This window comes from Mercenaria mercenaria, chromosome 17, assembly GCF_021730395.1.
Source record: "Mercenaria mercenaria strain notata chromosome 17, MADL_Memer_1, whole genome shotgun sequence".
In the NCBI taxonomy this organism is placed as follows: Eukaryota; Metazoa; Mollusca; class Bivalvia; order Venerida; family Veneridae; genus Mercenaria; species Mercenaria mercenaria.
Window position 1 is genome coordinate 21,344,225 of NC_069377.1, and position 72,089 is coordinate 21,416,313.

Genomic DNA, 72,089 nt, shown 5'->3' on the forward strand with positions numbered 1-72,089 from the left:
CAGCAAGATAGACTTGATATTAATTTACAAATAATTAAACTTAGAATACTAGATATTTATAAACAAAGCTGGTACGCAAACATAAATAATTCCAATAGACTTTCATCTTACAGCATTCACAAACACACATTTGAACTAGAAAAATATCTCAACGTAATAAACAATAACAAACATAGAATCGCTTTAACTAAATTTAGAATATCAGCTCATAATTTAGAAATAGAGAGGGGTCGGCACGAAAATATCCCCAGAGAAAGTAGGAAATGTCGAAATTGTCCTTTAGATTTGGAAGAGACAGAGTATCACTTTTTACTAGTATGTCCGAAATACTATGAACTGCGAAGGAAATTTTTCAAACCATATTTTTGTAGATGGCCTACAATACAGAAGTTTGAATCGCTTATGTTAAGTACAAATGTTAAGATATTAAATAACCTGGCAGCTTACTTATATCATGCTTTCAACGAACGAACTTAGATTATATTTTTTACTCATTTTTACTTCGACTAAACGATAGATGCTTTCAGTGTTTGCTAGTTTGTGTATCTACCGGGATTGTGTTCTGTGGCGACCTCTGAGCCGAATGAATACATACATGAATACACCTATGATGTGTTTGCAAATAAGAATACCTTACATAAACACAGTGGTATTCTATGTATATAATATACGTCATCATCCGAGAACGTTATTAATACAATAGTTGAGTAAATTCCGCAGGTAGTAGATTTAATCTTACATAGACCAACGAGCTGGTCTTTTATTTTTGGTTTTCGGAAAGGCCAACCGAAGTTTGGTCCATAGACATAAATCATATCCGAAAATATTTACAACATCGTCACACCTTGACTTTTGGATATATTTGTCAAGGAACTAGCTTTTATATATCGTAGCTAAATCCCTGATTAATGTTTCAGCGTAAATCTATTTGCGGATGTTCTCGTATAACACATAAGCACAGCATATGTATTTAAAGCATCGCATATAAAGTCAAAAGCAAAACATATAAAGTGAAAATCACCGTATAAACAGATAAGAGCACCCCGTATACAAGATTCAAGATTTCAAGATTCAAAGTTTATTTCTTGTAACGTATGCATGAAGTATCTTGTTACAGACAGATATATTAACAAATACAACGTGACATATTCAAATAACGCGCACACGTACGCACGTACGCGCGCGCACACAAACACACATATATATACACAAGCACACACACAGTTACACACGCACACAAAATTATAAGAATTACATATAAATGTAACTGATTATTGCATAGAAAAGCAAAGCATGTTCGTTAATATCTTAAATAGAGAGGATGAACTAATGTGCTGCATTGTAACCTAACATTTGCACTGGCTCTAAACTGGCATTGCTGTACTATTATTGTATCATACATTTTCATTAATCATATAATCTCCTATGATTTGAAACGGTAATTAAGTTCAATGAAATGCAATCAAGAGTTACATTACAGTATTTAACACGCAATACTACCTTAAACATATAGATATAACTTGTGACATGTAGGTATAATTCTACAGACAAATAATCTATCATATATACAAACAATTAAGCAGCTTATTTCTTTATGCATAACACTATGCATACAGAACTGAGCCCATAACGATCACGATCGCTACGCGAAGCGTTGAAGCGTATAACAACACACTGGCCATGTCATAAGCCTTACCGTACGTTAGCAAGGCTTAAGGTACATAGAATACTAACTATACTGTAGACCTCTATGACAGCAAACCTTGCCGAAACGAAACACAAGGTCTGTTCCATAGGCCTAATAATAAACGAAATAAAGTACACCACCCAAATAGTTAGATCCATATAAATGCTGAGATGTCTTTGCATAAAGAAATCAGCGCGTACAAAATTCTAATTTATGTCAAACAGTATGGACATACATAACACAACCGCAGTTGAGAACATACAGTTAAATCCGCATATAGTTAAAAGTACAGTATACATAGTTAAATGCACAGCATATACAGACAAAGGCGATGCATATAAAGTTGAAAGCACCACATAAAGAGTTGAAACGATCGCATACAAAGTTAAATATACCGCACAATCAGATGAAAGCATTGCATATACACCTGAAAGGACCGTATATAAAGTTAAAAACACCGCACATACTGATGAAAGCACCCCATATACAGTGTTAAGCGCATCATGTACATGTATAAGCACTGCAAATACAAGTAGAGGCACTTCATATACTGAAATACGTACAGCATAAAGTGCTATATCGACATCAGAAGACAGCTATGGCGTTCCATAGTTTCTGTTGATTTTTCATCCTAACATTATTCAGACTTTTAAAATTTTAGGGCAAGGCGAGACATAGAACAGATGACAAAAGAAATTTTTGCTACATTGATTGTAAATAATTTCCTTCTTCCCGGAGCGTAAAACACAAAGAAGAGTAATGGCTTTTAGGTAGTGTTTATCAAACAAAAGTTGTTCTTCGGGCGAGGAATGTATTATGTCCTAGACATGAAACAGGAAGAACCTGCTTTTTAAGTTCAAGGATCATGTTTTAAACTAAAGCCACAACTTTTTAAACAGAAAATATGAACTAAGAGCATTCATTCACCAAATTTGGCGTAGACCGAAAAAAAAAACTACAGTGTAACTTCTGAAAACCGCACACCCTCGGGATCAGAAGAAAAATTCTGTTTTTTGGGAGTTTCCTGTATTTGAAAGTACGGAGTGGTTTTGACAAGTACAACTGCATTACATATGTAGTTCTTTGTGATTTTTAAAGATGACCTTAATTGCTATGATTAAATAGATTTCGAAATTTTTTAACAAAAGATGTTTAAAGTAAACAAAACAAACACATTAACGCACCTTCAGAGTTGGTTTTGAAACAAGTTCAGACTTACGACTTACTTAATCTTGTCATCTAGGGACAGTTCAGTGACGATGTCTCAGTAATGTTTGCAAAATGTATTATGAAAATGATGGAAATTTCGTAAAATGTCGTGATTTTCAAGGTTTTTTTTCATCATTTTTTTATAGAACAGAACAGATATTTATTTAAGTCGTATACATATACAACATATTGACATTACCAATACAAAGTAAAAATTATAGCCTGCATAGTAATAACAAACTGGTTCAATAACACATACATGTCTCAATTAGTCAAGGATACAGTCATCTAATTATGCGGGAGTGTTTCTGATGCATGATTTGATAAATCCTGTCTTTTTTATACCTACCTGCATCATGCTTTGAAGTTGCGACAGTTTGTGAAACTGTTTGACCAATTTCGAAATTAAACAATTGTCCGTAGTTACATAATTATTTTGATTGAACGCATTTAATGATACCATATTTAGAAGTAAATGCCCTTGAAAATGTTTGATATAAACATTAAAAATTAACCCGCTAATCATTTGGTTAATTCAAGATTATTATCTAATTATCACATTTAATCCTTTGATTGACAGGTCGTGATACTAACGCGTGTCAAAGTAAACAGTGGATTTTCCCAAATATTCATATTTGCATTCCAACTACTATCTTTTTTTGTTGGTGTTGTGCGTTTTTTGGAAATAAAAAAAATGAAATAAGTCTACATTTTCAAAAATACCGTCCGGTGTTCAGAATTTGGAAGTTCCGGTATTTAGAAGTATGGTCTATATAGACTTGCAGAGAACTGGTTTGTACTGGAACAGAATCCAGGAAAATTGGTTAGGTTAACTGCCGATCGTAACATAACTGAAATACTGTTGAAAACGGCGTTAAACCAAAAAAAAAAAAAAAAAAAAAAAAAACACACACAATCAAACAAACACATTTACCAAAATAATGATATATTTATTTGTGTGTAAAACAACTTTGGAATGTCATATTCACAGTGAAGGGGCTAATATCCAGAGGGAAGATCACAAGACTCCATTCTAGAGTACGTGAGTTAAATTCCCGAGTCAATGGCTCTGTCAAATGTCTGGTAAACACGTTTATATGTGTGTCTTCAATTGCAATAAACTTTATATATTGTTAGTAATCTTTTAATGATCATCGTTGATTCTTTTTCCCTTTTTCTGTAGATGATTAATAGAAAGATTGAAAATGGGACAGTGTCATTGCAACTAAAAAAACTAAACACAGGTTTTAAGTTAGCATAGTTATATTCAACTTTATTTTTCAAGTTACAATATGAAACATTCTAGGCAGCAGAATAATCTAACAAACGAACGGGCGATGAAAGTATTCTACATGTAACAAGCTTGAAAATTATATCCGTTTACTAACTAAAAAGTACATAAATATATTAATTGTCAAGCGGTACAATGTAACAACTAAAGAAACATTACATATTTTAAAAGAAGCATAAGTAGAGCGCAAGGGGAGATTTTGTTTCAATATCAGATTTACGCAGGCAACTCTACTCCGATGTAGCTCGGTATTTCAGAGAAGACCTTTCATTTCATGCTTCGTCTGCTACTGTACATATGTTGTTTTTTTCAGTGACTTTGACAGAGGAATAAATCAGGTTTATATATGTTTCTTTTATAGATAAAATTCATCAGGTTTTAATAGGAAAGATACGGTTGTGGTACGGTTTACTCATTTTTAGTATTGTAACTCAAAATTTAGAAAGCAGTTGTTAGATTTAGAGATAGGAACACAATTTACTAATAACTTACATTTACACTTAAGTTAAGCATTCTTACATAAAAATCACACATATTAATATGATCTAATTTACGCCTGACGATGAAACGAGAGATAAATACATAAAGCATTGCGTGGAATATTCATGAATAAAACCTAAGTGATCTCTTTTATCTCTGTCAATATAAAATCCTGAAAATAAGAGAAGATTATGCGCCATAAGTTATTGTTTGAAAAATGAAATAAAACACTAAACAGACAGTATATTCACATAGGCGATAAAAGAGTTTTACAGTTTTATCCATAAAACTTCTTTGCTTAGGTTTCCTTTTTGTAAAGTTAATTTGAAAATCCTACATATTCACTTCTGTCGATATACTCATAAGAATATAGATAGTTTTTTCTTCGTTTTCTCTTACCAACACAACAAAAGAGAGTGTTACTAGTACTTTTAATGTTCAATAAGATTATCCGACTCTGCGAATTTTCATCTCTGTGGTTTTTATTGGATCATGATTTCTCTTCCATGACGTCCAAGAGAGACCTCTGTTACCGGATACAGTGCTACCTTAATCTCCATTTAGATTAGCTTCATGACATCTTTTGTTCCACCAGGCACCATGAAACAGCACTGCACAGTTACGGGAGTCGGGAACGTTGTCTCTGTCATAAGTAGAGAACTTCATTCCATTGTGATTTATTAAAAGAGAATCACCTGCAGTACCACTATACCCACCGACACTCAACTGGTAACTGGACTCTGCATCACCGACATAAAAGTCACGACAATGTGCCTAGGCCGTTTCTCCAGCATATATTTTATATATAATTTAAAATGAATAATGATCCGTTTTACTAGTAGTGACAAAATTACCCTAAAACAATAAAGAAAAATCATTGCAAAAATGCTGTATTTTTGCGAATTTTTACATATTTTTGACCTTTGACCCCTGATAATAGGTTTGCCTTTCACTTATTGGGAAAAGACCCACAGTTCTGACCTTACTTGATATGTATACATTTAAGGAAGTTGCTAACAGTGAATTATAACAACAAGCTATTTTTGAACAAAGTAATGAGTAAGAATGCTACATTTTGTGATTTTTTATACAAAAAAAACCCTGACCTTCAATACCAGGTTTGACCTTGACTTGATTTCTCTTCCATGACATCGTCGGAAATATATATAGTAAAATGATCAACGGTTAGTTATTAAGATGACAAAACAAATACTTGTAAACAATAAAAATTATTACAAATAGGTGATATCATTGCAACATTTTACTATAATTTTTTTTTTTACCTTTGACCTTTGATATTATGGTTGACCTTGAATGTTTTGAAATTATATGTGCATACAAGACATCGCCTAACATTTATACATTAAAATGAACTGATATCATTGACTAATATCGACAAGGTATTATTAACAAAGAGAAAAATTAAAGAGTTATTTTTTCATTCTTTTACTTGAAAGTGACCTTTGACCCTTAATATCACATTTGAAATTGTCTGATTTCAGACGATATCTTTATAACTGACATTGTGGGACATACATACATTAAAATAAATCACGAGCAATTACTAATAATGATTAAAAAATATCTGTTATATTTGAAATAGGAAGCTACTCATGCGATTTTTCACACAAATTTGATCTTTGACCTCTGCTATTAGCTTTACCCTTGGCAGTTTTGGGGTTATATCTGCACTGCTGACTTTGCCTGACATACAAACATTAAAACGAATTAACTTCAGTGACTAATAATGTGAAGACATATTAAACAGATTAGAAAAGTAAAGATAACATTTTTCACATTTTTGCATGAAAATGAACTTTGACCTGCAATTATTAGGGTTGACTTTGACGTTTTGCAATAAGATTTGCATTTCTGACTTTGGCTGATATATACACATTGCAGAAAGAAAGCTGAGTGACTTATGATAACAAACTAACTTTTAAGAATAAAACTGAATTTCAAATATGCTATTGTTTGTGATTTTTACATAAATTTGACCTTGAATATCAACTTTTCCCTTCATTCCTTTTTGATGAATTTCTTATTGCTGACATTGTTTGACATACATACATTTACTGACAATTAGATAGTTACTGTAATTAAACAGTGAAAACACTGATAGACGTAAACTTTACCCTACCCCCTAATATTTTTTACAAGTGAGTTTTACCTCCCCTATCACAAACATAAGAGAACAAAATATAGATATACACGCCTTTGACACTTAAGAAATGGGTGGTTTCATGGAGGATATGAAATATTGTTTCCAAAAATGTATAAACTTCTTTTGGCCTCATTTGTTGCAATAAAAGTCCGTGAGCTCTCGGACCATACTGACTGTGCGGTTTAATTATTTAGTTTTCTTTCTTAGGGCACGATATGAGGTTTTCCTCACATAACAGGGATCCTATGATCAAAATTAATCACATCAGTTTGTGATATCTACGGATAAGCATTAGTGCATTTTATTTATTAACTCGAAATTTCGAGATACTTAACTCGAAATTTCGAAATACTATTTTGAAATTTCGACTTACTGACTTGAAATTTCAGGTAACTAACTCTAACTCGTATCCCAAAATTTTGACTACGAACTCGAAATTTCGAGTTACTATCCTGAAATTTCGACTTACTAACTTGAAATTTCAGGTTACTAACTCCAACTCGTAATGACCTTTGGGTTTAAGATGGTTCTTCTGTCAGTTATTTGAGATTTCTTGGACTTGTAGAAGTGAAACTGTAAATAAAATCCTTAGAGGCTTCAGTGCCGATTGTTCAGGTTGCTGACTTCAAATCGCATACACCTCACTGCTGTGGACTTGAAATGTCATTTTGGGTGTAGAGTTCTTTCATGTGAGGAAGCATACTGTTGGCTTGTGGAGGGTCAGCAGTTCTACCCATTCGCCTGTCTACGTCTGAAATTATGCACGAAGGGGCACCTAAGGTCATTCTCAACCATGAAAAATTGGAAAGTCACCAATGTCTATAAATGTGTGGGTGTGATGTTCAACTCAACATAAAAAAAACATAGATAAATTATTTGATATTCTGTGCTCAGCAGATGACTTCCGTTCTCATGAGTTCAAAGGCCAAGTTCACCACTTACTTTGTAACTGGGGGTACCTCAGATAGGCTAGATCATACTGTGAAATCATTATATAGGAGTGAGCTTGTCGGTCGGTCTGTGGGTCGGTCGGTCGGTCCGTTGTAACCAGAAATTTCACTTTCTAACCCGAAATTTCGAATTAGTAGGTCAAAATTTCGAGTTAATAAATAAAATGCACCTTGCACTAATGCTCTTCCTTATGAAAGACAATCAAATTTCAACAGCATAGTGTTTATAACAACCGTTTTATTACATTCATCAGCCAAGGAGTTTATTGAAAATAAAGTAGCCGAATGATCCCTCTCAGACAATCTAATTTATTTGATTTTCTGTAAAGAATTGGTGGTCCTAAAATCTTTTAAGGCTTCAGAAATTTAGAACAAACTGGATCACAAAACATGACAGAGGCGATGTTTGCCAAATACTAGTGGCTCTTCTTCTCAGCTTAAACGACTTTTCAAAGGCGTATCAATTCTTGAGTTTATAAATGTATAAGTGAATAGTCGCTTCATTTCTTTGCTGGATTTACGTAACGATGAAACCCTAAAAAATTACCAACGAATATCAATTATTTGACAGCATACAATTTATCTTCCCGGTGTGTAAGACAAGGAAGAATTGAAACAGGTAAGAAAGGACAACGATTGGTTGAACAGTTGTCATTGTCAATATCCTAGATACAGATCAGGGAAGAACCGAACAAACGCTATCACGTCTCTAACAAGTCTTTTAAAGGTCAGTGGTCAAGTTGAAACTGGTTACGCCCGAGATTTGAACAATAAGAATTGATACAACAGCGATAGCAACAACTAACATTTTAAAACATCCAAAATAAATGAAAAAAAATGTAAAGGACGTTTAGCCCCTACAATAATCTTCGGCTTTAGATTTGTATAACACTTGGGGCTATATAGAGGTGGATAATTTGTGAATAGTCAATCCTTGTCAGAGGGAATATGTGATCGCATCCATCTATAACTTTCTTTACATATCTATAATTTTAATGACTAAACATACCTATACAGTAGTAGTAGAATGGTGTTTGATTTCAATGATTATGTACAAATGCAAATATTGAGGAAGTATTTTTCATTATTTGCCCAAGTTTAAATTATTTTTACCTAATAGAATGAAAATATTGTACAATAATTAGAAACACAATGTTCAAACGTGACAACCAGAAAGCTCCTTTGACAAAGTGTAACTCATGGGAACCGAATATATGATTATTATTATTGTATGAAAGAAGTGTTCATTAAAACTAAACTTGAGTACTAATCTTTTTGCAGTGAAGAGCGGGGCTTTTGTAAAAACAACACTAATGTTACCTCTAAACTCATTAGAAAGTCAGCGAGGTCATATGCAATATCTGTATATATACAGTTATTGACATGCAATATTAATGTCTATAAATACTTTTAGCTTATGCTTTTCGGTGAATAAATTTTAATGAATAAATTAGAATCTATAATCTATATCAGTCATGCTGTGAGAGATACAGCTTTCCCGATCTACTATATATTGTGTACGGATTTCTAATTTTTCATGTAACAGGGATGACCAATTTTGTGCTTTATTCTTTATAGCGAGTTCGAAGAGCAGGCCCGAAGGGCCTGCTCGAGAATCGAGCTTTACGGTAACGCAAGTATACTTTCACACTTGGTGATGGATTTGAAAAGTTTCGTCGGAAGTTCTTAAAAAGCGCACCCTAGCGGACAGGTGCTCACAGGAAATACTTCTTTCCGGAGTGAATACAGAACTTCATTCAATTGCTAAAAAATATTCATCACTCAACAATAATGAAAGAATGATTTCCAGTTGTTTGAAAAAAATATATTTTCATTTAAAAGACCAAGCATCGGCCAGAAAATGGAAAAAATGCCATTAATTAGCAGAAAGAAACGGGAACGGGTAATGACGTCACCGTGACACCGGCTTCCCATAAATTGTGCAACGTATGATATTCACTGTTATAGGTATGGTGGCACTAAATGTAGACTTTTTCAAGTGAATAGGTTCTCCTGAATTCTTGTGACTAGTGAATAGTTTCTTTGTGACAAATAAATGATGCATAACATTTTTAGCTAAATCCGATTTCTTTGAGCTTAAAGGTCAGTAATTCAAATCCTTCTTTGTTTCATATAAAAAACGACAACTTCAGGTCGTCTTTATGTATCTTTAGAGAACATCACGTTTTCCTACACCTATTTTTCATGAAAGTTCTGTCACAAATTAACGAAAAAATGAAAAGAAAATAGGGGGTCATGTAGTTCATCAGTTGTGGTCTGCTACCCTAAAAAATGGCGCATATTTGCTCTCATCCGCACAATAAACACCTACTTCCGGTTTCGATCTGCAAAACTTGCCATGTGGGGTGTATGAACATGAAAACCGTCTCATTTCATGCAGAATGTATTCTAGTAGTGAAAAATGGTGATTAAAGCACTTTTTCTACACGAATTTGCGCAAAAAATGGGAAAATTAGGATCTATTTATTATGGACTTCTTTCGATACACCACGGAAGCACATTTTCGACCGAATTACTGACCTTATTCCTTGAGCTCGCTTTGAGGCTTTGCCTTATTTCATATTAACAGATTATTTACTTAAATAACGTTACTTAACGAGAATGATATAATGTAATACTGCAGTATTAAAATGGAACTTTGTATCGTTTGCGTCTTTGTGACGTCAAAAGACATCTGACGTAATTTTCGTTAACGTGCATCTGTTAAACTTTTGTTGCAAAATACTTATTTATGATCTAAAAATTACTGATGAACTGTGCGGCAATTGTTTACTTATAAAAAAAAACCAGATACATGTTCAACCTCGAAAGATTACTGGTATTCGGCACTAGGTGCAAGAGAAGCTTAACTTATTCTTTGTATATTATTATTATTTCGTAAAACATAAAGAAAACAGCTTAGCCATGGTATTCTCTGTATTCTTATCGCTTTTGGTATGAATAAGAAAGGGACCTCTCTTTAAATGCATGCTAGCACTTCTAGAATATGTATATTAGGTCGTTTATTGAGTGGAATTGAAGTACTTGAGTTTCGACCACCAAACGTTCGTAAGGGGAATTCGGGATCTTTGTTTACCTGAAAATAATAACAAGTTGCCCGGAATTCCACAAATAATCGAAACTCTTTATTTCATTTTTATACAAGTTCATCATACAAATAACATTACTCATTTTTTACCAGTGATAACATAGACAAGAATTATATGATCAAACCCAATAAGAATTTTTTCTACTGATACTATTGTGTTTTATAATTTACCACATATACTTAATATGGTGTAAATGATAAATAATATTTCTAATATATTTTGAACAAAATAAACTTCGGGCGGAATGCCTTCATTTTGAATAAATTAGCATTTTCTAAACTGTATTAAAGAAAATCATTACAGAATGTTTCATCAGTTTTAGTGACATTAAATAAATATAAAAAAAAACACATCACTATTCCGGATAAAAAATAATGGATCTACTTTGTATTAAAGTATCAAGTTGACAAATGTGTACTGAGGATAGCTTGTAAAATGGGTCAAAAACTGTATTTTGATTGAGTACAGAGAACGCTCAAACATTCCCACAAATGAAACATATATTTATTTATTTAGGTTTTACGGCGCACCAACACAGTATAGGTTACATGGCGCCAAACAGGACTACAAATTTTGGTTTCACATCCCATTTACATCGAAATAAAAACATGACGTACGGAATCAAAATTTGCATACCTGCTGGAATCACAGAGTTACAGCAAAATCAAGTGTTAAGACCCTATTAGTCGCCTTTTACGATCAAACACACGTAACCAAGAAAGAGATGAACAAGTCGAAATCTGAGACTGTATACATGGGTCTACCTCAATACCATAAACGTTGACCAATTCTAAGAAAGTGGCCAGCGGTCACAGGGTAGGCGGTATAAAATAAAGCGTTGCCCTGGATTCCGCAGTTTTGATCATTTGCGAGATTCCAGGCAGTTTGTTATTATTTTCAGGTCAGAGAATTTATTATGATTTTAACATTTTTTATTTACACATTGATACTTAATTGAGGGTAGTTTCATTATTTTCTAATTCGGAGTATTTATGTTTTTAAGTTGAAACCGCGAAGCGGGGAAACCTATTATAACAGTATTCTGAAGACTTCGAGAAATCAATAATGACAGTTTTCACTGAACCAGATTTATCCGCCGTTCTATTTCAGCACTACTTTTATTATCCCCCAACGAAGTCGGAGGGATATAGTTTTGGCGATGTCTGTCCGTCCGCCCGTCTGTCCGTCCGTCCGGAGCCATATCTAGGAAGTGGTTGGATATATACTTCATATATATGTTTACCACTATGAGGTTATGCGGCCCGCCAAGTTTCAGTCAGATTGTCAAAGTAATACCAGAGTTATGGCCTTTAGAAGTTTCTTATGTTAACTATATATGGCAATTTCTGCTTTATAACTTGTGATATATTTGACCTAGAACTATGAAACTTTCATTGATTTTGGATCACTATAATGTGGCTGAGGACACAAAATCTCGTCCGGATCACTTTACTTACTTCAGAGTTATTGCCCTTTAATTGTTTAAAAATCCACAGACTTGTACATAACAAACCAACCAATTGGTAGAATTTCATTAAACCTCTTTCATTCTTTTTCATGAACATTGATTATAAACATGTCAAGTTGTGTACCCACACCTGGCCACCCCCTTGCCTTGGTCACACCCCTTCCCCATCCCAACCCCCGCCCCCTCCCCCAAAATATAATTCAATATTTTTTTATTTTTTTTTTCAAACCTTCCATGAACATTTATCAACATGCAAAGTTATACCGTTCCCCTACCTAGCTACTCCACCCAGTCATGTCCACCCCCTTCCCGCTCAACTTTTTTTTTCATTTTTAATTTTCCATCAATATTTATAATTAACATGTGAAGTTCTGTACCCTCACCCGGTCACCCCCCCCCCCCTCCCCCCAAAAAAAAAATAAATGTTCAAACCTTCAACATCCACACCCACCCTGCCGCCAGCCATGTTGTTACTTCATTGTTCTCTCTTAAGGACATCTGTTGTTTTTTAAGTTCAAATGTTCATGTTTTAAACATATCAACACTTGGTGCCAAAGTACTCGAGGACAATATTTCGTTCTATTACACTTCAAGCTTACATTTCAAATAACTCCATTTTATTCTAAAATCTAAGCTTATTACAGTAAACATATTCCATTCAAAATAATTTCATTAGGCGGGATCAGCATAACATATATTTATTATATACGCTTAAAACATTCATTTTCTGTTAAATTGATTTTGACTAAATTAAATGAAATTATTTGCTTCTTAGTAACATCCTTAACTTTTTGCCGGATATATATTTTTTGCCATTCCTCACCACAAACCTATTCGGCGGGGAATACTAATTCATCGAATTTGCTTTTTGATTACAATCTGACTAAAGTACATCTCCTATAACGCTACGCTTAGGATCTGAGAACGAGCTATTTCAAGCCTCGTTCTGACGACCCTTTCGCTAGCCAATCAGAGCTTAACTTACAACATTTTGGAAATCTATAGCCTTGATTTTTGATATTTACAATTCTTATGGCGTTATGTGTCAGATAGCCGGTTCAGTCGGTAGGCCAATTGCTCTGTAAGCGAGGGGGTCCCGGGTTCGAGCTCTGGATTGTCTGCACATTTTTCTTACTCTTTGACATTCGAACAAGTCGTCTAATTGGTTCAAATAAAAATAGATTTGCGAAAATAAAAATAGCAATATTGGAAATCCAAAAAATACAGAAGACGAATGTGAATGGGTCATTCTCAGATCTTCGTTTAGAAGATCAAGTACTTTAGTCAGATTAATGTTGATTATTCACATGGTTTCAGAAGATATTTAATCATGTTTATTGCACTCAGTTACAGCCAGTTAACACTCGTTACTTTACTATAAATATCTATAGAAAATGCTATTTTTAAACTGTCAGTGTGTCATAGTTTCTCTTCCGATTTTCTAAAGATATAACCATTAGAAAGCTTGTGATCTGAGCTTTTCAAAGATGTAAAATATAATTTCTTTTATCATGTGCTAGAAATAATGTAGGGAGATAAGCGGTCGGTATACTCGTAAATTTTGGGTGGATAAGAATTAATTACAGACGGACGCTATATAGGTGATTATTCCCCCCAAAATGGAATAGTTCGATATATGTTCTTCTTGAAAAATGTAATTAAAGTAGTTCTTCTTTTACGTATGTCTAGCCCATAATATATGGTTGCAAAATTTTTATCTGCTAGACGTAGGGTATGCCTCTTTTTGAATAAAAAAGACACGAACCTAATATTTTTAATGAAACAGACACTGTATTTCTCATTAGTATCATTATAGCAAATTTTAATTAAGCCGACGTTGCCTTTCCAATTCGTTTATTTACAGATTGACATGAGTCCCACAAAGCGTGGGCAGCATCAGCAATACATACATACATACATACTTACATACAAACATACATACATACATACATATATAACATATACTACATAAGTATACATGCAGAAAACAGTTTAAATACAGTAATAAATGGGAAAACGACTACCTTCAGTATCTGTGAAAAAAGGGGAATATAAAAATAAAAAGAGAAAAATATTTTACTGGTAATGTGATAGTAAAAGAGAATTGTATTTTCTAAATTATATATAATGAACAGTACTTGGATTAACGGAGTATGTCATTCGGAATAAAAAAAAATAAATAAATGTGATTTCTTATAGGTTGATATTACATTTCTAGGCAGAACAGAATGTAGAAACTCAAAGTCTTTAACTTCGTAAGACTAATACTCAATTGATATTCATCTTCAAAGATAGCAATTAATTATACTGTTTTCGAACGTGTGTTTATAGTAGTCAATATTAATATTTTGTAGGTCAATAAAATATAGTAATTAGAATATACAGGTTGTACAAAGGTACTTTACATTTCCGATATAAGGATAAAATATACATGGGAGATTAAACTTCTGTCATATATTGATCATATTTGTACCTGCATTAGCATGCCTAATAACGAAATAGAAAATTGATTAGACATGCTACAGGCCATACTGAAGTAATTACATGAGATTTGGAAAGAGTATTACAAAACGACCGAATATAATTTTATAATTTTACAACACACACATAAAAAGTATTTAGTGAATGACCAGCCCGTAAGTGTGTTTCAAGACACTTGATGGATCTAGAATTTCTAGTATATAACGCAAATTTTTAAACGTTATACTGTTTCATGTAAGTAACTTGAACTGTTACAGAGAAGTGGTTTATTGTACATCAAATGCGGATTTTAACCTTTCTGTGCTGTCAACACTCTGTAATAATTTTCTTTAATACAATTTAGGTAATGTTAATTCATTCAAAATGAAGGCATTCCGTCCATCGAACGAAATCTGCAAGGACTATCGAAGGAGTGGATTATGTGTGCGCTATTTATTGAACTATGTCGGGTCATGAATATTGATCTATAATGACAATAGGCCTGCAATATATACAGTACAATGTGGAATTTGATTTCTGCCTGTTCATTACGAGCTGTATTTTTACATAATTTATACGGGTATATTATAAACATGTTTATTGTTATCTTATATCTGAATAACTCTGTCTGTCTATCTATATTTTTATTAAGTAAATGAGCAATCATTACTCCTGACTCCTGTGGCCAATAAAAAAGGTATACAGTCAATTTCAAAGTTGGATCCAGAAATTTTGATGAGAAGAGGCGCGGAATTTGTCCAGGGCCATGCCTACTCTGCAAGTATACCTAAAATGGTGCAGTCTTATATCTGACATAGTTTAGGCATTATTATTAAACACAATGTCATCTTTATAGGGAAAGTCAACGTTGTTCTAATGTTAATTTTGTCAGCTGGGATTTCTAAAATCATTTAAAGAAGTGGAAGAATTTTCAAAATCGGAGTAAAAATGAAAAAGTTATCAGTATTTAAATATCTTGTGGCAACCAAAGACAAAATGGCGGATTTAATAAAATTTTAGATACACATCTGAATTGCATTTACTTATTACTGTAAATAATTTCTCTACTTTTTCAAGCTATAATGAAAGAAATTATCAAGTTTTACACCTTACACTCAAGAAACATATGAAAATTAGTCTTTTAAAAGGTTATTTGTTAAATAAACTATTCAGCACTGTGTGAATTATAAGATTCTTTCACTGGTTATAAGTGCAGATGGGAATTTCCGGCCTCGAGGGTAACTGTTTAGGCGGTAACGAGGTTCCTACCGAGTTACCGTCTAAACAGTTACCCGAGAGCCGGATATTCCCATCTGCACCTATAACCAGTGACAGAATCTTTTTCTTGCATACCGATATCAAGATAAAATGATAAAAATAAAATCAGTCGAACGGCTTTCTTTTTAGAACTATTTCTTATAGCAGTGTATTTAAACAAAGCGCGGGAAATCAACGTCCGTAAACAGGAAAGACGTCATGACGTTTCAAAGACAAATAACAATGTTTAGTTCCGGTTTTGTTTTATCAGTTCCAGCGTAACGTTATGAATTTTTGATAAAATAACGTGTTTTGAATCGAGAAATATACTATCAGGAACAAAGAGGAACTGTCAAGGTATTGGATCTTTATTCCGTTTTTCGAAATAAAATATAAATAACTACATAAATCTTCTACATATATGTAGTTCGTAATACGTCATTTAAAGCACGAGAGTCATCTTACACCCCGGGGTGTAAGATGGATTTTTCCAGCACCGGTAAAAATACCGGAAATCCCCGTCTGGTATGCAAGAATATAAGATTCTTTCACTGGTTGTAGGTGCAGATGGGAATATCCGGCCTCGAGGGTAACTGTTTAGGCGGTAACGAGGCTCCCTGCCGAGTTACCGCCTAAACAGTTACACGAGAGCCGGATATTCCCATCTGCACCTATAACCAGTGACAGAATCTTTTTCTTGCATACCGATTTCAAGAAATAATAATAAAATAAAATCAATCAAGCGGCTTTCTGTTTAGAACTATTTCTTATAGCAGTGTATTTAAACAAAGCGCGGGAAACCAACGTCCGTAAACAGGAAAGACGTCATAACGTTTCAAAACAAATAATAATGTTTAGTTCCGGTTTTGTTTTATCAGCTGCATCGTAATGTTATGGATTTTTGATAAAATAACGTGATTTGAATCGAGAATTATACTATCAGGAACCAATAGGAACTGTCAAGGTATTGAATTTTTATTCCGTTTTTTAAATAAAATATAAATTACTACATAAATCCTCGACATATATGTAGTTCGTAATGCGTCATTTAAAGCACGAGTGTCATCTTACACCCCGGGGTGTAAGATGGATTTTTCCAGCACCGGTAAAATACCGGAAATCCCCGTCTGGTATGCAAGAAGACGTTATAAACACACTAAAATGGCTGCCTCCATTATCAGCCATTTTCTTATATTTCAAACTGCCATAGTTGTCCGATTTTAGAAATTCTTTCAGCGCTATGAAAGGCTTGATGATGGCTTTCATATAAAATTAACTTAATTTTAGGCTTTCCTTACTCTTTAAAATGCGTAAGTGTTTAACAAAAGCAATTTCACCCATTTTAAAGCTATTTTTATTTACTTTGACTGTCGCCCGTTCCCAGAACTGATAAGTTGTAAATACTACTGATATAACGTTTTGCAAGGTTTTGCAAGGAAAACGAGCCGAAACGTTTTACTTAATTGACTGCTATTTCAGTTTAAGACCAACAAAATATATGCTTGCTGGATACAAGGGTGGTGTGAGCGCGTGCCGGCTGTGCTCTCCACCTGGAACTGCCCTTGAATTAGATCCTAAAATTGCATATTGGAACGGTTCTTGCCAATGCTAGCCCCACGCCATCTTGGACTAAACTAGTTTGACCTTGCCCTAAAAATTCGGCCACAATTAAAACCAGTGTGCTAATCATGTTCCGCGTTATATTTATCAAACATGTCCCAACTGGACATAACGGCATAATATAGGTGACATGAGTTTAATTGAACTATTAGCAATCAGCTTCAAAATATAGCAGCCTTTTCCGCGGCACGTTTTGTTGTAAATATCTATGCTCTAGACTTTTGATGACTCGTAAATCTCTGTTTTGTCATTACTTTCCTTACATTCACTTTCGGTTAATTCGACTCGTGTAATCTTAACATCAGTATTTTCTTTATCATAATCATTTTCGTTACGTTTGTTGTCTGAATTAGTATGTTCGGTCTCAGAAGAAAGGCTCACTGTATCATCGGCTTTTTCTGTGTTATTGCTTCCGCTACGTGCGCTATCTGCATCAGATGAAAGGCTTCGTTTATCACCAGTATTTTCTTTGTCATTTGTTCTGTTACTTGCGGCACGTTCAGCATCAAAAGAAAGGCTTCGTTTATCGCCAGCATTTTCTTTGCTATTGCTTCTGTTACGTGCGCTATTTAAATCAGTATGTTCGGCATCAAAAGAAAGGCTTCTTTCATCCCCAGAATTTTCTTTGCCATTGTTTATGTTACTTGCGCTATTTACATCGGTACATTCGGCAGAAGAAAAAATGCTTCGTTTATCACCAGCATTGTCTTTGTTACTGCTTTCAATAAATGGGCTGTTTGTACATGTACGTTCGGCATCAGAAGACAGGATTCCGATTTGACCATTATTTTCTTTGTTACTGCTTTTGTTAAATGTGCTAGCTACATGTACAATGCCGAAAGCCATCAAAACAAGACAAACAGAAGCAAAAGGTCCGGCAGTAGCCACGACCAGCAAATACAAAATAGATATCATTTGAGCTGGCACACAAATGGCATAAACAGTGATAAACACAACATAGAATAAAAACAAAGTAATAACTGCAACTATTTCTATAAGCTTTCCTTGCCGATTTGCTAATTCATCATCTTTAGAGCCAGTCTTTAGTTCAGCTTCACAAGAACAAAACAAACGCGAAAAACAACTACAACAACACGGGCAGCATTTTGTTTTAAAACCATTTGACATATGAATTAATGTTTTAAAAAGTTTTCTTCACATCCGCCACTGTCTTTCCTTTTGTCAATTTCATTTTTTCTCTGAAAGCAGAAACAAGAAGGCAATAGTTGGCCGTTCGTCGCTCACCTGAAATAAACTATTAAACATTGAAATAATTTAAGCTAAACAATCTGAACAAATTTGAGAGAGGACCTTATAATGATGCTACAGACCAAGTCTGATGAAGAGCCATCGAGCAGTTCATAAAACGACGTCGTTAAAGGGTTTTCTATTTTCAGCTCTGGAAGCTCCTAATGGGTCAGTCACACTACACCGTATAGCGTTAACGGACGCCCAACGTACAGAAAAATGCAACAGAAAGTTATCCGGTGACGAAACGCTGTTGCTCGGTGCTCTTGTGATCGGTGTATGGGGCGCATAAAACGCACAATGACTGCATGATCAACGCACGTATGAAGGATGAACAACGTTCAATCAACCGATTTCACGGTACTAGTAACAGACTTGTTTCGCGCAAAAAGTAAGCACAAAAAAGGTCCATGAGTAACTGACAAAACGTTCTTGTTAGTTTTCGTCCGTTGAACATACGTTACATCCGTTGCTGGTCCGATATTAGTCCGGCCGTAAATCAGGTCCACCGGACAAGAACGGATGCGAACATGACAACGCAAGACTAAGGAACAAAACTCATACCAGCGCATTGCTACCGTACATCTAATGGACAACTTTGTCCAGTGGTGTACGTTCTAAATTTTGAACATGCTCAAAACCTTCCACCGGATGGAACGATCATCGCCCGACAAGGCGCGCAGGCGCCGCATGAGAAACAGAAAAGAAATGCATGCGAACGGACACGACCGGATTGAAAATTTTATACGTTGGACGTCCGTTAACGCTTTACCCAAAAAAAGGACCAACCTAAACCAGTCAAACAAACTTGATAAAGATCCATGCCAGGATGCTACTGATCAAAAACGGTGTAACCGTAACCAGATTATTCGAGATAAGTATTAAAATCTGTATGAAAAATTATACAAGTGGCTCAAAATTCTTTGCCAAAGCTTCAAAAAACAAGAAAGGGGATAAGCAGGTCATGACTAAGATTATTCAAGATAACTACTGAAACCTGTATGAAATATTATACACTCAGGTGGTACAAATCTCTTTGCTTTAGCTTCAAAAGCAAGAAAGTCACGGTTAAGAATATTAAAGGCGAGTATTGAAATCTGTACAAAAGTTATACACGTGGTCCAAATTTCTATGCTGTGTCTTCAAGAACATGGAAGTTCCAGGTCAGTAGGTCAAGATTAAGACTATTCAAGATCAGTATTGAAACCTGTTTCATAAAATATACATGTGGTCTAAATTTATGTGCTGTAAATTTAAAAACAAATAAGTATATCAGTAAGTCACGATTAAGACTATTTAAGTGTATTGAAATCTGTATCCAACATTGTACATGTGCTCCAAATTTCTTTTATATAACTTAAAAAACAAGAAAGTAGTTCATTATAAAGGCTATTCAAGGTGAGTATAATGTTCTGTATCAAAAAGTATACAGGTGATCCAAATCTCCTGGCTGTAACTTTAAAAACAAGAAAGAAGTTCAGTAGGTCAGGGTTGAAATATCAAATATGAGTATTAAAATCTGTATCAAATGTTGTACCCGTGGTCCAAATTTCAATGCTGTACCTTCAAAAACATGAAAGTGGGTTAGTAGGTCAGGATTAGGACTATTTATGAAAAGTATTGAAATCTGTATAAAAAATATACATTTTGTCTTCTATGTTGTAACTTCAAAAACGAAAGGTCAGTAGGTCACGATTAAGCCTATAGGTATTCAAGATGAGTATTGAAATCTGTATCAAACGTTATGCTTGAGGTCCCAATTTCTTTGCCTTTCCTTAAAAAACAAATAAGTTGGCGTGGCTTTTATTGACCCAAGGGTCATGATTTGAATATTCTTGGTAGAAAACTACTGGAGCATGCCACATACATTGTACTAAATATGTTAGCTCTGGGTTTTATGGTTTAAGATAATATATTTTCTTAAGGTTTTGCCTTATAGAAGTGTATATAAAAATGTGACCCCCGGGGCTTGGCCATTTAAAATTCCAGGGGGATAATTTGAACAGTCTTGGTGTAGGACTGCTATACAATGCTTCATACCAAATATCAAAGCCCTATGCCATGTGGTTTTGTACAAGAAGATTTTCAAATTTTTAGCTATAGAGGTCTATAAAAACCAAGCGAACCTAAGTGTATTTGCATTTTGACGATTTTATTTCAACTGAAAAATATATTTGCTTAAGTAGATCTTTCTGAAAATTACTGAAAATATCCGGAAATAGGAATCACGAAAATATGTGGCAAACGAAAACAAAAACAATCAGAGTTAGCATTGTCTGTATAATGACAATTTCTAACTTATATTTTACGACCCGAGTTAATATTTCCAATGATTTCTGCTTTTTATTAGAATTTGCCAAAATCAATCTCCGACCATGATTTCATGATTTCAAATTTCTTGGATATAATCGCAGATGACCCGCTAACATTTCATTCAAAGGATTATGCTACAAAACACTACTTTAAAATTGCGAAATTTGACATTATTTCGTGATTTCGCTCGTAAAATGTGTAAATCAGATTTATTCATGCGAAAAATATATTGCCGCGAAATTGATAACTGTTAACTCTATTAATAAAGTCCGTAAAACCTGATTTCATTTCTTTGACAATATGAGCTGAAACAGCTGAAATTCATCGTGGATTTCTTTTCATGTACGCAATTAATTCAGTCAACGATTACATGATGGCAATGTAATGACGGGGCTAAAATATTGTACCGATAAAATACGTCACACGTACCGCTTGACACTGACATTAAAGATTGAGAAGCACTTAGTATTTGAATACACTATTGGACAAACTGGCGTGTTTATTAGGTTACTTTTATGACATGTCGCTTCGGCAATTAAGAGATGGCTGGAATAGTAAGGGAGGTCGAATATACATTTCAAAGCCTGAAGGCATGTTGCACCCGACATGTAATAATAGCCTGGAACCCAAATAGCAAAGCCCTAGTGGATTTTGACAAGAAGATTTTCAATATTTTCCCTGTATTTTCCCTGTATAAACCATGTGACACCCAGGGCGGGGTCATATTTGACCCTAGCGATATTATTTAAACATCTTGATAGAGGCCTACTAGATGATGCTACATAGCAAATATCAAAGCCCTAGTCCCTGTGGTTTCCCTATATAAGTCTATATAAACCCTGTGACCCCAGGCGAGGCCATATTTGACCCTAGTAGGATAATACGATTTGAACAATCTTGGTAAATGACCACTAGATCAAAGCCCTAGGGCCTGTGGTTTAGAACAAGAAGAGTTTTAAAGTATTTAAAGTGTTTCCTTTCGGCTGTCATGGCAACCAGAATTTTGTACGGAATTCTTTGAACAAATGTTAAAGACCATTTATGGAACATTTCTCTGAAGTTTCGTCGAAATTGGCGCTGTGGTTTAGTAGGAAATGTTGTTTTAACGAAAATGTTGACGAACGACGGACAATCACTGATCACAATAGCTCACCCTTGAGCACTTTGTGCTCAGGTGAGCTAACAATTCAATAAAATCCTCAGTTGTTGTTAAAAACAAAGCCCCTTTGGTGTTGTTTACAATAGCGATCTGCTTACACTTTTAAATTCTACTTTCGAGATAGGTCAGAGTTGTTTTATCTTTAACTTTAAAATCCAGCTATGGTCATTCATCATGTTACTATTTCCAAGAAAACTGACCCCACATCCCATAGAACTCCGTAAGGAGAGTATCTTTCACTCAGTAGGAAGAGCCCTTCAGTGGCTATACAACCTTTGTAAACTTACAGGCATCATTATAATGAAATACGCATGTATGATCTATTTTTAATGCTGCTTAACAAACAGGTTTGTCACAGGAAAGGACGTTATTACTTAAAAAGAGGATAATATATATGAGCAGCCTGTTAGCCCTGTCGGTAGAGCGTCTAAATCGTATTTAGAGTCCCTGGTCTAACTGAACATATTTCTGAATGAAATATGCGACGGTACATAACTCGATTATAAAAAAGGGGTGCAGAAATATTTGCAGTCAAGCTGGGACCATTTTTAGTACTTACATCATCACGCCTAGCCATTAAAGACAATATGTTCGCAAGAAATGCGAATACTACAAGAAGTAGATGGGTTATCATCCAGATGTCGATAGCTCTTATGTAGGACACTGCTGGTAATAGAAAGTATATACCAATCCACTGTGTAGTCAGAGCAATAACGCATCCAGTGTGAACTGTAAGTCGAGGTGAAACCTTTTTCTCATCAAGAAAAAGAGCAAGCCATGACACAAACACAACAGCAAAACTTGGTCCATAAAGTTGATAGAAGTGCGCATGGCCTGTTCTTTTAAGCATTATACTTGCTCTCAATGTGGAATATATTCCAACTGAAAAAATAAGAATCGTTTTGCAAAAAAATATGTAATAATTGCGCCATTATGCCGTTAAATGCTTTGCAATATTACATCTTTTATCGCTCACCTGAGTTAAGTTTCTTGCTTAAACAAATTTCTGTGCTTAAAGGTCCATTACTAAGGGAAAGTGAGTTGGCAATTTTTTTCATAGCCAGTGCATAGACTTCTGCAAGACACTAAATAATGAAGACTGGCAGGTCAAAATTTACAGAAGGTCTTTGGAACTCAAAGAAATGTATGTGTATTATGTTGAAATTTCAATGAATCGACAGAATGACCCCCCAGGTCTTTTTAACTTTCTTCATACTTCATAGAAAAATAATTGTACATATACTGCGATTTATTTCGAATTTCTACATACCAACTTTCATTTTCCAATAAAATGAAATAGTTTCTGTGCTTTTTAAAAGAAAGTAAAATGTTCACTTTCCTTAGTATTGGACCTTTAAGCTTCACTAACAAAAACTAGGTGAGTAGGTCGTGGCAGTTATTCAAGAAAACTACTGAAATCTGTTTTAGAATTTAAAGTGGCGGTCCAAATTTCTTTGCTGTAGCTTCAAAAACAAGAAAGTAGGTCAGTTGTTCAGGGTAAAGAGCATTAAAGATGGGTATTGAAATCAATATCAAAAGTTATATACGTGGTCCAAATTTCTATGCTGCATCTTCAAAACAAGAAAGTAGATCAGTAGGTCATGACTAGGACAATTCAAGATGAATATTGAAATCTGTATCAAACGTTATCCAACGTGGTCCAAATTTCTTTGCCACTGCTTCAAAAACAAAAAAGTATATGTAAAACAAGGGACAACCCGGACGTGGCCTATTCTGACTCCCCGGGTCAGGATTTGAACACTATTGGTAGAGAAACACTAGAGCTAAATATCTAATTCTGGGCCTTGTAGTCTAAGACAAGAAATTTTAAAGGTACAAGTCTATTTAAAACATGTGCCCCTAGGGCGGAGCCATATTCGATCCCAGAGGGATAATTTGAACAATCTTGGAAGAGGACCACTAGATGACCCTTTATACATATCAGAGTCCTAGACCCTGTGGTACTGGACAAGATATTTTTCATTTTTTCTATATAAGTCTATATAAACCATGTGACCCCCAGGGCGGGACCATATTTAATCCTAGGGAAATAATTTGAACACTCTTGGTAGAGGACCATTACATGATGCTACATACCAAATATCAAAGCCCTAGATCTAGTGGTTTTGGACAAGAAGATTTTCAAAGTTTTTCCCTATATAAGTCTATATAAACAATGTGATCCTCGGGGCAGGGCCATATTTGACCCCAGGGGGATAATTTGAACAATCTTGGCAGAGGATCTTGGTAACGGGCCACTAGAAGATGAAACATACCAAATATCAAAGCCCTAGGACCTATGGTTTTGAACAAGAAGATCGATATAAGTCTATGTAAACCATGTGACCCCGGGACCGGGTCAAATTTGGCCCTAGGGAGATAATTTGAACAATCTTGGCAGAGGACTACTAAATGATGCTACAAACCAAATTCAAAAGCCCTATGACCTGTGTTTTTTCCATTAGGTTGTCATGGTAACCAGAGTTCTGAATGGAATTCCATTCTTTGAATGATTTTTAAAGGAGACCATCCAAGGAACATCCCTGTGAAGTTTGTCGTAAACGTCGTCGTAAATCGTCACGTTAGCTTCCGGTTGGACATGCGCACATACAAATATGAAGGTAACCTACCTCCTTAAAGGAGAGTGTGGACGGACGGACGGACGGACGCCGGACGGTGAGCGATCACAATGGTTCACCATGAGCACTCTGTGCTCAGGTGAGCTAAAATATATAAATATATATTTTTATTGTATACCACAAAGTGTTTATTCAAAAAATTAAAATTGTGTATGTGTGTGTGTGTGTGTGTGGCCATCCTTCCAAATTTGAGGCCATATTTTCGGTCAATCTGCGGCGCATTTAATTAGGTATAGTGCTGTCCTCGATGATAACATCTATATCACTAACGTTTTATACTGATAAAATTGGGGGAAAGCTATGCGAGTTTTTGTCCATTGTGATTGTTGGCAACAGTTATAGCACTAGAAATGCTTCAAGACATTTAGGAGTTAAGAAACAGAAACTGTTTTCACTTAAATTTCAATATAATGACCTTTACCTACAATAAACGATCATGTACACGACACATTCTTATCATGGGAAACATGTGTGTGGAGTACTAAGATAATCCATCAATGCAAATAAAAGTTATAGAGCGGAAACAATTTTATTTCACCTGATGTACGCGACATATAATCTCATCATGTGGAACATTTCTGTATAGTAATAAAAATCCTTCAATGCAATTAAAAGCTATGGCGTGGAAACATTTTTATACTTGACCTTAACGGTGACAGTGACCTTTAATCGATATGCATAGATCATGTGGAGATTTATTTTTCATCATGGGGAACATTTAAGTGTAGTACAAAGATAATCCATCAATGTATATAAAAGTTATGGAGCCTCAACAATTTTTCCTTGACCTTCAATCATAGTAGTGACATTGACCTTTGATTTATAAGCATAATAATAGTCATGTTTGTACATAATTAACATATTGCCCTCTATTTACATTCCAAGTTTTATTAACTTAGCTTAAATATTTTTGAGTAATTGCAGGATCCAGAATGAGAATGAATGAGGCCATGTCTCCGAAACCAAACATGCATCTATAGAAAATAACAAGTACAGCGCGATTACTATGAAGCCATATTCGTAGTTTGGTATCTGTGACAGATCACCCACTGTGTGTTATTTCGGTTGCAATTTTCGTCAGTATTTGCCAATTTCTGTTTATATAACTACTGCAACTGATCTGTTAGGCGTAAATGCTTGTTTCCGGTATCATGCTATAAAATGAGGGAACAATGAAAACAAAGAACTTCGAGCATGAGCAAGTTGGTTTCTAAATCATTGACCATGTTTAAAGCATAAAAGATGCAGTTTCGCAACTTTTTGTTAAAAAGTTGAAAAAAAGTCTACAAGGCCATAAAAACACAGGGGCGGGGCAAAAATTTAGGGCAGGTTGGGATACCGGAAACAAACTTTTTCACGCTTTACAGTCGTATTTCAGCTTAAGTAGATTAATAGTCAGCTTCATATTGTTATCGATCTTTAAAACAAATCATCTGTATGAAATGTATTTAACACCAGTCATTCAAATCTGCAACACTGAGAGTTCCTTCTAAAATAATATTGGTTTCCACTGGTTGTAAGATTTAACTGACTTGAGTTTCTTTTCTTTTTTTTAATTTTGATAATATGATGTATGTATTGTATAAGTACAGCTGTTAAATGTGACTGAGACAGCGTATTACACATTCTGACTGTGAGTTTTTAATAGTACTGTCGCAATCTTCACTTGAACTACCGGCCAAATTGCGATTTTCTATAGATTGTTTATTCTTTATCATATAGATAGCTTAAGAAATACTAATACAAGTATAAACATACTTTGCTCAAGTGGAGGCTTGTCTCCATGACCATATTCTCCAACAGAAATGAGGTATTCTGCCATCTTGGCTCCAGATATTTTTACAGGATTGCTGTCGTGCCAGTTTAAAATCAGGGAATCATTTGTGTACGCAACTGAAAAGCAAAAGAAGCTTGACCGCAAAAAGCAGACCAGAAATGTATTAACTATCCAAACACGACCAGCAAATAACCTACATACATGTAGAGCAAAATCTATCTCGGGTTATTCTGCAATAAACCACTCGCGTGCAATGACGTCATCCGATTCAGGGCATAGCACGGTCGTAAAAAGTAGTTACCATTTTTTTCTAACACTGTTGATACTTGTATGTCGTGTTAGAATCGAAATAATAAGTTCCCAAGTGTGATTTATCGTAGAATAACCCGCGTTTTTCGTTCTTATGCGAAATAATATATCACGAAGGCCGTAGGCCCGAGTGATATATTCTTACGCATAAGAACTCAAAACTCGGGTTATTCTACGATAAACCACGTTTAGAAACTTATTATTTCTTAATTCAAAAGCTGCAATTGTCTATTTACATGCATGGTATCGAGGAGCATCTTAATCTAAAAACAAATAAAACACATACTAGCCATTTTCAAGGGTAGCAATTATTCAAACAATAAAGGCATATTTTGACTACTATTTTCTGCCTATATAGTTCGGTATCTTAATGCTCACTAAACATATCCATAATAATGTCTAATCTGGTTTAATTTGTCGATGTAGGGATAGTACACGATTTTTTTGTGTATTAACATCTGCAGAAGCCCGCGGGATTGTTTGTGACCAAGGCGGAAGGTCGAGGTCACAGATATATCCCAAGGGCTTCTGCAGACGTTAATACGCAAAACAAACGTGTATTGTCTCTATTCTTGCATAAAAAACATTACACGACGACTAAATGCATTATTTTCATATGTGATGACTATTATGGGAGGGGATATCCGCCACTTCGCACATTATAGTAGTTGATATTTCAGTATGCCAATTAAATTCATATGTTCCTATTTAGAAGTGCATTATCCCTATTCATGTAAATTGTGATATTTTGATTATAACACTACTTTTAATGTTGTAACCAATGAAAATTAAAACGATTCTTATAATTCAGTCATAAGAATTCATATGCAGATATCTTTATAATAATTAAGTATTCAATTTGCTTACTATGCCATCAATATGAAAATAAAATCATTTAAATACTTTATATGCAATTATCTTAATTAATTTCAAGAATTTATTTTGCTAACTTTATCATTTTAAATATGCTTAAAATGGCATTGATACACTTCTCATACCTAATTTCAATTTTATCATCATAGTTTTGATTTGGCCATTTGAATGACATTTGAGTCAATTCAATTGTATGTTGTGAAGCAAAATTCGTTCTTTGCGCTAAAATGGGCCCTTCTAAGTAAAGGGGAGTAACTGGTAAAACAGTAAAAACTAATAACGTTCCCCGTACCGGTGCCGACAATATTTTATACTAAGAAAATAGGTCCGCCTGCAACCGTTCCAACCAAAAGTAAAGCTTAGGTAATTCTGAACATTTAGGTGATGGCCAAGTATCTGACAAATACATAGAAGTAACCTAAAAAAACAGTCAAAGCTCAAACAGGTCAAAGTTGATGTCTTTTCTTTCGACTTAGAAAGTGTATCCGGTCGGGATTTTCCGACGGATTCTGTTTGGTCCCCAAGTGGATCTACCAAACGGTTGGCCTTGACCCGACCCCTAACCCTGACCTTAAAAAATCAACCGCAAAAAATGAGGAAGTCGAAAATTTCAAGTTCCAAGAATAAGGCACGTTTTTAGATTTTCACTTTTCACCATTTCATTTTTCAGCTGTTATAGTCGACCAAATAAAATCATGGATTTTTTTCTCAAGGGTTTCAAATGATTGACACACCCTGATAAAACCAACAGGGGTTACGCAAAAGATTGAGGTCAGATTCGAACATTCTCCTCTCACCCCTAGGGTCCCGGGTGTCGGATATGCCTCCGATACCGAATTTTTGAAATCGAAATTAAAGTGTTAAAACCTTTATTTTTCTCGTAGGATTGACATTTTTAGCTAGATATTATTAGATACTATACAATAAAAGACATTCAGAACCCCCTGGTTGGGTAAGACCAGTCTCTAGAGGGATTCGGGGCCCGAGCCTGAAATCAGTTTAAAAAGGTCATTTTCAGTCAAATATTACTACAAAAGTACTAAAGATACCTTAATAAAGTTACGTGTATTTGTATGATTTTCCAATAACTATTTCATAAAGATATAGACCAAGGCTTAAACCCGATCCTAAGTGTCGAACGGGCTCGAACATTGGTGCCAGGTCCAAACGTAAAAAGAAACACATAAATATACCTTATTTACTTAAAAATGTTTTTCAACAACTAAAGTAACTGGTTGATATCTATTATTTCTATGGAAATAATTAGATTCAGGTAAGCTTTTTCAGTCTGTGCGATATGTAATTTGTATATATTTACCATCGAACCGTCTCGAAATGTACAATTTTTCGTTAAAATATGCATACTTCATATATAAGATTTAGGGACGGGCCTTGTCGGAAGAGTCATATCTTCATAACCTTATGTCCAATTTTAATAAATGACACCTGGTTGCAAAGGGCAAGCCCGTAGCTAGGCCAAATCGGGTTCGAACACGGTCGACTAGGGGTCAAGGTCATAAGTGCGGTAATATTCTCAAACTATGAACTTTTCAATGCAGTTAAGGCAGTCCAGTGACACCACATGAGCAATTCTCACAGCTATCCTGTTTGGGCCTGCTTAGTCTTGGCCAGCACCCTATCACATAAAACAAGTTTGGTTGCATTCTGAGACCTGTCCTGAGCCCCGAAGGCATCAAATGGACTTGTAAGTAGTTTGAATGTTAAGCTTAGACATCTACCAACATATCCATATATAGTATAGGCAGGTACCCGGAATGTTGAGACTCGAACAAAAGTCAAAATCTAGCATAGTGTCAATATCAACTCAGATTCCGTTCTCCATGTATTACCTCTCCTGACACCAATGGCCAACGCAGGAACTCGAACATCGTGTTCTTTTGTAGCCAGGACCCATCCTTGTGACCTTGTACGATTTGCCCTGACCCCACAGGCTATCCTACGTAACCGAACAGGGTATCAATCTTTAGCTAGGATCCATGCCTATAAGACCATGTATGATACCTGTATTCGAGCCGGGTCTAAACCCTTTCAGTCATGGTCAAAATTGTCATATTTTGTAAGTTTTAAAACTTCGTCGTTTTTCACGAGGTGAAAATGGACGTTGCACCGGAGAGGGTCCAGTTAATTATATACGGCGACCTCTGTCGTAATAATGAGGACTGGTTCTCGGCTTCGTTTTATAACGTCAAAATTATTTTGAGAACAGTCTTATTTTGTTGCAGTCATTATTGTGTGGACGATTATGTTTGACAATCAAGATTTCAGTGTGCGAATTATGTTCGTTTTTATCAGACACATAGGTAGGATCTTATCTATGACCCTGTTTTTAAAGTAGTTTGATGTATCTAAATATAAACAAGGTTTTGATAACAACAGAAATGTAACAAAAAAATTGAATTTTGCAGTTGTAAAACAATTAACCCAGTTTAAATTAAAATATTTGCATTTGAAGTTTCATGATTAATTTATAACGGAAACATTTTAATATTTCATTAAAAAAACACCGGCCAGTGTCATTATTAAAACGATAAAATCTTAATGTACATACAAATAGGGATAATGCACTTATAAAAACCAATACTGGAAATGAACTGGCATATTGAAATGATCAACTAATAAAATGTGTGAAACGGCGGATATCCCCTTCCATAGACTTTACGATTCCGGTACATTTTGTAATTACCAAAATTCTGTTTTTCTTGGAAACGGTAAACATGTTTTAGATATCCATAACCAGGGCCCAGAAATCAACACACTTCCAAAAGCATGTAATGAAGCTTTTTAACCAGTTTTTAATCTGTCTTTATTACAAACATAAAATTACCCATATTTTTACATATCACTTAAAAATTTGGTAAATAGGAACACAATTTCAAAACGAAAAACTTTTCATTCAAATTATTTTGAGTTAGAACACATTTAAAGTACAGATGAGTACGAACGTAGTGACATACTTTAAAATGTTTTATCCGAATTCTTCGCGAAATTAGATAAAAACATTCCGACTGATAAAAAATCATTAAAATGATTCCTAAAAACAAACAATTGCGCAAGCTACACGCAGTTCTTATACATTCACGGTTATCAACAAAAAATAATCGATTCCGACTTCTAAAAGGGGTGTAAACAAGGGGTGGCGCGGGTAGGTACATTTTTATGGGTAGTGCGTTTGGTTATGGTAACTGATACAGCAAAACATACTATGGATTAGATTGCATCTTTTATGCTACAAGAAGAGAACAGTATGGAAGAACCAAGACGCAGATACCAGATCTGCGCAAAAATACCTATACATCCCTGACAAAGCATTTCAGAAATAAAAATCATGTATTAACAGCACGTGAATTTCCTTGTCGCACACGATTTTTTTCCCGTTAATACATAGGCGGATCCAGTAAAAAGGTAGTTTTTATGCAAGAATGCATTAGTGTGTATATTTACATTATTTTTATATAAATACCAACACCGTTATAGGTTTTTTTTACATGGAGGCCTGTGTTCTTTGAACGAAGTTGTTTCTACTGATTTTTGTCCTTGTATATGTTTTTTCTTAGACAGGAGTGTCAATTCAAATGCATAAACTCGCCATATTGACGATTATGGTCACGGCTACGAAAACGACAATACCGATTTTTTCCATGCGGAATCATTCAACCAAGCCTCCAACAGATGCTGAAAGACTTCATTGAAAACCAAAACTTTACAGGTATGTGATATTTAACATGATGAGAAACCGATTTTGTTAAAGTGTATCATTTGATAGTTATCTTGTAATATCTTGTTATCTAAACTATAATTGTCTTAAGACTCTTGTTGAAATGATATAACAATATGATCTGATTAAATGACCTTGGGAGGACATCACTAAATTCTGCACGTTGGATAGTTAACGCTGTTGTTCGGGTTTATAGTCTTTTTCAACATTTTTTCAGTCATATAAACGACGGTGTCTACTTGTAGCAATTAGCACCATGTCCAGCTTTATAGTGCTGTCTCACTGGAATAGCACGCGGAAGACACCCCACCAGCACCGGCCTGACCAGTGCTAGCACTATCCCCTGAATGCTGAGCTCCAAGTTGTACCTTTTATTACGTCTTTTGCATGCCGCGGCCAGGGATCGAACCCACGACCTCCCGCACACGAAGCGGGCGCTCTACCACTAGGCTACCGAGACGGTTACTTAACACTGTAAAATCAGAACTTTGATTTCTTCCTGTTTTCCCGTTTTGTGTGCGCAATGCTGTAAATATTGACCAACAAAGTCAATGAAATTAATGCTGAAAGGTCTCCATATATAATTTGCCAAGATTGCTGTTGTAACACATTCTAGAATACTAGAAATCCTTCAAGAAAGGCAAATGTTGACTAGTGAATTTATATATACCCGACCTTGGTTGGGACTACATGTATATACATGCCTTTCAGATCGTACATACATTAGTAACACTTCACCTGTTTTTTGAGTAATATAGAATATACGGATTGAAATTACTAACTAGTGTCTTCTTAATGTTTAACAGACAACACTGTTACATTTGTCATACTTACAACTCTGTAATTCGACCAAACACATTTGCTGATCATAAGGGTAAAATGTAAGGTCAAGCGATGATCTTAGAGTCAGCGATGTCCTTAAAAGAAAATATTTTTATTAATAAATTTTATCATGAAGAGTTTTGTTATACGTAGAAACAAACAATCGTGGATTTTCAGGTTCTAACTGCAGTTTACCAACATTCATCTAAATTGAAAATAATTACACTTTAATAATTAAATAGATTTTAGCGTGACATTAATGAAAATAACTAACTCTAAATCATAACATGGACTTTGAAATTTTAACATGACATTGATGTAAATAATTACATCTAAATCATTACCTGAACTTTTAATGTGACATTGATGAAAATAATTACATCTAAATCATTACCTGAACTTTTAATGTGACATTGATGTAAATAATTACATCTAAATCATTACCTGAACTTTTAATGTGACATTGATGAAAACGATTACGTCTAAATCATAAAATGGACTTTTAATGTGACATTGATGAAAACGATTACGTTTAAATCATAACACGGACTTTCAATGTAGTGACATTGATGAAAATGATTATGCCTAACGGACATTTAATGTGACATTAATGAAAAGAATATTACCATTCCAACGCTCTGACTTTAAAAGAAAATATATGCAGTAGACACATATAAAGTTTTTAAGAAACAATGGATAACAATCAGCTGAAAACATCTGCCTGTAGTAAAATGTATGGTAGATATCAAAATGTGGTTTTCTATCTGTGCATGTTTATTTATTAATGAAATCCTGTCTATTTGTGCAAGTTTATTTATCAGTTAAATCCTATCTATATGTGCAAGTTTATTTATTAATGAAATCCTTTCTATCTGTGCAAGTTTATTTATCTACGAAATCCTATCTATCTATGCAAGTTTATTTATCAATGAAATCTGTGCAAGTTTATTTATCAGTTAAATCCTTGCTATCTGTGCAAGGTTATTTATTAATGAAATCCTTTCTATCTATGCAAGTTTATTTATCAATGAAATCCTATCTATCTGTGCAAGTTTATTTATCAATGAAATCCTATCTATCTATGCAAGTTTATTTATCAATGAAATCTGTGCAAGTTTATTTATCAGTTAAATCCTTGCTATCTGTGCAAGTTTATTTATTAATGAAATCCTTTCTATCTATGCAAGTTTATTTATCAATGGAATCCTATCTATCTGTGCAAGTTTATTTATCAATGAAATCCTATCTATCTATGCAAGTTCATTTATCAATGAAATCTGTGCAAGTTTATTTATCAATGAAATCCTATCTATCTGTGCAAGTTTATTTATTAATGAAATCCTATCTATCTGTGCAAGTTTATTTATTAATGAAATCTGTGCAAGTTTATTTATCAATGAAATCCTATCTATCTGTGCAAGTTTATTTATTAATGAAATCCTATCTATCTGTGCAAGTTTATTTATTAATGAAATCTGTGCAAGTTTATTTATCAATGAAATCCTATCTACCTGTGCAAGTTTATTTATTAATGAAATCTGTGCAAGTTTATTTATCAATGAAATCCTATCTATCTGTGCAAGTTTATTTATCAATGAAATCCTATCTATCTGTGCAAGTTTATTTATCAATGAAATCCTATCTATCTGTGCAAGTTTATTTATCAGTTAAATCCTATCTGCCTATACAAGTTTATTTATCAGTTAAATCCTATCTGCCTGTGCAAGTTTATTTATCAATGAAATCCTATCTATCTGTGCAAGTTTATTTATCAATGAAATCCTATCTATCTGTTCAAGTTTATTTATCAGTTAAATCCTATCTATCTCTGCAAGTTTATTCATCAGTTAAATCCTATCTATCTGTGCAAGTTTATTTATCACTGAAATCCTATCTATCTGTGCAAGTTTATTTATCAGTTAAATCCTATCTATCTGTGCAAGTTTATTTATCAATGAAATCCTATCTATCTGTGCAAGTTTATTTATCAGTTAAATCCTATCTATCTGTGCAAGTTTATTTATCAATGAAATCCTATCTGTCTGTGCAAGTTTATTTATCAGTTAAATCCTATCTATCTGTGCAAGTTTATTTATCAATGAAATCCTGATTATCTGTGCAAGTTTTTTTGTCAGAAAAATCCTGTCTATCTGTGCAAATTTATTTATCAGAAAAATCCTATCTATCTGTGCAAGTTTATTTATCAATGAAATCCTATCTATATGTGTAAGTTTATTTATTAATGAAATCCTATCTATCTGTGCAAGTTTATTTATCAGTTAAATCCTATCTACCTGTGCAAGTTTATTTATCAATGGAATCCTATCTATCTGTGCAAGTTTATTTATCAATGAAATCCTATCTGTCTGTGCAAGTTTATTTATCAATGAAATCCTATCTGTCTGTTCAAGTTTATTTATCAGTTAAATCCTGTCTATCTGTGCAAGTTTATTTATCAGTTAAATCCTATATATCTGTGCAAGTTTATTTATCAATGAAATCCTATCTATATGTGTAAGTTTATTTATTAATGAAACCCTATCTATCGGTGCAAGTTTATTTATCAATGAAATCCTATCTATCTGTGCAAGTTTATTTATCAATGAAATCCTATCTACCTGTGCAAGTTTATTTATCAATGAAATCCTATCTATCTGTGCAAGTTTATTTATGAATGAAATCCTATCTATCTATGCAAGTTTATTTATCAGTTAAATCCTATCTACCTGTGCAAGTTTATTTATCAATGAAATCCTATCTATATGTGCAAGTTTATTTATCAGTTAAATCCCATCTATCTGTGCAAGTTTATTTATCTGTTAAATCCTATATACCTGTGCAAGTTTATTGATCAGTTAAATCCTGTCTATCTATGCAAGTGTATTTATCAATGAAATCCTATCTATCTGTGCAAGTTTATTTATTAATGAAATCCTGTCTATTTGTGCAAGTTTATTTATCAGTTAAATCCTATCTATATGTGCAAGTTTATTTATTAATGAAATCCTTTCTATCTGTGCAAGTTTATTTATCTACGAAATCCTATCTATCTATGCAAGTTTATTTATCAATGAAATCTGTGCAAGTTTATTTATCAGTTAAATCCTTGCTATCTGTGCAAGGTTATTTATTAATGAAATCCTTTCTATCTATGCAAGTTTATTTATCAATGAAATCCTATCTATCTGTGCAAGTTTATTTATCAATGAAATCCTATCTATCTATGCAAGTTTATTTATCAATGAAATCTGTGCAAGCTTATTTATCAGTTAAATCCTTGCTATCTGTGCAAGTTTATTTATTAATGAAATCCTTTCTATCTATGCAAGTTTATTTATCAATGAAATCCTATCTATCTGTGCAAGTTTATTTATCAATGAAATCCTATCTATCTATGCAAGTTCATTTATCAATGAAATCTGTGCAAGTTTATTTATCAATGAAATCCTATCTATCTGTGCAAGTTTATTTATTAATGAAATCCTATCTATCTATGCAAGTTCATTTATCAATGAAATCTGTGCAAGTTTATTTATCAATGAAATCCTATCTATCTGTGCAAGTTTATTTATTAATGAAATCCTATCTATCTGTGCAAGTTTATTTATTAATGAAATCTGTGCAAGTTTATTTATCAATGAAATCCTATCTATCTGTGCAAGTTTATTTATTAATGAAATCCTATCTATCTGTGCAAGTTTATTTATTAATGAAATCTGTGCAAGTTTATTTATCAATGAAATCCTATCTACCTGTGCAAGTTTATTTATTAATGAAATCTGTGCAAGTTTATTTATCAATGAAATCCTATCTATCTGTGCAAGTTTATTTATGAATGAAATCCTATCTATCTGTGCAAGTTTATTTATCAGTTAAATCCTATCTACCTGTGCAAGTTTATTTATCAATGAAATCCTATCTATATGTGCAAGTTTATTTATCAGTTAAATCCCATCTATCTGTGCAAGTTTATTTATCTGTTAAATCCTATATACCTGTGCAAGTTTATTTATCAGTTAAATCCTGTCTATCTATGCAAGTTTATTTATCAATGAAATCCTATCTATCTGTGCAAGTTTATTTATCAGTTAAATCCTGTCTATCTATGGAAGTTTATTTATCAATGAAATCCTATCTATCTGTGCAAGTTTATTTATCAGTTAAATCCTGTCTATCTGTGGAAGTTTATTTATCAATGAAATCCTATCTATCTGTGCAAGTTTATTTATCAAAGAAATCCTATCTATCTGTGCAAGTTTATTATCAGTTAAATCCTGTCTATCTATGGAAGTTTATTTATCAATGAAATCCTATCTATCTGTGCAAGTTTATTTATCAGTTAAATCCTATCTATCTGTGCAAGTTTATTTACCAGTGAAATCCTATCTATCTCTGCAAGTTTATTTATAAGTTAAATCCTATCTATCTCTGCAAGTTTATTTATCAATGAAATCCTATCTATCTGTGCAAGTTTATTTATCAGTGAAATCCTATCTATCTATGCAAGTTTATTTATCAATGAAATCCTATCTATCTGTGCAATTTTTTTTATAAATGAAATCCTATCTATCTGTGCAAGTTTATTTATCAGTGAAATCCTATCTATCTATGCAAGTTTATTTATCAGTTAAATCATATCTATCTGTGCAAGTTTATTTATCAGTGAAATCCTATCTATCTGTGCAAGTTTATTTATCAGTGAAATCCTATCTATCTATGCAAGTTTATTTATCAATGAAATCCTATCTATCTGTGCAAGTTTGTTTATCAGTTAAATCTTATTTATCTGTAAAAGTTTATTTATCAGTTTATCAGTTTATTTATCTATCTGTGCAAGTTTATATATTAAAGAAATCCTGCATTTAAATATTCTTTAAGTTTGTCATAAAATCACAATCACATTAGAAAAGTTAATGATGAGTAATGCAACTTCAGCCAGAGATTGATTTCCATGTCAACAAGGGGGATATAGTGGCACTGCGTCGCACATCTGACTTGACTACTAGTATTTGACATTGAGTTGAATTACAAATGGTTAAAACTGTGTTTAACATAGAACAGGTCGAGTGCCCCAATTTTACCAACTTTGAAACAGGACTTTACAATGAAGCTGCAGACCAAGTATGATAAAGTTCCACAAAGCAGTTCAAGGAAACAAATATTGAAGGACATCATTACTTTTAGCTCGCTCTAGTGCCCCCTTAAAAGACCAAGTACCCCCATTGAAAAAAAACAAAAAAACAGAAAAGGAAGAATGTTTCAAACCAAGTTTGTTGAAGAGCCATCAAGTGGTTCACGAGAAGAATTCGCTGAAAGTTAAATCAATGTTTAGCTATTAAATTGTGACCCCAAAAAGGGGCCAAGTTCCCGCAATAGATAAAAAAAGGAAGAGGGTACCTAATAATTATGTAACAGACCGGGTCTGGTGAACATTTTGAGCGCTTCGTCAGACTAAGTTGTTTAAATGTATTTGCTTTAGCGCTAAAGGCCCTCAAGTGCACCATCATTTGAAAAAAAATACAGGGAGAAGACTTACAATGATGCTAAGACTAAGTTTCACGAAGATCCACCGAATTGTTCACGATAAGAAGTTGTTAGATGGTATTTAAGTTATATTTCTTGCACTAGCAGCCCCTGGGGATCAAGTGTCCAGTTTTGAACAAACTGTGGAGAGGACATTATGCTTATACAAGAGACTAAGTTTGAAAAAGATCAATGAAACGGTTCTTGAGAAGAAGTTGTTGATTTTTTTCTACTTTTAGATCTGTCGATCCCTGTAAGGAGTTAGGCAAAAATTTATGGAGAGATAACCTATACGGGATGCTTTAGATCCAGTTTGGTGTAATTCTGACCAGTGGATGCTTATGTAAATTGTGTGAATGGAGGATGTTGGACGGCGGACAATGGCCATCGGACCATCTACCGAAACTTATAGCTCACCCTGAATCTTCAGTTTGGATCTTGGATTGAGACAGATGAAAGTTGAATTCTGCACGTCGCCTTATTATGGTTATTGATATTAATATCTCCTCGTATAACCTTGATCTGCACGTCTTGATAACTTTCTAAGGGTTAACATTTTTGCCAAGAAATTCTTTTCAGAGGTTGAAAATATATTGAGCGGAAAAAAAGATTTGAGTTGAATTTCATCGTATGACCCTGATCTAGAACTGGCATGGTCGAAAGTTGTGTTCTGCACGTCGTCTTGTCATGGGATATCTTACTAATCACTTCATGGGTAGATATGTATGGATTTTGTGACGGTCGGACACCGGACCAATATTTAGGGAGTCATAATTCTCTCAAAAAGAAAATTGAAACAATTGTCTAACTTCTTTAATATGCTTAAACAAACCGCTATACCAACGACAAATGGCATGGCAGAATGTTACATACTTTTTTATATAAATCATTTACATAGGTAGCTGAACCAACCTTTCACTGTAGACGATAGAGCCGTTTCTATAGATGTAGATAATTCTATTTGCTATGCTTCTGTCATGTATCTCTGGCTTTCGGTCCGTCAGAAAGTATAGATCGGGCTGCCAGATCTGTGCAGTATTGACTTCAGGTATTTCTAATTTACTGACGTTACCTAACGAAGAGTAATTAGAGTACTGGAGGCGAGCGTCCTTCCACCACATCCGGAGATACAGTTCCAAGGTAAATTCCTGAAAATGTATTTTTCTGTTTCATGATTAATTTTGATTACTGAAACGATGCCATTCGTTAACGAAAAGTCCGGAGGGAAGTGTAAGGATCGGCATGTGGTAGTTAAGAATTTGAATACTGTGAAATCATTAATATTCGTGGGGGATTAATTTTCGTGGATTTCGTGGTTGAGTCAATCCACGAAATTTAATCCCAACGAACAAGTGAAATTGCCATTCATTTTATGTTCAAAAGTTGAAATCCACGAATTCTTATCCCCACGAAATTGCCATTCTGACCAAAACGACGAAAATTCATGCCCACGAAATTAAATGATTTTACAGTATTTGAATTCAATGCAATTTTAAAATGATTTTTAAAATGGATTCGTGTCAGCATGAGTACGTTCGATGGTAAAATATTATATACCGCACTGCACTCGTGAGGTAGAAAATTATTTTGTTCGTTTGTCAAATAAAAAATACGCATTTATACTATAAGCAGACAGGGGGTCCGATGCTGAGCGGTTAAGACTTCGAACCACTTGCCCATAACCGATGTTGGTTCGAGTTTCGCTTGGAGCGTTGAAATCTTTATGCGAGGAATTCATCCAGCTGGTTTAGGGACGATGGGACACTTTCATCAAAAACTAGAAATTCGCCATATGACCAGTTGCGTCGGTGGGACCTTACACCAAACCAAAAGAAAAAGACTATATTCAGTTGTAATAAGAAAAATATTACGTTAAGGCAAATAATACAGACTAGGGTGAGACACATTTGTGTTAATATATTTTTAATTAAGGTGTGTGGATAGATGTCCGGTACTTTGCATCTCCCAATAAAGCGAGGTAACCATGGCTTGCTTAAGTGCAAGTGCCTTGGGTCAGCGACTGCAAACTGAATAATCAATTATATCTCAAATTACGCAGCATGCGACATAATCAACTCACCGCATTTTTTGCTTCTGTCTTTGCCATATCATAGATGTCTACCTGAACATTGACGTAGCTAAAAGAATCTGCAAGAATAATTATGCATTGTTTGCAAAGTTTAAAAAAATATTTTCATTTTCTTAAATTGCTTTTTTTATATTTTGTTACTGGCCAGAAGTCAGGGAAACAGTCATCCGGAAGTTTTAAGATTTTTTTCTACGCTTGTTCAAAATGAATAAATCTAAATAACTAAAAATGCTATTTCGTATCAGCATTGTTTTAAATCAGCCTTGAGGGTAAACTGACTAAAGCTGATACATTTTGTACTACACATTATTTGTTTATGTCACACTTAGCGTCATTGCCTGCTATGATGTAATGATGTTTAGCACTGTGTTGTGCTACGCCAACTTACTAGTAATTGGGATAAGACTTCTAAATAAATGGCTAATATCATGACCATATAATGCATATTCATTCGATATATGAAAATAGATCCGTTTATATGACTGTACGTAGTATTCAAATAGTAGCAGTAGTAGTAAAGTAGAAGTAGTAGTAGTAATAATAATAATAATGATGATGAAATATGATAATGATGATGATGATGATAATTATGATGATGATAATGATGAGGATGATGATGATGATAATAAGATGTACGTTAACAGGAGAATGAATTAATATTGCTATTGTTTAGCTTTAGGAAACAATATATATAGATACCTGGTTTCCTATCCTTGTTATATCTGGAAGTACTCAATAGCTGTTTAACCGAATTATCCCTGAAAATAAAAAAAAATATTCCGTTTTAACAACCAAAATTTCCTAAGATAACAAATACCAGATTAAAACACCATTTTAGTAATTTCATTCGAGGTAATATCTTCAGGAAAAGAACATGCAGATGCTGATTTCATATACATTTTTGTATAATATTCAACGAAAATAATAAGATAGTTTGAGAAAGTATTCTGTAAGTGTTAATTTTGATGAAATTGCTCATTACTGTAACTTTACGTATTTTCGTACATGTCGTTTAAAAAAAAACACAACTACAATCTGATTTTATAACACCACCAGCTTTATGAATATAATGGATGACCTTCTCTGTGGCAAACATTTAACCGACTGTATTTGATCTAGATTTTATGCAGAGGTACGATTTAATAGATGTTAACAGGGTACAATGCAACATTTTCGTAAAGAATAAAGATCTGTTTCAGAAAGTAAGCACACTTGTTTCGACCAGTTCCGTCTCAAATATTAATTTATAAGTTTTGATCAAACGTGTTTCTACAATGAAGAATTAACTTAGTTCATGCTATTTTATCTCACTCTTCATAATAAAAATTTCCCCTTTCATGTGGAGCGACAGGCATTGGAGCTACTGCTATAATTTTGAACGCCTTATATACCGTGTGCCTAGAACGAACCCAGAGCACCAGTTCACAAAGGTGACTCCTGAAGTCAAACTCTCTTTATATACTATATTGTAGACTTTAGTTTCCTCCTACAAATTTCAACTTACCGTTACAGCAGCTTAAATGTGACCAAAACATATACAAGAGGGTCATGATGACCCTAAATCAATCACCTGAGTAATATGAGCTACATGTATCAAATGTCAAACTGATGCTAAAACATTAGGAAAGTAGATCAGTAGGTCACATTTATGCTCATCGAAAGCTAGTTTTAAGATCGGTGTGTAAAACTGTAAATGTCATCCAAATCTCAAGGCTGTATCTTAAAAGACAAGAAAGTAGATCAGTCGGTCACATTCATGGTCACTGAAAGTCAGTTTTAAAACTGATGTGCTAAACTGTACATGTCATCCAAATTTCAAGTCTGTATCTTAAAAATCAAGAAAGTATGTCAGTAGGTCACATTCATGGTCACTGAATGTCAGTTTTAAGACCAGTCTGCAAAACTGTACATGTCATCCAAATTTCAAGGCTGTATCTTAAAAATCAAGAAAGTAGATCAGGAGGTCACATTCATGGTCACTGAAAGTCAGTTTTAAGATCAATATGCAAAACTGTACATGTCATCCAAATTTCAAGACTGTATCTTAAAAAACAACAAAGTAGGTCAGTAGGTCACCTTCACATGACCCAGATTCGAAATGGATCTAAAGATCATCAAGTTTAACATTCTGATCAAGTTTCATGAAAATGCAGTCATAAATGTGGCTTCTATAGTGTTAACAAGCCTTTTCTTTGATTTGACCTGGTGACCTAGTTTTTGACCCCACCTGACCCAAGTTTAAACTTGACCTAAAGATCATCAGGGTTAACATTTTGACCAAGTTTCATATAAATACTATTAAAAATGTGGCCTCTAGAGTGTTAACAAGCTTTTCCTTTGAATTAATCTGGTGACCTAGTTTTTGAACCCATCTGACCTAGATATTAGTTGACCTAAAGATCATCAAGCTTAACATCCTAACAAAGTGTCAGTAAGATACGGTCATAAATGTGACATCTAGAGTGTTAACTAGCTTTTTCTTTGATTTTACCTGGTGACCTAGTTTTTCATCCCAGATATCCAAGATTCGATTTGACCTAAAGATCATCAAAATTAACATTCCGACCAAGTTTCATAAAGATACAGTCATAAATGTGGCCCCAAAGTGTTAACAAGCTCTTCCTTTGATTTGACTTGGTGACCTAATTTTTTACCCTAGATGACATAGATTCAAATTTGACCTAAAGATTATCAAGGTTAACTCTTGTCCTGGTGTCGTAGTTTTTGATCCCACCTGACCCAGATTTAATTTTGACCTAAAGATCATCAAGGTTAACATTCTGACCAAGTTTCATATAAATATTTTCAAAAGATAGGCCTCTAGAATGTTAACAATGTTGAGTGTTAACAATGTTTTCCTTTGTTTTGACCTGAAGACCGAGTGTTTGAACCCATCTGACCTAGATTTGAACTTGACCTAAAGATCATCAAGCTTAACATCCTAACAAAGTGTCAGTAAGATACGGTCATAAATGTGGCACCTAGAATGTTAACTAACTTTTCCTTTGATTTTACCTGGTGACCTAGTTTTTGATCCCAGATATCCAAGATTCGATTTGACCTAAAGATCATCAAGATAAACATTCTGACCAAGTTTCATAAAGAGAGTCATAAATATGGTTCCGATGGTGTTAACAAGCCTTTCCTTTGATTTGACTTCGTGACCTAATTTTTTACCCTAGATGACTAAGATTCAAATTTGACCTTAAGATTATCAAGGTTAACTCTTGACCTGGTGTCGTAGTTTTTGACTCAACCTGACCCAGATTTAAACTTGACCTAAAGATCATCAAGGTAAACATTCTGACCAAGTTTCATATAAATATTTTCAAAAGTGTGGCCTCTGGGGTGTTAACAATTTTTTCCTATGATTTGACCTGCAGACCGAGTGTTTGAAACCCATCTGACCTAGATGACCTAGAGATCATCAAGATTAACATTCTAACCAAGTGGCATTAAGATACGGTCATAAATATGGCATCTAGACTGTTAACTGACCTGACCAAGATTCAAACTTGACCTGAAGATCATCAAAATTAACATTCTGACCAAGTTTCATGAAGATACAGTCGTAAATTTGGCATCTAGATTATCAACAAGCTTTTCCTTTGATTTGACCCGGTGACCTAGATTTTGACCACAGGTGACCCAATATCGAACTCATCAAGAGTTTATTGAGAGTAACATTCTGACCGAGTTTCATTAAGATTGGGCCAAAATTGTGACCTCTAGAGAGTTAACAGTCAAATTGTTGACGACGGACGACGACGACGACGTACACAAGACGATCACAAAAGCTCACCTGAGCACTGTGAGCTTAAAACTCTAGGATATCCATAATTGTCGTATAGCATGTCTAGTACTTGAAATGAAAGTTGTTTGCCGTAAACGAAAACCTACAGGTAATCTTAATGCTACAACACAAAATAGAAAAAGTGGAAAGAACATGACAAAAATGGAAATGTTGCAGGCTCGGTTTGATTGAGTCGGTAGTGGTAATGCATGCTTCAGTCCATGCCCTCTAGCCCCGGGTTGAACAGAACTCAACATTTACACATGTTACAAGTATCAGAAACAATTTAGTCATTCGCAGATGTGTTCATATGGCGTTGCACGTAGAACCTTCAATGATACACTAGTGTGAAATTCCTAAAGCCATTAACAAAAGGTAAATATAAATATTATACGGAAGACAAATATGGAGCAAAATAAAAATCATGTATAACACTTACAGGCTACTATCTGCTTGGACACGGATTTGAAGCAAGAGTACGAGTACCAGGTGTACGGAATATGTCAGTATCAAGTCTGTCATGTTGGTCTGTTACCTGTTATAGATACCAGACGTCGATTATCTTCGTCTTTTACCTGTAATAGACACCAGACATCACAATAATCTTTTGTTGATTACTGTATGCGGTTTTGGAATATAATTATGTTATTTAAAACAGGACGCTAGAGGTGAACTGTAATGCATTGAAAATTGATCTCTCGCATCCAGCTAAGAAGCAGAAATTTTGGACCATGGAGTTTAAGATCGATAGCGTTTATAAAAGAATGTTTGATACATAATTGTCTCGTCATATATTCACCGGAAGAAGCAACATACTTGCAATTTGACACCTAAATTAAAAATAACAAATAGACAGTAATGCTGCTTGTATAAATATATAGATCTATAGCGATTTATAAATAATAGTTGTTAAGTTTTTAACGTTAAAACAAGTAATAACAACAATTTCTTACCTATAAGCTCCGAAATTGTCTAATGTCTTTTAAAACTATTTGTCAATTCATTGGGCAATAGCTCATCGCGGCCTTTGATTAAAATGAACCATATCAAACTAGAGGTACACAAAGGACGTAAATTCTACGAACAACTCATACTCATGTAGGTAAGTGTTTAACTTACGCGATTTTATGATAAAATACAGATTATGTAAGGCCAGGCAGAAGAAAATTGTATTAGAGCATTGATAAGTTTGACCTTGGTTTACACTGATTAGGTAAAGATAGTAAGCGACATGCACCCATTATTACTAGTTGTTACTTATGACTGTGGGGGTAATACACGTTTTTTATATGTTTATTAACGCCTGCAGTTCTTAGCTTGCGGGAATGTTTGTGACCGAGAACAAAGGTCGAGGTCACAAACATGTCTCAAGGGCTTCTGCAGACGTGTATTGTCGCTATTTAAGAAATAATAAATATGTTTCTATATTTTATCAGTTGATAAAATATGGACAAGAGCTAGGATGCGTAATAATTAAATCACGAGTGCGTAGCGCGAGTGCTTTAATTATTCGCATTGAACGACTGCCCATAAAAAATAAAACATGTTTTAAATATCTATACCCAGGGCCCAGAAATTAACAACACTACCAAAAACATGTATTGAACATGTATTGTATGTATCGTTCGTTATTACAAACATGATTTTAAAAATATTTCTAAAAATTTGGTAAACAGGGACACAATTTCAAGAATAATAACTTTATATTCGAGTTTTTTGGAGTACGAACACATTTTAAGTAGGGATGAGTGACAAGCTTTCAAATTTTTTCATCTTAATTCTTCTAGAAATTAGGTAAAAACATACCGACTGATAAACTCGTTTATATGAAGTTATCTGAACGATGAACCGTGGTAAATTAGACGATAAATCACAAGAAGGCCTTGATTGTTTTCATTCTGAAATGCTCATTAAAGTTCTTTGATAAATATTATGCTAGACTTCATTTACCCGAGGAGTAATGAACCGGACGTCATGTGGCAATTTTACGTCATAATCAACGTCATAATGCTCTCTAACCGGTCTGCACGCCAACCGTTGTTTATCGCAGATTATACAGAGCTTGATGTCCTTCTTTGTTTTTTTACTGGAAATCAAATAGAGCCATGTTAGAATGATGGGAAACAGCATCTACCGGAATTATTTTAAATGATAGGTTAGAAAATACCATTTTTTCCCCTATAGACTTCAATTATAACATTTTGGCGTGAACGGCCGTCCATAAATAAACAGGAATATGTAATTATTTTATTTTTCAAGAAATATCTTAGTTCCACAAAAATATCGGATGATTTTTTTTCAAGTATTTAAATAATTTTCTTCTGAATGAGATGACCCCCTGTTATATCGTTTGCATGACGGGAGAAATTCGTTTGATAATGCTTTTTTTTCAATACACATAAAATGTAGCAAATTTTGCCAAAAATGGTATCATATTAAAAGTTGAAATAACAAAATGTCATTTTTGCCGTGCACGAGCACGAGTACGAATGTGTCTACATAGGCAATAATTGTAATGCAGCAGCGAGACTAACGATACATTAGTTGTTTTTATCTAACTATAATATCATTTCTATATTAGTGTGAAAATAAATAAAATATTTGATAAAGCGTCCTTTTACAAATAAATACGCGGTATTGACATTTCATCGAAACACATGACATTTTTCTCCTAAATCTGTAAAACGCAATTTAGCTATGAATAAACAGAAAAAAAAACACTTTAACTATTGCATGATTTTTCACGGAAGCTAATATGAGAAAAATGCTGTTTACTAATGTTTGCAAAATACAGGTAAATAGTTTTTGTTTAAACAAAGTTTAGTTATGTACTTGTTTACAATTTTCTGCATGCAATCTTTACATTTTTCATTTATGACTCGGCCATCCAGTGTATAGGGTACACACGTGTCGTCTACAACAAACAACAACCACAACATAAAAACGTTTACATTGATCATCTATGGAAATTAGTCTAATTAAGAATGATTGTCCTCTTGTGAAATTTCGTGATGTTTCATAGACATTGTAGTCTCCACAAATTGTACATAAACACCGCCAAATGTCAATCATAATCAGAACTATATTATTAGTAATCAGAGTAATTCAAATGTACATCAAAGATATGTGTGAAAGTCAATAACATACAGCCACGTGAATCTTTAACTGTCAGAGGCGGAATTTGTTACTTGGTGAGCCGCCAGCTAGTTAAATAATGCTAACCGATTGTCCACCTGCCTGGTGCCTGGCATTAAAATATAGGAATCGAAAAGTATATATAATGCTGTTCAATGTATGTAGGTGTCTCATAAGCCAACTTGGCTGGCCCTTTCAGTAGGCGTGACACTATAATAAATAAACACTACTTTACCTACTTACTTTTATAGTCACATGAGTCTATAACTGTCATAAGGTTTGGACGAACTTTAAATTTGTCAAAATTGTCAAAAACGAAAATCGAATTTTTTTTGACACCATGAAGACAGCATGCACCATTGTTTGATAATCATTTTATGATTAATATTGTGCACGCACATAGTAAAGGTGTTTCTCTGTTGTTTTTTTATTTGAGATACTCTTTGTTGATCCTATAGGAGATAAGAAAGAATGCATTATTAGGGTACATCACGAACATAGAAATAAATGTAGAACTAAACAGAATATAATCTTTAGACACATTTATACTTAAAATATTAAACCAAATCGACCTTATTTTTTTTTTATTTGCTGAATTTTCTAAGTACACGTATATTCTGAAGTTTTGAAAAATCAGAGTTGTAGGAAAAAAATAGATTCGAACGTGCAGAATTACCTTAATATGCATTATTTAACCAAATTCGAAAATGGCAGGTGCTTGAAAATACAGCTTTCCGATTGGCCAGATAGAATTTCCCGATGTCATGCATCAGGCGTATGTCTGTAAGTAAAGATTTCAAAAGTAATGCTGCTGTCCTTATTGTTATACATTTTAGATTATCCTATTACTTACTCATATTTTAGTAAACAAGTAAAGTATATTTATCTAGAGCAGTAAAATCTGTGCAATATCGTTGTATCTAAGCGCATAGACCCGTCTCACACATATAATTTGGACTAACTCAGTATGTAAAGGCATGTTAACAGTAATGGCAAGTTCGGAGCAGCTGAATCAGTTTTAGAAAAACAACAACTTGAAATAGGAAAATAGCGCTCAGCTCACTTATACGGATAATTCAGCTTTACAAAGTATCTTATAGTTTTTCGCATTTGTCTGATGAAACAGTATACGTGCAAGTAGTATAGGGGCCACTTTGCTTGTAAACAAACGGGCGCCATCTTGGATGACCTAGTTACTATAATTAGTAACTCATTTGCATATAAGAATTCATAATAAGTGCGCGTGTGCGGCGGCCATTTTGAATTCTAATGACGTATTTATGAAAATGCTTAGGAATGTCTTGTATACTTATCTAGGGCGTGTTCGTGCACATCGAGGGTCAGACCTACAGGTCACAATAGCCTAAATAGTTTTCCCTATATATTCTATATAAAACTGACCTTTTTTCAAAGAGCTAGCAAACATAGCTAGACCCATTTCAGAGAACAAATCCTTACCTCATTTTAAAGAGTTATGATAAAACTGATATAAAATGAAGAGAAAAGTAGGGGTCATGTATCTTCTAAGAGAGATTTCTCTGGTCACATTACTGTAAACTGACATCAGAATCACACTTCTGTGACCCGGAAGTACTACTCATACTAAAATTGAGCTTGACTTCACCGAATACAACCTGTTCTCCCATGTTTCCTACCAAAATGTCAACAATACATCCACAGTGAAATTTAAATTCCACTTTAGCCTCAATTTAGACCTCTGTTAAGTGAAAAATTAGTATTCAAATACTTGACAGCCATTACGCGACTAGACCAGATGGCTCACACGCTGGTTCCTTTTAGTTTAGTTAGGCCCGGAGATAACACGAAAACAAAGCTATATACGCATGCGTTATAAAGAACCTCTAGTATAAAAACCATTCGAAAGAAAATGTATAATATAATTACGTACTGCTGACCAGTCATTAAAGCTATACGAGAATACCTATTTATAAAATGAAATTAAAAGACAAACTATTACGCACTCAACGGATGTAAACCCGTCGATATCCCACGCTAAAATGAACCAACGCTCTTTATCCGTTTAGAATACAGATTAATACCGTCGTTTCTAAACATAAAATAGCCAATCAGAAGGCAGGGAAACGAACCAATAAAACATTTCAATAAAGTCGTTTTGACCAATGAAAACGTCGAAATTTTAACCAATCAACGCTCAATATTATTAACGAATGACATCGCGAATTCAGAAAGCGAATCGTATATAAGAGAGTGCACAGCCGTCATCCACTGGAATTCATACGGGTGACATGGAAAACTTTACCGTTAACACTTTCACCGGCGCAGACGAATTTTGCGGGGGTACAGGCGTTCTCTTCTGCAAATGACAACGGTAAGTCTGAATACTGATCAGAGAATAAACTATTTTGACAGGCTTAAACCCGTACTATAACGTACAAATACGATGATTTTACATAGCGCGATTTATGAGCGCATTAATATAATGATTACAATTTCTTTAATAAACCCGATACGAAATACAATAGAAATAATTAACTAAATTATTCATACAACTTACCAGTCCGGATAAATTCGCCTAATGAATCAAATCTTTAGATGGTTGAATAGAAATATCGTTTCACTACCAACAGCCAATCGGATTGCATTATTTTGACAAGCGGTAACGTTTTTCCAATACACCTGACAGGTTGAGACACGTATCGGTTTACGTCTACTCCACGCTATAGTGTACATATATATTGATTTTAAACAGCGCCGTTAACGCTTTATACATAAGTATAGAAATGATTATAGCAAAATGTCATGAATTTACCCGATACGAAAATGAAACAGAAATACCTAATTCAATCGTTCATACAGCATAAACCGTTATGTGCACTCTACCAGATTTTTTAACCGAATGATATTTACCTGTAGAACTCTAGTATAGTATATAACACATCACTTCCAACAGCCAATCAGAATGCAGTATTTTGACAAGCGGTAACACTTTTCCAATACACCTAGCAGGTTAAGACACGTATCGTTTTACGTCTACTCCGCGCTATAGTGTACATATGTATTGCTTTTAAACAGCGCGTTAACGCTTTATACATAATTATAGAAATGATTATAGCAAAATGTCTTTAATAAACCTGATACCAAAATGAAACAAAATACCCAATTTAATCGTTCATACAGCATAAACCGTGATATGCGCTGTACCTGAGATCCTTTAACCGAATGATATTTACCTGTAGAACTGGAGTATATAACACTTCTCTACCTACAACCAATCAGGAAGCAGAATTTTGACAAGCGATAGCACGTAGTTTAACATTTGTCCGCATTATTGAGCGCGTTTTATAATTTCAGTGTATAGCTTTATAAATACTAACGGAATTAAAAAGCTAGGTTATTGAGTTTATTTATTTCCTCTAACGGTTTACAATAGTTTTTAATGTAATAATAGAAAGGAATGTTTATGTTAATACATAGATGAATAACTATTGACACGACAGTCAATTAAGCACGATGGTTGTCTTACCTTACCTATCTGTTAAAAAACGTAAAGTACAACATTTCTCTATTATGCTTGGAACGGCTTTAGCAGTGTTTGGTATCAAATGAAAGGTTTTGACGAGTACTATTGACAAAATGATTTGTTTTATCACATATCCAAAATGGCAGTGAATGAATTTACAGGGCGAAGTATAATAAATAGAGCCAAAGCAACGTTCTGGTTAGTTAGTATAACTTATAGCATTGCTTTGATTTGCTAGTGATACGGCGCATTTTGATTGGTTAAATTCTCAAAGGAAGGCTAGCTTACGTGTTAAAACTTGTAATTTTTGCGATATTTTGGTTCAAAGCTGTTCGAAACTGGTATGTTATTTTATCAATTAGTGAAACGATGTTGAAGAAATAAAATACAATAAAGGAATATGTCGTTTTATTTGTGTGCACCACCACACCTACCGACGCTTCATCTTTTCCGTTAAATCAAATTCGAATGTATAGGTTATAAATAACAAAGACATATTGTTCTTTTAATTTTTTATTGCCAAAGCTTGTATTACTAAAACAGGCTACATGTATCAACTAAAATAAGACACAATAAATTCATCATTCGACTTCTTGCGATACGCATCAAACGGTTTTAAAAGGTCCTTCATTTTTCGTCCGGAACATTGGTTCATAATGTAATATACGCAATACAGCCCGCATATTTTTGAATCCGTATCCTGTATTTGACTGAAGTTCATCCAATAACGCTTCTTTAACGCTTGCTCAAAATGAACTTTGTAGTGCTCCGGTCTATTACCTAGTGAATCGAAAAATTCATCGGGCCCTCTTTTTGGAAAATAAAAGACCACCCAATGTTTTCCTGATCCCTGGCTCGTGTCTGTATTCGAAATGACGTATTGTCCTCTACGTATTTGAAGTTGGTCCGCGGCGCATATTGTCACAGGGTACTCTTTTAACATTTCCTCGAGTTCGTAGTTATTCATTTTAAAATGTATAGGTGTTCCAATCTATAGTATCTTGGGTCATGCTTTCGCGATATTTCTTACGTCTTGGGCTGTCTAAATCACGACTCAAAGATGTGTCCATTTTATCCCTATGTCGCTTCAGATCACTATGCTTTCGTGACTGTCTTATTTCCGACCTAGCAATATCAACCGCTTGGGCTACGGGTGTCACAAGTTTTACTACGGGGAGATCTTCCCCTTTTTGTTCTTGTTTCATTGCTTCCCTTTCTCGTTCCTCTTTTAATTCGGCCATTTTTCTTCGATATGCACCGCTTCCTACAAAGTAACGGTCCATATGATCAGGCCGTACGTATCCGTCCCTCAGGTCTTTGAAATGTTGTATCCATTTTTCAGGGTCCGGTTTATCCGGGACCCATTTTTCTTGTTTATAATCGTACACTTCTATGGAACCCATTTTGACACGGTGAAAGTTAAAGCACGCCAATCCTTCTTACAACGTTCATTCATCATCATCCGATTCTTGATCGTCATCACTTTCTTTATTATCCTCCATTGAATATTCTCCTTTGGTTTTATGATCGGGCCACAACTCAACAAAAAGGTCTTTTCCAAGGACAATGGCTTGCCGAATAGATTCTTTGACAGTCATCCCTTGCTGATTTTTAAGTTTCTTAGCCGACTGTATAATCTGCTGTTGAGTAGGGTCGTTTTGTAGCTCATAAAAGTCAATTAGAAATCGGGCATAATTTTGTCTCAGTCTCTTTCTTAGTTCAGGCAGCACGTCATTAGCGGTGTGACGGTACGCTTCTTCAAAAGAGAGCCCTTGTTCCGTATAGTTGTTAACTTTAGCTCTGAATTGTTCTTTAATAGATTGTCTGAGAGGATACTGAAAACGCTTATCTCATATCTCACGGCGTGATCGCTCTTCTATAATCTCAACTTTTCTACGTTTACCTGGAGGTCCCTTGATCAAAGATCGTTTCTTTACAAAGCTTGTGTCATTATTTCTATTTCCTGTTACAACATCACTATCATCATCATCATCATCATCATCATGGTCATCATAATCCTCCTCCTCATCTTTATCCTTGTCATCATTTTTGTCAGATAAGTATCCTTCTCCATTGAAATAGTCTTCTTGTTTATATTCATCATTCGTTCGTTTTCTCTTTTCTGGGTTGATCGCCTCGAACATGTTTTCGCGTAAACGGTGTTGTTCTGGAGTGCTCGATTTTAAGTCTATTACCAAATAACCGTGCGGTCTTGATGTCGCTCGTTCAAACCGTTTCATAAAGATGTTACTAGACGAAGGGTAAATTCTTCTCGCAAATGTAGCAACTTGTTGTCTGTCAATAGGATTATTAAATAGCACCAGATACTGCGTATTCAAAGCGATATCTCTACAAGCTTTACCTTGAGGAAACAAATTTTGGGTGAGATATACGACAGATATGTTCCTGTGGTGACTGCCCTTGGTAAAGAGTTTCAGGTTTCCTTGGTTTAGCTTCAGTCATCAAGTCGTCAAAGACCAGCAGGTTCCTTCGACTAACATTTATATATTGGGAATCGTTTAGGTAGTCTGGAATACCGTGTACAAATTCGACCCCGGGAATTTCACGCCGAAGTTCATCATACAATGGTTGCCATTGTCCAAAACACCATATGATACGCTGAGGCTGAGGTCTTACAAGATTTGATGATAACAGTTTTCTTGTCCATTCAGTTTTTCCACTACCACTTGGTCCTGAAACGACCTTAGAAAATGGATGTTGAAACGTGGTCTCTCTTGAGATGCCCCATGCTTGTAATGGCGGTAAAAAACTGTCAGTGGCTTCGTCATTTCCGTGGACATAACGTTGATGTCTCCGCATGTTGTCGATCTAAGAGAAAGACTGATGGCAAACAGGACACTGATGCATTTGTGAAACCGATGTAAGTATCTTTTATCAAAAAGACGCTGCTTTATTCTGTTTGCCATTCTTACGCTTTCTTGGGACAGAGGAGAAGGAAGAGAAGGAGGAGGAGGAGGAGTGGAGGAGGAGGAATGGAGGAGGAGGAGGAGGAGGAGTGGAGGAGGAGGAGGAGCGGAGGAGCAGGATGAGTGAAGGAGGAGGAGAAGTGGAGGAGGAGGAGTGGAGGAGGAGGAGGAGTGGAGAAGGAGGAGGAGGAGGAGGAGTGGAGGAGGAGGAGGTGTGGAGGTGGAGGAGTGGAGGGGGAGTGAAGGAGGAAGAATGAAGGAGTGAAGGAGGAGGAGTGGAGGAGGAGGAGGAGTGGAAAAGGAGAAGGAGTGGAGGAGGAGGAGTGGAGGAGGAGGAGGAGGAGGAGGAGGAGTGGAGGGGGAGTGAAGGAGGAGGAAGAGTTAAGGAGTGAAGGAGGAGGAGTGGAGGAGGAGGAGGAGGAGGAGTGGAGGAGGAGGAGGAGGAGGTGGTGTAGGTATATACAGTAACCTGTAACCCCTTCAGTCATGGTTAAATTTACTTTTGACTTATATGCGTGTGATCCCTGTGTGACCAATCAAAATGCGCCGTATCGCTAGCAAATCAAAGCAATGCTATAAGTTATACTAACTAATCAGAACGTTGCTTTGGCTCTATTTATTATACTTCGCCCTGTAAATTCATTCACTGCCATTTTGGATATGTGATAAAACAAATCATTTTGTCAATAGTACTCGTCAAAACCTTTCATTTGATACCAAACACTGCTAAAGCCGTTCCAAGCATAATAGAGAAATGTTGTACTTTACGTTTTTTAACAGATAGGTAAGGTAAGACAACCATCGTGCTTAATTGACTGTCGTGTCAATAGTTATTCATCTATGTATTAACATAAACATTCCTTTCTATTATTACATTAAAAACTATTGTAAACCGTTAGAGGAAATAAATAAACTCAATAACCTAGCTTTTTAATTCCGTTAGTATTTATAAAGCTATACACTGAAATTATAAAACGCGCTCAATAATGCGGACAAATGTTAAACTACGTGCTATCGCTTGCCAAAATTCTGCTTCCTGATTGGTTGTAGGTAGAGAAGTGTTATATACTCCAGTTCTACAGGTAAATATCATTCGGTTAAAGGATCTCAGGTACAGCGCATATCACGGTTTATGCTGTATGAACGATTAAATTGGGTATTTTGTTTCATTTTGGTATCAGGTTTATTAAAGACATTTTGCTATAATCATTTCTATAATTATGTATAAAGCGTTAACGCGCTGTTTAAAAGCAATACATATGTACACTATAGCGCGGAGTAGACGTAAAACGATACGTGTCTTAACCTGCTAGGTGTATTGGAAAAGTGTTACCGCTTGTCAAAATACTGCATTCTGATTGGCTGTTGGAAGTGATGTGTTATATACTATACTAGAGTTCTACAGGTAAATATCATTCGGTTAAAAAATCTGGTAGAGTGCACATAACGGTTTATGCTGTATGAACGATTGAATTAGGTATTTCTGTTTCATTTGCGTATCGGGTAAATTCATGACATTTTGCTATAATCATTTCTATACTTATGTATAAAGCGTTAACGGCGCTGTTTAAAATCAATATATATGTACACTATAGCGTGGAGTAGACGTAAACCGATACGTGTCTCAACCTGTCAGGTGTATTGGAAAAACGTTACCGCTTGTCAAAATAATGCAATCCGATTGGCTGTTGGTAGTGAAACGATATTTCTATTCAACCATCTAAAGATTTGATTCATTAGGCGAATTTATCCGGACTGGTAAGTTGTATGAATAATTTAGTTAATTATTTCTATTGTATTTCGTATCGGGTTTATTAAAGAAATTGTAATCATTATATTAATGCGCTCATAAATCGCGCTATGTAAAATCATCGTATTTGTACGTTATAATACGGGTTTAAGCCTGTCAAAATAGTTTATTCTCTGATCAGTATTCAGACTTACCGTTGTCATTTGCAGAAGAGAACGCCTGTACCCCCGCAAAATTCGTCTGCGCCGGTGAAAGTGTTAACGGTAAAGTTTTCCATGTCACCCGTATGAATTCCAGTGGATGACGGCTGTGCACTCTCTTATATACGATTCGCTTTCTGAATTCGCGATGTCATTCGTTAATAATATTGAGCGTTGATTGGTTAAAATTTCGACGTTTTCATGGTCAAAACGACTTTATTGAAATGTTTTATTGGTTCGTTTCCCTGCCTTCTGATTGGCTATTTTATGTTTAGAAACGACGGTATTAATCTGTATTCTAAACGGATAAAGAGCGTTGGTTCATTTTAGCGTGGGATATCGACGGGTTTACATCCGTGAGTGCGTAATAGTTTGTCTTTTAAATTTCATTTTATAAATAGGTATTCTCGTATAGCTTTAATGACTGGTCAGCAGTACGTAATTATATTATACATTTTCTTCGAATGGTTTTTATACTAGAGGTTCTTTAAACGCATGCGTATAGCTTTGTTTTCGTGTTATCTCCGGGCCTAACTAAACTAAAAGGAACCAGCGTGTGAGCATCTGGTCTAGTCGCGTAATGGCTGTCAAGTATTTGAATACTAATTTTCACTTAACAGAGGTCTAAATTGAGGCTAAAGTGGAATTTAAATTTCACTGTGGATGTATTGTTGACATTTTGGTAGGAAACATGGGAGAGCAGGTTGTATTCGGTGAAGTCAAGCTCAATTTTAGTATGAGTAGTACTTCCGGGTCACAGAAGTGTGAATTTTGATGTCAGTTTACAGTAATGTGACCAGAGAAATCTCTCTTAGAAGATACATGACCCCTACTTTTCTCTTCATTTTATATCAGTTTTATCATAACTCTTTAAAATGAGGTAAGGATTTGTTCTCTGAAATGGGTCTAGCTATGTTTGCTAGCTCTTTGAAAAAAGGTCAGTTTTATATAGAATATATAGGGAAAACTATTTAGGCTATTGTGACCTGTAGGTCTGACCCTCGATGTGCACGAACACGCCCTAGATAAGTATACAAGACATTCCTAAGCATTTTCATAAATACGTCATTAGAATTCAAAATGGCCGCCGCACACGCGCACTTATTATAAATTCTTATATGCAAATGAGTTACTAATTATAGTAACTAGGTCATCCAAGATGGCGCCCGTTTGTTTACAAGCAAAGTGGCCCCTATACTACTCGTGCACCGAAAATTGTGAAACAAACTTGCTGGTAACGTTTCCCAATTCTGTCATTAATATGAATTGAAGTAAGAGTTTATTACTTCACGACTTTGACTTATTGTCACTTTAGAATAATTTATTTTGCAGCAGCCCCGACATTCCTCAGAAATAATGTCATGTAACCCACCAACATCGATCTTCTCTGTATTCAGGCAAACAAGAGTGCCGTCTATCAATATACTACGCTTAACATTACAACGAACTCGGTCCATGAAATTTCTGATTTTAGGAAATCACAACTCAAATGAGAGCAATGTGTTTGTACCATAAATAGGGAAAAGATCTGTGGCGGGTGACATACATCAATTTTACATAAAATTACTGTAAAGGTTTCCTTAGCGTCTTCTACAGTGTGTCCGATGTTTTGCATTTTGTCAAGTTATCACGGGATCCAATTATTGTGGTATGGTGGAATTTTAATTTTCTTCCAGTGATGATTGGTGTATTTCAAAAGAAAATTGCAAACTGAAATGATTTATACTTTATATTTAATATTGAAAATGTCTTGAAGATTTAAAAATACATTTCGTTTTGAGAATCATTCCATACATTCAATAATTTTATCAAAGCCTGCCTTGTGTGTTGTCTTTGCTGTTTCCAGCACTCTTTCGCAATACTTAGAACTGAACAGAGTATATCTTAGGGGGTAGAGCTTAACCTTAAAGCAAAGCAGTGCTGTACCTGGAGCCTCCAGTGTACCTGAATTATACACAAACTTTCAATACAAATGAACTGACATTATAAACCAAGATTCAGTTGGCTATAAGCACACATTGGTATTTACGTCAATTTGCTCTGCTGTCAGCTGAAATGAATAAGTTTTGGTTTTCAGTCAAGAGTCTAAATGAATGCTTATACCAAACATCAAGCCTTAGGGAAATATATATACAACGAATCCAGCAAATATATTTTGGAGTATGATGCCCAAAGAGCACACCGGGTCAGAAATAATTTGTTACTATTGTAAGTAAGATTGCAAGTACTCATTCTATCAATATCTGCACTTTTTCTTATAAAAATCACATTAGACCCCTGTAAATCAATTTGCACAAATTATTTAACAATGTATATTTTGAACCTTCAATTTAAAAAGGTACCTCACGTTACATCTATAAATTACATATTCTGGGAATTAAAACTGAGGTACTGATTGATTCTATTATGTGGCAGATTTAAAATCAAAGCAGGATTTTTAATTGCTATGATACAAATAAAATATAGCATAATTATAACATTTACGCCCCCCCCCCCCACCCCCACCCCACCCCGACTGTATTTCAGATAGATCGTAATATTAACGCTATATAAATGTTACATCTTGATAAACTGTAACCGTTTTAAACAAAAATGACTATATTTAGCGTATAACCTTCTCGTACAAGGAAAGAAAAACTATTTGTAATACTTGTACAAGGAATGTTTAGATCATTTTGAATACAATATAACATTTGACTATCTGAGATTAAAATCTAGTGACGAATGGTATTTCAGTTTTATAACAAACACCCGATCATAAGCCAAGTACATCTATTTTCTGCGTGTGTTGTTCTATCGTCTATTGGTTTAACGTCATTTTTATCTTTCTTTGTATCTTCAGCTCGTACACCTTTTATCTTTACCTTCCTACAGATATGAGCAGGAACTTACTCAGTTTTGTTTGGCAAGTTATGCAAATTCGTTGCTGAACTTATACAAATTCGTTACTCTCAATAAAAAAAACTTCAAAGATATACATTAGACTTGTATTAAAAAGACTTAGGGAAGTATGAATTTAAGAATCTTCTTCGTGGCAGCTATTTTTGGAACTGTTCTTGGTAAACGTGCAAGTAATATTTACATCCCGCTTGTTAAAGTTCAGAGTGACAACAGTTGATAATTTGATAGTCAATGTGTTACGAAAGAATACATTGACGAAGTGTATGCTAACATATCAAATCGTATCGAGGAACAAGATCGCAAATGCCATTCAGACGGAGAAGATTATGCCACAAAAGAAGACATTGCAGAATTCAATAGAAAATTAATTGCGAACATTTCTAAAATGTTAATGGAACAGTTTAAATCAAAACCTATAGACTGTGAAGATATTCAAGACGACAGTGACGTAACTACTGGAATTTACATCATATACCCGTATCAACGAGCAGGAGGAATTTCAGTAAGATGCGATATGGACACATCAGCTGGCGGATGGACTGTTATACAAAGGAGAGTTTCTAACAGCAGCTTTTATAGGAATTGGGATGAGTATGAAGCTGGTTTTGGTAATCTCGACGAGAACTTCTGGCTTGGAAATCGCAATATACACTTAATCACGAATCAAGTTAAATACGAACTTCGTGTTGACCTTACTAGTACTGATGGGGAAACGGCTTATGCTCAGTATCGCGAATTTTCTGTCGGTAATGACGAGTCCGGTTACAAGTTGTTTATCAAGGGCCTTAGTGGTACTGCCGGTGATGGTCTAACGGGACAAGATGGAATGAAATTTTCTACCTACGACAAAGACAACGACGTCGACAGCGGAAGGAACTGTGCGGTGACATTTCACGGTGCTTGGTGGTACACTAGTTGTCATTATTCAAATCTAAATGGCGATTACGGCAACACCGCATACGCCAAAGGTCCTGTTTGGGAACCATGGAAGGGATATTATTCTCCTATGAAGACCACGGAAATGAAGGTGCGCCGAATAGGATAATTCGTATGGCTGACGGAAGTTCATTACTATCATAAACTTATAATGATATATCAAATGTATAAACAATATGTTTTATTATACGCATTTCGTAAAAAATGTACCCAAAATTAATATTTGCTTCAGCTGAGTTAGATATTTCTTTGATGCTAGTTAAAATGTTGTTAAACAGTAACTTAAAATGATGCACCATTAAATTATAAATAATTAAATTACACTATTTGCAACGATAGCGATCAAATAAATAAGGATAGCAAAAAATAAAAATAATACATTCACACTCAATCATTGCGTGTCGCGATTCTTGTTTTTATAAATTTTGTTGCCGACTATTGAAAAAAAGAGTTATATATCAGTTCGCAAACTGTTTCTACTTAACATGGTTTTGTAATGTTCACTTCAGCAGTAAATTAAATTAATATATAAGAACTGAATCAGATATTGATTATTCCTGTCTCGTTAGAAAGATTCGTTAAACAAATTTGTTCTGCTTATTTTGCTTGAAAATACTAAAACATAACAGGTACAATTCTGTTGATAGATATATATGTATTCAAGTCCAATGTGGTATCATTTATTGTTTACACCGCCTATTTTCTGTGAATTTATTAATAATTTGCTTAATTAATATGAACCAGAGCTCAGATCCAATCTACAAATCAACATAATATTCTCTTTTTCGCTGTATACCTGAGTGTCATTTCATATAGGATGGCAATCGTAATAAGACGAGTGTACGAGGTATCGAAGTGTATAAATGTAACTGACTATATGACTATTTAATAGGCCAATGATATTATTCATAAATACTGGAAAAGACACATGTATTTTAACTCACGTTTTCTGTTACATAATCTAAGGAGTCTTTAGATATAAATCAAAACCCTGAAAGGACTGATAGCCGACATTTGAAAATTCCAAATTGCTTTGTGCATAGACAGGTCATGATTTGAACAATGTTGGTAGTGGTCAACTAGACAATGCTACATGTCAATTATCTAAGCTCTGTGCAATGTGAGATTTTTAAAGGTTTTCCATAAACAACTCGGTGTAAAACTAACTTTGCCCCAGGGTTGGGCCAATTTCAACCCTTACCCTAACCTAATCCTAATCCTAACCCTAGAGCGGAGTGATTCCGAATATTTCGAATGTGAGTATAAAGTTCATAATTATTTTTGAAATCCGTTGCTGCTTGTTTTTGTTGTTTAAAACAGAAACCTCATTTACCTCATTTGCATACACACTCGCACAATACCAAGATTACAAAAAATAAATATGGGACTATTTTTTCCACGTCCAGAATATTTGTGTGATGCGGTCACATAGAAATAGAAGGAAAACTCAAACGACTCAAGGTTGAAACTTTGTAGTTGATTTAGAGTTATAGCCAGTTGCCATAGCACTAGCTAAAAAGAAGTTTTACTGTACAGTAAAAAAATAAAGTTCCCAGTTTTCTGATTGAAAACTTAGGGCATATGTTACATATATATTTATAGTGTCTAATATGACTTTGATAACACAGAATGGTGTTCATATTCTTCCTTACCAGGATATATTATCCGGATCCAAGCTGACGGATCCAAGCTGATATGAATGACCAAAACATAAATGACAATAAAGTATTTTCAAAGGAGAGGCAGACATTGTGTCTTTTTTATCGGTATTTATCTGTTACTTTGTTTAATGATCTGGTATGTAACGGCGGCCACTTGATCTGCTTTTCTTACAAATACAGATTTGTTTTTTACTCCAAAGACATAGAGGACGAATAGTTGTGACGTCATGCAATCACATGCTGTGAAATCATTCATATTCGTCTGAAACTAACTTTTGTGGAGATCGTTGTTGCGTTTGTCCAAGAATTTTAAATATTATCGAATGAATTTAATTCCCATTATTTTACATGCAGAACTTGAAATCCACGAATTGATATCCCAAGAGTTTGGCCAAAACAACGACACGCTATTATTAGTTGCCGGTAGGAACCGGCGACTATATTTGATACGCTTTAGGATTCTGCAACTGGTAGGAGAAGTTATTAAAATGTGACAATGAAAAAAATGATATTGTAAATAAAAGAAATATAGGGCAGTTAATGAAAGACTTACATTAAAGAATTAGCAGCTGAAGATTACATAAGTTTTTTGTTATAGCTTTTTTAGGAAAATTAGAAAAATGTATAAAGGACTTATCCCTATACTCCGTATCAATAGCCCTATCACGTGAACTGGGACATGCAACATTCTCACTACACTGCAGAGAGAATGCCTTTACAGTGGCATGTCAGATTAATAACCACAGTTTATCTCTTTTATCACTGCTATAGATAACATGAGATCACACCTAGCAGATCCTATTATCTGTCTTACAAATTCTTCAGATATTAAATGCCTCTAATCTTGATGGAGCAAAATTAAAGGATTCTAAATATGGATACATAAAAGAAGAAATAAACGGCAGAAGATACATTTTTATGAAAGTATGTCCGATGTTTGTTTAACAGACATAAATTCATTCTGAAAGAACTTGTCAAAGTCGAGAAATAAAATATATATACTTATCGCAAGATATGTCGAAGATCAAACTTCTTGACGGACAATGCAGCTGTATTGCTTGGTAAGTGAAAAATTGTGCACTTTCATTTAAACAATTGAAACTTAATTAAATTTTTGTGCTCATTATTCAGAATAATACTACATTAATAAATAATTATCTTTGAATTGTGCATGTGGTTATTTAAGGTAATACACGACAAAGCTCGGAGCACGTGATACGGGACCGGAAAATGAATATTGGTCCGAGGGCTATTATGAATTCCGGAAGATTATCACCGTCCTGCAGGCTCAGCGTGTATTAATGTCTTTAACAATAATTAATGTTTTGTGCATTATCAAGGAGTAAAACAAACAATCTGTCGCTAGATTTCAATGTGGTCATTTTAGAGTTAATACACGAAGATAACCGGCGGTAGAGTGATAATCGGCCGGAGAAGTGATATTGGTCCGGAAAGGTATTATGAATCCGGGCAATAATTCCAGCCCCCCCGGCCAGGCTCTAGCGTGTATTAATGTCTTTAACACATAATTATGTTTTGTTGCATTACTCAAGGGGAGTAGAACTACAACTCCTGTCGCTAGATTTCAATGGCTAAATAGTTTAGGGTACTTTTGTCTCAAAATTTGTGTTAATTCTTGCACAGTTAGACAAATAAGATCTACAGAATTTCTTGTCGGTACGGAGCTAAGTAGATCTAAATTCAAACTCATCAAATGGTTCGCCATTCTAAAAATGTAGAACAGCACATAATTTGAGCCAGTTCATGAAAAAAAAACTGCAATTTTATTAACAATAGCTAGATATCTAGATTTATGTTTATGAAAAGCAGTCATAACTTTTTCACTGCGAAGAAACCACAACTTCGTTGGAAATGGTGCGAATCATGCTGTTTTACAACGCATACTCGAACACTGTTGAAACTCGGAACTCTGGCTCCAAAGTAAATATGTGCATGTCCTGTTTTATTAATAATTTTAAGCCAAGCATTGTAATTCTGCTATAAACCACGGTTTACCGTGTAGACCAGTGACAGACCATTATGACGTCCATGATGACGTATTTTGTAGCTACTGGTTTCACGCACACTTGTTCACCGGGCGGATTATGATTATGAGTTTTCGGCCCGGGCCGATAAGTGATAATCAGTGCGTGAAAGCAATAACCTACTGAAAACACATTCATTTTTGTTACTATATATAGTAACATATGTATTAATTAGAGGTTAATACACGACAGAGCCAGGCCGGGAGGTGATAATCGGCCCGGAAAATGAATAATGGTCCGAGGGCTATTATGAATTCCGGGCAGATTATCACCCCCCGGCCAGGCTCTAGCGTGTATTAATGTCTTTAACACATAATTATGTTTTGTTGTATTACTCAAGGGGAGTAGAACTACAACTCCTGTCGCTAGATTTCAATGGCTAAATAGTTTAGGGTACTTTTGTCTCAAAATTTGTGTTAATTCTTGCACAGTTAGACAAATAAGATCTACAGAATTTCTTGTCGGTACGGAGCTAAGTAGATCTAAATTCAAACTCATCAAATGGTTCGCCATTCTAAAAATGTAGAACAGCACATAATTTGAGCCAGTTCATGAAAAAAAAAACTGCAATTTTATTAACAATAGCTAGATATCTAGATTTATGTTTATGAAAAGCAGTCATAACTTTTTCACTGCGAAGAAACCACAACTTCGTTGGAATTGGTGCGAATCATGCTGTTTTACAACGCATACTCGAACACTGTTGAAACTCGGAACTCTGGCTCCAAAGTAAATATGTGCATGTCCTGTTTTATTACTAATTTTAAGCCAAGCATTGTAATTCTGCTATAAACCACGGTTTACCGTGTAGACCAGTGACAGACCATTATGACGTCCATGATGACGTATTTTGAGCTACTGGTTTCACGCACACTTGTTCACCGGGCGGATTATGATTATGAGTTTTCGGCCCGGGCCGATAAGTGATAATCAGTGCGTGAAGCAATAACCTACTGAAAACACATTCATTTTGTTACTATATATGTACATATGTATTAATTAGAGGTTAATACCACAGAGCCAGGCCGGAGGTGATAATCGCCGGAAAATGATAATGGTCCGAGGGCTATTATGAATTCCGGCAGATTATCACCCCCGGCCGGCTCTAGCGTGTATTAATGTCTTTAACACATAATTAGTTTTGTTGATTACCAAGGAGTAGAACTACAACTCCTGTCGCTAGTTTCAATGGCTAAATAGTTTAGGGTACTTTGCTCAAAATTGTGTTAATTCTTGCACATTAGACAATAAGATCTACAAATTTCTTGTCGTACGGAGCTAAGTAGATCAAATTCAACTCTCAAATGTTCGCCATTCTAAAATGTAGAACACCATAATTGAGCCAGTTCATGAAAAAAAAAACGCAATTTTTACATAGCTAGATATCTAGATTTATGTTTAGAAAAGCATCATAACTTTTTCACTGCGAAGAACCACAACTTCGTGGAATGTGCGAATCTGCGTTACAACGCATACTCGAACACTGTTGAAATCGGAACTCTGGCTCCAAAGTAATATGTGCAGTCCTGTTTTATTACTATTAAGCCAAGCATTGTAATTCTGCTATAACCGGTTTACCGTTAACAGTGACAGACCATTATGACGTCCATGATGACGTATTTTGTAGCTACTGGTTTCACGCACACTTGTTCACCGGGCGGATTATGATTATGAGTTTTCGGCCCGGGCCGATAAGTGATAATCAGTGCGTGAAAGCAATAACCTACTGAAAACACATTCATTTTTGTTACTATATATAGTAACATATGTATTAAGTGTATAAACACACTGCCTGTGAAACTCTCTGTTTACCTGTTTCTGATCACGTGTTGAATTTTGTCGATAAGGAGTATATGAATATCATTAAATTTCGTGTTTTTTTTTTTTTTACTTTTTTGTAAATTCAGTTCCCCGGCGATTTGATGCTCTGCATCAAAATTTTACTTGTTATAAATTATCCAATAATAGGGTTAGACTCGAGCGTTGGAGCGCTTTTAGAAATTGGGCTTATCCCTAGGGAGAGAGCATTTATTACTTTAGCGATGGGCCTAAAGAAAGCGCTTACCAAAGAAGGTTGAGTCCTATGAACTGAAAATGCTGGTCTTCGTAAATAGGCGATCTTTCAAGACAGGTAATGTAACATTTTTGGTTAAACAGAAAAAGATGATAGTGACTTTTATAAACAGGCCTTAAAACATTTATTGGGAGCTTGTCTACAGCACGGGTTAGCTGTATTTATTAATTGATATTGCTCCATTGATATTGAATATCTCAACCATATTTTAGCAGTGGAATTTGGTTAAGGATGTTCATCACTTCTTAAGACGTACTAAATTACCAAGTAATATAACAAATAACCAAACAAGATTATGTGGGATATGGCCGTGAGTTTTTTATATAAAATTTTAATTGAAAATTATGGCATATTGTAAATAATTATATAACATTGTTTATAGAAAAATGATAAGAACATATGAAAGACAATATCCAGCTAAGATGTATAGAAGCAACATAGCAGCTAGAAGACTAACTATGATAATAAGTGCAGAATATATTAGAACTATTACGCAATTGAAGGTTCTAGTTATTCCCACTAATGGGAAACAAGGCGAAGATGCTCTTAGAGATCCTTATGAAAATGTACATGATTGTAAATAAGTGAAAAAATGCATTTAGTACGAATTCCTGTTAAAGGACAGCATACAAAGCAAAGTCCGAAGCAAGCTAAGAAAGTCCCCCGAGTTTTTGTTGAATTGTATAAGACTTTTTTAAAAATATCATTTATGCATAATACATGTCCACGTATATGCATTACAACATGAGCATGGACACGGGTGCTAGGGAAGGGGCTATAACAGAAACTACTAAAACAGATTTAAAACCCATCCACGCAACAGCTGACTAAGCTAACCACCAGACTTGTATTAAACGGGGGTGCTATTATGTCTGTGTCAACAACATATCCATGAGTTAGAGGTTTGTAGCAAAGTGATCTACAAATAATAACAAATAATAATATGTACGCACCTACATGTACGTATAATAAAATGCAACTTTCGACCGATCACTAATAATCGAATAACCGATAAGTTGAAAACAACCCTGTTTATATAAGATACTGTCAGTCCGTGGACCTGGTGAACGGCTACCCACACGGTCAAGGCCCCCCTCAAACGGTTAAAAGGCACCCGCCTAATAACACCAAGGATGACCATCCGAGCGCAAGAATGCTGCTACAAGGCCAACCTAGAAAAGTGCCGGAGCATTCTTAGATACCGCCGTAGTATCGTGTCTTTCGAAGACATACCAAATAATTTGTGGAACATTATAAAATTTTGGCCCGCATAACACGGACCATGTATATACAAAACCAACAAAACAGAATAAGACCCTCAATACCAAGCTTCGGACAAATCGTATAAGTTATATATTATGAAATAAGTTACAACTACAAATTAACTCACTAGATTAATTATACATTGATTGTAATGTGCCAATATCTGAGGAAAATGTGACTTCTGATGGCATTTTTGTTAATGCTCAGATATCAGTATAAAAGTGGTCCTTGGGATCAAACATGAAATTTGAAAGGGGCTGTAGCATTCTAGGGTTCCTTATTACAATATAAGTCAAAGGCCAAATGAGTGCATTTACAAATAAACTATGATGTGTGCACTCGTTTTATTTTATCTAACTCCCTAAACAGATTTGGATATTGTGTCTCAACGTGTCTCAACGCCCTTAGTTGGCGTTTTCAATATAACTTCTTCTCGGCGATATATGACCATTTTGTGTCGATTCGCCGTAAAACCCAACTCGCTCACTCACTCACTCAACGCCCTTAAGTATTTTGTTAATAAAATTGATTATAATATCAAGAAAAAAATATATATTACATATGGTATATATTATATTATATAAAAGTATATATATCTGGGATATAAGCGGCATGCGATGGCAAAGTGTGTTATGTTTGACATGTATTGTAATCTTTGTTTGTGGATCAACTGCAGAAATATTATTAGTACTGTCGTATCCAAGGGTTATTTTAATGTCACTTCAAGGTCACAGACAAGTCAAACTCAGTCAAAATTGAACTTTAGAAAACGTACTTCTTATGTATTAAAGATAGCAAAATGGTTAGTATATTAATAACATGAATATAAAACGACACTGCAAATGCATTTCAGGCACAAATAAAGTTTGAATTAAAGCTTTGAGCTGACTATAAAAAGAATGTTGACTTATTGTATATACTTTTTCAGAAATATGTGCGGAAGGGAAAATACACTATGTTTTGAGAAAAGAAGACTACGACGGAAAATGAGTTATATATGAATATTTACGATTTCTCATTTCAGCTATTAAATCATGGTCAAATATCCCAAAACTAAGCTCAAGAACGTATACATTTTATTTCATCACATTATAGGGCATATACATGCGTATTTACAGCTGTGAGAATTTTCACTAAAATCTGAATTGTAGAAAAAAAATCTGTTCTCAAAATGTTATAAAAGAGTTTCAAATCAGTCTAGCAAAAAATCGAGCACTCGGCCCTATCTTTTTTATTTGCTTTCTATATTCTGAAACTCTGATTTACATTGTAGGAAAGCAATTCGATCCGAACGTGCAGAACTGCCTTAATATGCATTATTTAACCAAAGTCGAAAATGGCAGGTATTTGAAATTACAGCTTTCCAATTGGCCAGATAGAATTTCCCTATGTCATGTATCAGGCGTATGCCTGTAAGAAAAAAAAATTCAAAATTAATGCTGCTGTCTTTTTGTTATAGATTTTATACTATCCTATTGCTTACTTATAATTTAGTAAACAAGTAAAGTATATTTATCTACAGCAGTATCGTTGTATCTAAGCGCACAGACCAGTCTCACACACCATACTTTGATTTGGACTATATCAGTGTGTAAAGGCGTGTGCACAGAAATGGCAAATTCGGAGCAGTTGAGTGTGTTTTAAGGAAACAACAATTTGAAATAGGAAAATAGCGCTCGGATAATGTAGCTTTGCCATGTATATTATAATTTTTCGCATACGTCTGATGATACAGTATACTTGTACCGAAAATTGTGAAACAAAAATGCTGGTAACGTTCCCACTTCTATTATTAATGAGAATTTGAAGTAAGAGTTCAAAACTTTGACTTATTGTCACTTAAGAATAATTTATTTTGCAGCAGCCCCGACATTCCTCGGAAATAATGTAATGTGGCCCACCATCATCTTCTCTGTATTCAAGCAAACAAGAGGACCGTCTATCAATATACTATGCTTAACTCGGTTCATGAAATTTCTCATTTTAGGAAATCACAACTCAAAAGAAAGCATGTGTTTGTACCATAACTAAGGAAAAGATATGTGGCGGGTTACATACATTAATTTTACATCAAATTGATGTAAACGTTTCCTTGGCGTCTTCTACAGTGTACCCGATGCTTTGTATATTTTCAAGTTATCACGGGATCCAGTTATTGTGGTATGGGGGAATTTTAATTTTCTTCCAGTGACGATAGTTCTATTTCAAAAGAAAAATGCAAATTGAAATTATTAAAACATATATTAAATACTGAAAGTGATCTGAAGATTTAAAAATACATTTCGTTTTGAGAATCATTCCATACAATCAATAGTTTTATCATAGCCTGCCTTGTGTGTTGTCTTTGCACTTTCTAGCACTCTGTCGCAATACTTTAAACTGAACAGAGTATATCTAAAGGGGTTGAGCTTAACCTTAAAACAAAGCGGTGTTAAAACAAAGCGGTGCTGTAACTGGAACCCGCAGTGTACCTGAGATATACACAAACTTTAGTGCAAATTAACTGACATTGTAAACCAAGATTCAGTTGGCTATAAGCACACATTGGTATTTACGTCGATTTGCGCTGCTGTCAGCTGCAACGAATAAGTTTTGGTTTTCATTCAAGAGTCTAAAAGAATGTTTATACCAAACATCAAGGAAAATATATATACAAGGAATCCAGTAAATATATTGTGGAGTATGATGCCCAAAGAGAACATTGGGTCAGAAACACTGTTATTATTGTAAGTAAGATTGCACGTACTTAGTCTCTAAATATCTGCACTTTTTCTTAAAAGTCACATTAGCCTCCATGTAAATCAATCTGCACAGCTTATTTAACAATGCATATTTTGAACATTAAATTTAAAAAGGTACCTCAAGTTAAATCTATAAATTACATATTCTGGGAATTTAAACTGAGGTACTGATTGATTCTATTATGTGGCAAATTTAAAATCAAAGCAGGATTTTGAATTGCTATGATACAAATGAAATATATCATAATTATAACATGTACGCCCCTCGACTGTATTTCAGAGACATCAACGCTATATATATGTGACCTCTTGATATACTGGTACCGTTTCAAAAAAAACTGACTAATATTTAGCGGATAGCCTCCTCATACAAGGAAAGAAAAACTGTTTGTAATACCTGTACAGGGAATGTTTAGATCATTTTGAATATAATAAAACATTTGACTATTTGAGATTAAAATCTAGTGACGAATGGTATTTCAGTTTTGTAACAAACACCCGATCATAAGCCAGATACGTCTATTTTCTGCGTGTGTTGTTCTATTGTCTATTGGTTTAACGTCATTTTTATCTTTCTTTGTATCTTCATCTTGTACACCTTTTATCTGTGCCATCCTATAAACATGAGCATGAAGTTACTAAGTTTTGTTCGGCAAGTTATGCAAATTCGTTACTGCACTTATACAAATTCGTAACTCTCAATAAAAAAAACTTTAAAGAGATACATTAAACTTGTATTAAAAAGACTTAGTGAAGTATGGATTTTAGAATCTTCTTCGTGGCAGCTATTTTTGGAACTGTTCTTGCTAAACGTGCAAGTAATATTTACATCCCGCTTGTTAAAATTGAGACTGACAACAGTGAAGAATCTGATAGTCAATGTGTTACGAAAGAATACATTGACGAAGTGTATGCTAACATATCAAAACGTATCGAGGAACAAGATCGCAAATGTCATTCGGATGAAAAAGATTATGCCACGAAAGGAGACTTAGCAGAATTTAGTAGAAAATTGATTGCTAACATTTCTAACATGTTTATGGAACAACTTAAAGCAAAACCAATTGACTGTGAAGATATTCGAAACGACGGTAACCTAAGTACTGGAATTTACACCATATACCCATATCAGCGAGCAGGAGGAATTTCAGCTAGATGCGATATGGACACATCAGCTGGCGGATGGACTGTTATACAAAGGAGAGTTTCTAACAGTAGCTTTTATAGGACTTGGGATGAGTATGAAACCGGCTTTGGTAAACTCAACGAGAACTTCTGGCTTGGAAATCGAAATATACATTTAATCACGAATCAAGGTAAATACGAACTTCGTGTTGACCTTACTAGTACTGATGGGGAAACGGCTTATGCTCAGTATCGTGAATTTTCTGTTGGTAATGCCGAGTCTGGTTACAAGCTGTTTGTCAAGGGCTATAGTGGTACTGCCGGTGATTGTCTTACGGGACAAAATGGAATCAAATTTTCTACCTACGACAAAGACAACGACATCGACAGCGGAAGGAACTGTGCGGTGACATTTCACGGTGCTTGGTGGTACACTGACTGTCATTCTTCAAATCTAAATGGCGATTACGGCAACACCGACTACGCCAAAGGTCCTGTCTGGAGTTCATGGAAAGGACATTATTCTCCTATGAAGACCACGGAAATGAAGGTTCGCCGAAAAGGATAATGTGTATGACTGACGGAAGTTCATTATTAACTTATACGTGTACTTACATTTATTAGATAATGTATTAAAACTATAGATAGTATGTTTTGTCATAAACTCGTTTTTATTGTCAGTTAATTTATAACAGAGTTGGAAACGTCAATATTTTACATGTTGATATCTGAATTTCATGTCGGGTGCGTGATATGATTTTAATGTGCGTCATGATTGTTTATGTCAGTATTGCCAGTTTTAATTAGCTTTGCATCGAGAAGTATTCACTCGTCCGTAAACGAATTAATATTGCCTCCAGAAGTCGCGCAATATTCCCACTGCAGAAATCGTGAATATTTCTCGAAAGAAGGTCAATAACCTATGAATATTATATGCATTTCGTGGACAAAATTCAGTCAAAACAAATGTTTGTCCCACTCAGTCCAGTATAATATTTTTTGGCGCTAGTTAAAATTGAACAATAACTTAAAATGATCGTCCTTTCAATCACAAATTATTATATAAGCCCCTACGTAATTGAATGATATTTTGTAACGATAGCAATAAAATAGATTGAAACATTTTCACTTATTAATATACGTTTTGCAACTCCTGTATCCATTGACAGTGAGTATTATTTATATTAACTGTAAAAAAGTTCTGCTTAAATCGGAAACTAATTTTTTTTAAAAAATTCGCTTCAGCATTCTAACCTGATATATATTATGCATGCCTCGCTAGAAATATTTAGTTCAACAAATTTGTTCTGCTTATTTTATGTTACAATGATAATATATAACAGAAATTTTATATATATCCAACGTGATATCATTTATAGCTTACACCGCTTGTTGTCTTTGTATGTGCTTAATATGAACCCGAGCTTAGTTCAAATTTCCATATAGAGGGGATATTGCACGAGTATCTTTTCATATTTGATAGAAACGTTGAAAAGAGGATATCATCAAAGTATATGCATGTATCGATGCTTGGTAACGCAAATAAAATTATCTTATAAAAATTTTACGATTGAAAAACAAGACATGTGTTTTGAATCTCATGACTCACATTTTCTGTTAACATTATGTTTTACATATATATCAAAATATTGTTAGGTGGGCCAGTGGTAACACGCTTGACTTTCAATCCAGAGGTACGGGGTTCGAATCCCGCCCATGCACTGGAAATTTCTGAGATGTTCTTGAGTGTCTCCCACCTAACTTAGAGGCCTGTACTGGTTCTTCCCAGGAAAGACGGTTTCGCGTGTATCGGTGCTATACGCTGGGCACGTTAAAGAACCAGACTGTCTAT

General features: G+C 34.7%; 3 protein-coding genes across 4 annotated transcripts in view; 2 read left to right on the forward strand and 1 right to left on the reverse strand.

Moving 5' to 3' along the window:
* Positions 1-16,452: 16,452 nt before the first annotated feature.
* Positions 16,453-45,061, reverse strand: LOC128550346 (glycine receptor subunit beta-type 4-like). 2 transcript variants are annotated; one of them, XR_008368234.1, is made up of 10 exons: positions 44,931-45,061; positions 44,417-44,552; positions 40,884-40,942; positions 40,176-40,243; positions 39,008-39,243; positions 32,585-32,667; positions 26,814-26,948; positions 22,976-23,298; positions 17,100-18,895; positions 16,453-16,486 (listed from the first exon to the last, which is right to left on the reverse strand). XR_008368234.1 is itself a non-coding variant. In XM_053529232.1 (9 exons), exons 2-9 carry the CDS (start codon positions 44,497-44,499, stop codon positions 18,830-18,832), a joined length of 1,053 nt encoding a protein of 350 aa, XP_053385207.1. In that variant the 5' UTR covers positions 44,500-44,552; positions 44,931-45,061; the 3' UTR covers positions 16,453-18,829. The 2 variants fall into 2 exon arrangements, 1 of the variants encoding a protein (XP_053385207.1); XM_053529232.1 differs by having other exon boundaries at positions 16,453-18,895.
* Positions 45,062-58,378: 13,317 nt separating this feature from the next.
* On the forward strand, positions 58,379-61,685 carry LOC128550347 (microfibril-associated glycoprotein 4-like). The gene has a single exon (XM_053529233.1). The coding sequence runs from the start codon at positions 58,778-58,780 to the stop codon at positions 59,435-59,437; it is 660 nt and encodes a 219-aa protein (XP_053385208.1). The 5' UTR covers positions 58,379-58,777; the 3' UTR covers positions 59,438-61,685.
* An 8,038-nt stretch (positions 61,686-69,723) lies between these two features.
* The window catches only part of LOC123536633 (microfibril-associated glycoprotein 4-like), a 3,196-nt gene continuing 830 nt past the window's right edge, over positions 69,724-72,089 (forward strand). Inside the window, exon 1 of the mRNA XM_045319962.2 lies at positions 69,724-72,089. This exon is cut by the window's right edge and continues 830 nt beyond it. Coding sequence (XP_045175897.2) covers positions 69,870-70,805 — 936 coding nt within the window. The 5' untranslated portion in view covers positions 69,724-69,869 and the 3' untranslated portion in view covers positions 70,806-72,089.

Bases quoted from the DNA above. Each gene is read 5' to 3' on its own strand.
- LOC128550346 (XM_053529232.1), bottom strand. From the start codon at position 44,499: ATGACAGACTTGATACTGACATATTCCGTACACCTGGTACTCGTACTC. The intron at 40,943-44,416 runs GTAAGTGTTATA...TTTTATTTTCAG, and splicing joins GTCCAAGCAGATAGTAGCCT to GGATAATTCGGTTAAACAGC. The intron at 40,244-40,883 runs GTATCTATATAT...TTATTCTTGCAG, and splicing joins TAACAAGGATAGGAAACCAG to ATTCTTTTAGCTACGTCAAT.
- LOC128550347 (XM_053529233.1), top strand. From the start codon at position 58,778: ATGTTAATGGAACAGTTTAAATCAAAACCTATAGACTGTGAAGATATT.